Genomic DNA, 72,089 nt, shown 5'->3' on the forward strand with positions numbered 1-72,089 from the left:
GCATCTTTAGATTCTCATGCAAACTTGGGGTGAGGAGCATTAAAGATATGACGATCATTTATAATGTAAAATGTGTGTCCTCAGCCCTATATGGTGCGGGGGTTTGGGGTCATAGTGTTGGATCAAATGCACAGAGAGACGAAAATAAGTTCCTTAGAAAACTGTTATGTGTACCACCCTCAGCATCAGTGGATCTGATCCATGAAGAAGTGGGTATAGAATTCATTTCGGATCTGGCAGCATTACGCCCTTTGCTGCTCTGGCGCTCTATCTGGGCCAAGCCGGAAACTGAATTCACCCAGGAGATAATCCTTGACTGTCTCAGACTGGATCATTTCACACGAATATCATGGCTTAAGTACATACATTATTGGTTTCACCTCCTCTTTCAGTTTGACACTTTTCTTGACCCCAAATCCGTGGTATTAATTCCAAAAAAAGTCATCAAACAAAGATTTCTAAGCTTTAAAAAAGAAGGTCGTGCAAAGGTGTCCGGAAAGTTGCAATCTGTGATGTTTTATCGGGACCTTAATTTACCTATTGGTTTTCAACCTTATCTCTCTGATGTCACTCGCAATTCCCAACGGTTTGTTTTAACTCGCTTACGATTGGGTATCGTCCACCACCTTGTTGCATTCCCCACAATGAATTCAAGATCTGCTTTAGCATGCCCTTGTGACAATGTCTCTCGCCAGAGCTGTTGTCATTTTTTATTGTTTTGTAAATTTTACCATTTTTTTAGGGTAACATATTTAAAACCCATCTTTTTAAGATTCAATGTTCGTTCTACAAAGAATGCTTTACATCTGCTTAGCTCCCTAGAGAACCAGGATATTTGCTTCTTTGTAGCGACATACATATTAAAATGTACAGCTGCGAGGAAAGCCATAGTTTTATGAACTTTATGATATTTCGGACTATGTCCCGTTTTACTATGGCTCCCTGTCTGTATATTTTATTAGATATACAGCTGCCAGGTTAACCATAGTTTTATGATATTCAGGATTGTGTTTTGTCCTATCTTGGTTTCCTGTCTGTATACCTATTTATTTATTCATTTATGTGTAATTTATCGTATGTACAATGTATGCTATATGCTTTTTTTAATTTGGTCTAAATAGCTTTTGTACTGCATATATTCAAGTTTGGTCTTATTATGCTCTTAGAATCTCCGCCTACTATGCATCCGATGGTTCTCTTCTGATCGCCTTAATTGTCATGTCCTTGGTGCCTTATTTTTAGCAATGTTTGTCATATTTGTATGTGTTCTGCTTGTATGATTTGTGTCACAAATCGAATAAAGCTTTGAAACAGACTTCCAAAGTAACTCACGCTATGTCCTGGTGACAAGAGCTCCTGTGATTAATTCCGTGCAGTGCTCTTTAAAGTTGCTGCGGATGTATCAGTTGAATGATGAAGGGCTCGCTGACTGGGTTAAAGTCGGTACCGGTACTCTCTTCATTCTAGGAAAAGTGCCAGTACTCAAGAGGAGAAAATGAAAAAGTGTTGGTACTCAGTACCGGTGAGTACTGGCCCATTGAAAGCACTGCACCTCAGTATTCAAATGAATGCATGACACGGCCCCTCCACTCTCACCAAGGAAGTCACAGTTTAAACTTCATGGCGGGCCTTATCATAGCATTCCGAGGGACTCTAGGGATGGAAGAAAGTTGCAGCCTGCCTCTCCGTCTTCACCCCTGGGTTGTAGGGATACCGCTTCTAAGTTTTTTGGGGATGGTTGTGATGGAGGCCAGGAGAGAGAAATTGTTTCCCATCACTTTCTCTGCCTTTTGCATGGCTAGAGTTCTGCCTGGTTCAAAATGGCCATCACCTTTTTATGACCTTGGTTACCTTAGTAGGGGATTTCCCAATCCAAGATGACATCTTTGACTTGTAGTTGTTGATCCTTCACTTCTGGTTGAAAAGGGTTTTCTGACTGCGTGTAAGTAGTGCCGCCTTCTCGTCTATGTTCCTGGCAGCAGCCACGATCTGTACTTGGTTGGTACTTGCACTGCTTGTTTGTTGAGTGCTTGTTCCTGTGTGCTTGTTCGTTTATCGAGCACCCGTCCTTCGTGTGCACCTTTTTTGTGTTTTTGAGTCCACCTTTGGGTTGTGTAACTGCTTGCCACTTAAGACCAGTTTTCTTGCAGCCTCACCTGTAGGAGCTAGCGTCCAGCTTCCATCTGGTCCAAGTTGACCTCTGGTTTAATGCTTGAAGTGGTGTGCTCCTGACTTGCCAGAGCTACTGGACCTACATTGAATTATCTGCCTCCAGTAAACCCTGCTTCCCCTTATACAAATCCCCAACTTCTACTGTACAATCAGGGCTGAGGGCATTATGAAATTGGGAGGCTGGTGTATAACTGCACAGTCCTTTACTCCAGTCATGACATCTCAACACATTCCTTGCATTGACACTTTTATCGTATGCTGTTCTTCAACCCACCATGTGCCATCTCTCATTTGTAATGCTTGGTCGCCCTCCATTAAACGGCCTCCCCTACTGTGCTTCTATTTTGCACTTACCATAAATAATGTGTTTTTAAATGTACTACATTGTAATATATCACTGGATCTTTAAAATTGCTCATTTAAAAAAAAATTGTATATTGTAAAATGTGAATATATGTATTCACTTAAATGTGTGAAATCTTAAGCAAGCATTTAACAGGCTATGATTGTAAAACAATTGAGTTCTTCACTGGATCTCTGTATACTGAATTGCGACATTTAATCACCCAAGAAGAATTGCATCTCAGGGTCATAGTTGAGCCCGTGTTCCACGCATTGCAAACGCATGATCCACATGGCTTCCCTTCTTCTCAGTGTCAATTCTTGGTTGCCACCTCTTATGTGTTGAGGTACCACATCAATGCCATAAAAACGTACTTTAACCTCATCCTCTAATGGTTGGCATTCTGCAATATGTAAAGCCACTGGATACTTCGGGTCTCTCTTTTGAATTGCTCTCATGTGTTCGGTTATTCTCTCTTTCAGAGCCCTGATGGTGCTACCTACATACATTTTGCCACATTGGCATTCAATAATGTACACCACAAACTTCGTCAAACAAGTTATATTGTGTTTGATTTTGTAGGTAGTGCCATCAAAACCTTTGAAAGTGATCGTCCTGTGTTTACCCCACTTACACATGGAATAAAATCCGCATTTGTAGAATCCCAAACTCTTAGTTGTCAGCCAATTGTTAACTGTGGTATTGTGGGGAACAGTAGGACTGAGAGTGTTCCTAAGTGTATGGCCTTTTCTGAATGTGATCATCGGTCTTTCGGATATCCACTCTGTGAGAGTAGGATCCGATGTCAGTAAATTCCAATGTTTATTGAGGCTTTTTCTTAGTGCCAGATGTAATGCATTAAATTCCGTTATCAATCTGACTGGTTGTTTAGAGGATGTAGGTTTGGTTTGCAACCTCAAACAATCTGGTCTATTGGTTCTTTTGATTCTCTTCTTGGCTTTCTGTAAGGATTTGACAGAGTAACCTCTATTTAGAAATCTCTTATTCATGTTGGTGATGCAAAGTTCAAACTCCGTTTGCTCACTGCAGTTGCGTCGTGCTCTGAGAAACTCTCCATAAGGGATGGAGTGAATCTGGTGTTGTGGGTGAGAACTAGTGGCATGTAAAATTGAATTGCATGAAGTAGGTTTTCTGTACAGCCTGCTGTGTAATGCATTGTTACTGATGTAGAATTCTAAGTCTAAGAATTCCATTCTGTTTTTGTTATGCTGCATGGTAAAGCTAATCTCCCAGGTGTTAGAGTTCAAAAAATCAAAAAAGGAAAGGAGGCCCTCATCGGTCCCTGACCATAACATAAAACAGTCGTCAATATATCGACCCCAGTAAATTACCGAGTCAATATATTGTGCTCCTTTGGTCCCCCAGATGTATTCCGCCTCTAAAGCTCCCATGAAGAGGTTAGCAAAGGATGGCGAAAATGTCGAGCCCATGGCCACCCCTTTCTTTTGGCGGTACCATTTCCGGTCAAAAATGAAGCAATTATTGTTTAAAATGATATCCATCATTTGTAACAGCATCTTAGTGTGTGGCATCCGACAGGGTTGTGTTCTGGCCCATCTTTTATTCTCTCTTTTTATTAATCAAATTGATCTTATATTGTGTCAGACCCCTGCCGATGCACCTTTGATTGGAGGCAAACCGGTGCCAATTTTATTGTATGCGGATGACGCTGTGTTATTATCCCGCACACAGATTGGCCTACAGCGCCTCATTGATAAATTTATGACGTTCATAGAGAGTAGGAAGTTACTTGTAAATAAATCTAAAACCTTTGTAATGTCCTGCGGGATGAAAGCTAAGAAATCCAATCCCACCTTTTTTATTGATAAGGACAAAATGTCAATAGTTAAAACGTTTTGCTATCTAGGAATCACCTTTGCTAATAATGGGTCATGGCAACCCGAGTTTGATAACATCAGCCTAAAAATGAAGAGATCCACCAATAGCATCTTTAGATTCTCATGCAAACTTGGGGTGAGGAGCATTAAAGATATGACGATCATTTATAATGTAAAATGTGTGTCCTCAGCCCTATATGGTGCGGGGGTTTGGGGTCATAGTGTTGGATCAAATGCACAGAGAGACGAAAATAAGTTCCTTAGAAAACTGTTATGTGTACCACCCTCAGCATCAGTGGATCTGATCCATGAAGAAGTGGGTATAGAATTCATTTCGGATCTGGCAGCATTACGCCCTTTGCTGCTCTGGCGCTCTATCTGGGCCAAGCCGGAAACTGAATTCACCCAGGAGATAATCCTTGACTGTCTCAGACTGGATCATTTCACACGAATATCATGGCTTAAGTACATACATTATTGGTTTCACCTCCTCTTTCAGTTTGACACTTTTCTTGACCCCAAATCCGTGGTATTAATTCCAAAAAAAGTCATCAAACAAAGATTTCTAAGCTTTAAAAAAGAAGGTCGTGCAAAGGTGTCCGGAAAGTTGCAATCTGTGATGTTTTATCGGGACCTTAATTTACCTATTGGTTTTCAACCTTATCTCTCTGATGTCACTCGCAATTCCCAACGGTTTGTTTTAACTCGCTTACGATTGGGTATCGTCCACCACCTTGTTGCATTCCCCACAATGAATTCAAGATCTGCTTTAGCATGCCCTTGTGACAATGTCTCTCGCCAGAGCTGTTGTCATTTTTTATTGTTTTGTAAATTTTACCATTTTTTTAGGGTAACATACTTAAAACCCATCTTTTTAAGATTCAATGTTCGTTCTACAAAGAATGCTTTACATCTGCTTAGCTCCCTAGAGAACCAGGATATTTGCTTCTTTGTAGCGACATACATATTAAAATGTACAGCTGCGAGGAAAGCCATAGTTTTATGAACTTTATGATATTTCGGACTATGTCCCGTTTTACTATGGCTCCCTGTCTGTATATTTTATTAGATATACAGCTGCCAGGTTAACCATAGTTTTATGATATTCAGGATTGTGTTTTGTCCTATCTTGGTTTCCTGTCTGTATACCTATTTATTTATTCATTTATGTGTAATTTATCGTATGTACAATGTATGCTATATGCTTTTTTTAATTTGGTCTAAATAGCTTTTGTACTGCATATATTCAAGTTTGGTCTTATTATGCTCTTAGAATCTCCGCCTACTATGCATCCGATGGTTCTCTTCTGATCGCCTTAATTGTCATGTCCTTGGTGCCTTATTTTTAGCAATGTTTGTCATATTTGTATGTGTTCTGCTTGTATGATTTGTGTCACAAATCGAATAAAGCTTTGAAACAGACTTCCAAAGTAACTCACGCTATGTCCTGGTGACAAGAGCTCCTGTGATTAATTCCGTGCAGTGCTCTTTAAAGTTGCTGCGGATGTATCAGTTGAATGATGAAGGGCTCGCTGACTGGGTTAAAGTCGGTACCGGTACTCTCTTCATTCTAGGAAAAGTGCCAGTACTCAAGAGGAGAAAATGAAAAAGTGTTGGTACTCAGTACCGGTGAGTACTGGCCCATTGAAAGCACTGCACCTCAGTATTCAAATGAATGCATGACACGGCCCCTCCACTCTCACCAAGGAAGTCACAGTTCAAACTTCATGGCGGGCCTTATCATAGCATTCCGAGGGACTCTAGGGATGGAAGAAAGTTGCAGCCTGCCTCTCCGTCTTCACCCCTGGGTTGTAGGGATACCGCTTCTAAGTTTTTTGGGGATGGTTGTGATGGAGGCCAGGAGAGAGAAATTGTTTCCCATCACTTTCTCTGCCTTTTGCATGGCTAGAGTTCTGCCTGGTTCAAAATGGCCATCACCTTTTTATGACCTTGGTTACCTTAGTAGGGGATTTCCCAATCCAAGATGACATCTTTGACTTGTAGTTGTTGATCCTTCACTTCTGGTTGAAAAGGGTTTTCTGACTGCGTGTAAGTAGTGCCGCCTTCTCGTCTATGTTCCTGGCAGCAGCCACGATCTGTACTTGGTTGGTACTTGCACTGCTTGTTTGTTGAGTGCTTGTTCCTGTGTGCTTGTTCGTTTATCGAGCACCCGTCCTTCGTGTGCACCTTTTTTGTGTTTTTGAGTCCACCTTTGGGTTGTGTAACTGCTTGCCACTTAAGACCAGTTTTCTTGCAGCCTCACCTGTAGGAGCTAGCGTCCAGCTTCCATCTGGTCCAAGTTGACCTCTGGTTTAATGCTTGAAGTGGTGTGCTCCTGACTTGCCAGAGCTACTGGACCTACATTGAATTATCTGCCTCCAGTAAACCCTGCTTCCCCTTATACAAATCCCCAACTTCTACTGTACAATCAGGGCTGAGGGCATTATGAAATTGGGAGGCTGGTGTATAACTGCACAGTCCTTTACTCCAGTCATGACATCTCAACACATTCCTTGCATTGACACTTTTATCGTATGCTGTTCTTCAACCCACCATGTGCCATCTCTCATTTGTAATGCTTGGTCGCCCTCCATTAAACGGCCTCCCCTACTGTGCTTCTATTTTGCACTTACCATAAATAATGTGTTTTTAAATGTACTACATTGTAATATATCACTGGATCTTTAAAATTGCTCATTTAAAAAAAAATTGTATATTGTAAAATGTGAATATATGTATTCACTTAAATGTGTGAAATCTTAAGCAAGCATTTAACAGGCTATGATTGTAAAACAATTGAGTTCTTCACTGGATCTCTGTATACTGAATTGCGACATTTAATCACCCAAGAAGAATTGCATCTCAGGGTCATAGTTGAGCCCGTGTTCCACGCATTGCAAACGCATGATCCACATGGCTTCCCTTCTTCTCAGTGTCAATTCTTGGTTGCCACCTCTTATGTGTTGAGGTACCACATCAATGCCATAAAAACGTACTTTAAACTCATCCTCTAATGGTTGGCATTCTGCAATATGTAAAGCCACTGGATACTTCGGGTCTCTCTTTTGAATTGCTCTCATGTGTTCGGTTATTCTCTCTTTCAGATCCCTGATGGTGCTACCTACATAAATTTTGCCACATTGGCATTCAATAATGTACACCACAAACTTCGTCAAACAAGTTATATTGTGTTTGATTTTGTAGGTAGTGCCATCAAAACCTTTGAAAGTGACCGTCCTGTGTTTACCCCACTTACACATGGAATAAAATCCGCATTTGTAGAATCCCAAACTCTTAGTTGTCAGCCAATTGTTAACTGTGGTATTGTGGGGAACAGTAGGACTGAGAGTGTTCCTAAGTGTATGGCCTTTTCTGAATGTGATCATCGGTCTTTCGGATATCCACTCTGTGAGAGTAGGATCCGATGTCAGTAAATTCCAATGTTTATTGAGGCTTTTTCTTAGTGCCAGATGTAATGCATTAAATTCCGTTATCAATCTGACTGGTTGTTTAGAGGATGTAGGTTTGGTTTGCAACCTCAAACAATCTGGTCTATTGGTTCTTTTGATTCTCTTCTTGGCTTTCTGTAAGGATTTGACAGAGTAACCTCTATTTAGAAATCTCTTATTCATGTTGGTGATGCAAAGTTCAAACTCCGTTTGCTCACTGCAGTTGCGTCATGCTCTGAGAAACTCTCCATAAGGGATGGAGTGAATCTGGTGTTGTGGGTGAGAACTAGTGGCATGTAAAATTGAATTGCATGAAGTAGGTTTTCTGTACAGCCTGCTGTGTAATGCATTGTTACTGATGTAGAATTCTAAGTCTAAGAATTCCATTCTGTTTTTGTTATGCTGCATGGTAAAGCTAATCTCCCAGGTGTTAGAGTTCAAAAAATCAAAAAAGGAAAGGAGGCCCTCATCGGTCCCTGACCATAACATAAAACAGTCGTCAATATATCGACCCCAGTAAATTACCGAGTCAATATATTGTGCTCCTTTGGTCCCCCAGATGTATTCCGCCTCTAAAGCTCCCATGAAGAGGTTAGCAAAGGATGGCGAAAATTTCGAGCCCATGGCCACCCCTTTCTTTTGGCGGTACCATTTCCGGTCAAAAATGAAGCAATTATTGTTTAAAATGATATCCATCATTTGTAACAGCATCTTAGTGTGTGCCCATAGTGATGCCGGTCTGTTAGAAAGTTGTTTGCAAATCGCTTCCATGCCTAGTTTCGGGTTAATACTAGTGTACAGGGACACCACATCCATAGTGACTAGCGTGGTGCCCTGTTGCCATTCTATGTCTGCCATAATACTAAGGATGTGTTTTGAGTCCTGTATATATGATGGTAGGTTTTTAACCAGAGGACCCAAGAAAAGATCTACATATTCTGCCAATCTCTCCGTAGGTCCTCCAATGCCAGAGACTATAGGTCTGCCTGGTGGAAAAGGGAGATTTTTGTGAACCTTGGGTAGAGTATACAACCAAGGAAAGGTAGGTTTGGATACTTTCAAGTAGAGGTACTCATCATTGTCTAGAAGACCAGATTGTTTCCAGTCTGAAAGCCAGTTATTAATAAGTAAGGTCAAAGGACCCATGGGGTTCTGTGCCAAAGGTTCGTAACAGGAAAAGTCATTCAATTGACTTTGTATCTCATTATTGTAGTCAGATAAATTCATAACTACAATATTACGCCCTTTATCTGCCTCTCTGATGATAATGTTAGTATTCTTGTTCAAGATTGACAATGCTGAACGTTCTCCTTTAGTTAAGTTGTCTTTATACTTAAATTTCTTTTCTAAGGTATTGATGTTGAATTTGTTTAAATCTTCTTGAACATGCCTATGAAAGTTGTCTATTGAATTCCCCCCTGGTAGAGTGGGGGTCCATTTGGATTTACATTTCAAACCACTATTTAAGCCATAGTCAGTTTCAACATCAAGCTCCTCTAATAGTTTCTCCATGTCATAGGGACTTTCTTCTATGTCTGTTAAAGAAAGAAGCAGGTGTGTGGTTTGCACATCTTTAATTGTCAACGATTCGGTGTCAAAAACATGAGGAATCTCTTTGCGAAGTACAGTGGGATTTTGCAGTCCCGAAAAGTGTTTCTTTAATTTAAGGTGCCGTATAAATTTAAAGATATCAATTTTGGTTTGACAAATATCCCCTGTAGCATAAGGATTAAAACTTAAGCCCTTGCATAGTAAAGAAATCATGTCATCTGTCAAGGGAAAAGAAGAAAGGTTTATGACCTGGACTTGTTCATTTGATTCAATCAGTTCCTCTGGGTTCCTGACCTCAATTTCTTCCGATAATCCTCGCTTACTGCGGCGTTTGCCCCTGTGGGTTTTGGGTCGGTTGCGTCTCTTGTGGGGGGTATTCTGTTGCCCTTCCTGATGCGTTGCATCTCTAATAAAAAAGGTGTACGTGTGCTGTTCGTGTTGACGGTATCAGGAGATTCATTCTCTGCTTCACTGAGCCCAGTGGAACTGAGTGAGTTATTGCTAGAATTAACTGAAAGGGAAGTGGTGGATCTACCTGATTGTGATCCCTGTTTATTGCTCGGGATCATGAAGTCATATTTACGATCAAATGTGTAGACCCTCCCATCTTTATAGTCAGCCTCGTCCCTTTTGATCTGGCGTGCTTTTCTGTTTTTTATCTCGGCTTGATGTGCAAGTAAAATGTCATCAAGAATAGTGTAATTCTTGACCGTGGCTTCGGGTAGATTGAGATCCTTGATTTCTTGTTCTAAAATTGAGATCTCAGCCTGTAGTTTAACTGTCTTACGCTCAGCACTCTCAATCAGAATGTCCATGAGTGTCATGGAGTTGTGGTTGAGTGTGTCTTCCCATTTGGTCATTAGATCTAAATCAAGATCATCGTAGGTGGGGAACACTAGGGACCGTAGTCCCCTTGGTACTAGTTTAAGTCTGATGTAGTGTTTGAGAGTAGTTCCATCCCACCAACGTGAATTCTCTTGTTTTTTGAGTTTTTCCAGTTTAGTAAACTTGTCTCTGAGACCCTCGGTGCGTTTAGGACCTGTGGTTGCTGAGGCCTGGTGTGTGGGCATGCCTTTTGCTAAGTTCTCGAATAGGTCTGCAGCTGCCTTTGCTCTGTCCATAACGATGGATTCAGAAAGGCGTAATTTTAGGAAGGCTGTAGAATTGTGTAGAAGGACGTGGAGGCGCCAAAACTGAGTATCAATTAATATGCAACGAGGGTTTTTTTTAGGCAAAACTCAGTACGAAGAACGGCGCTCTACCTAGTGTATACGTCTGAGTATAAGGCTTGCTAAGTAATAGTAAGGTGCGTGCAGAGCGAGTGGAAAAGGCCGTAACCACTCAACATGAAAATCACATGAATTTCATAAAATTAGAACATACAGCATTGCTCTCGCACCCAAAAAAAACATTTAAAGGTTCCGCAGGCGGCGAACCAAAAAAGGTGTAAAGCACCACAAACAATGTCATAAGAAAAGCAGATGCAGATTCTTGAGTATGTGTTCCACGACGAGTTGTTAATTCAGTCCACATAGGATATCCTACTCTCACAGAGTGGATATCCGAAAGACCGATGATCACATTCAGAAAAGGCCATACACTTAGGAACACTCTCAGTCCTACTGTTCCCCACAATACCACAGTTAACAATTGGCTGACAACTAAGAGTTTGGGATTCTACAAATGCGGATTTTGTTCCATGTGTAAGTGGGGTAAACACAGGACGGTCACTTGCAAAGGTTTTGATGGCACTACCTACAAAATCAAACACAATATAACTTGTTTGACGAAGTTTGTGGTGTACATTATTGAATGCCAATGTGGCAAAATTTATGTAGGTAGCACCATCAGGGCTCTGAAAGAGAGAATAACCGAACACATGAGCGCAATCCAAAAGAGAGACCCGAAGTATCCAGTGGCTTTACATATTGCAGAATGCCAACCATTAGAAGATGAGGTTAAAGTACGTTTTTATGGCATTGATGTGGTACCTCAACACATAAGAGGTGGCAACCAAGAATTAATTCTTAACAAAAGAGGGAGAGGGAGAGGAAGATGTGGATTCTGTCTCCCCTAGTAATTGTCATAAACAGAAGGAATCCACAGGGTGGAAAGTGGTTGCTACCACAATGGTGGGGAGCAACCTGGGTTGTTAGAATACCCCTCACACACCAACAGGCCCCTTGGTGTCATGCTTCATCATCGGGGTCTTCGCAAAACCTCTACGGAATGCGGCGTGCTACGACTTCACGACTACGCAGGAGCACTTTTAGGTGAACTATGTGTTTGGTGTGTGTGGGTAAAACAATGTGAGTGGTGAGGTGAAGGTGAAAAATTAAAAAATACCTGGCACGTGAGTACTGAAAAATTTATTAAGACTCCGGCTGGTATTATTAAAAAGAGTGCTGTGATGGTTGTGGTCTACTAATTAGGGAAACCCAACCATGTCAGTGCGTCGACATGTTTCGGAGTTTGAAGAACTCCTTCTTCAGGACGAGGATATGCACTACTTATCCCCACCTTACTCACATGTGTGTAGATATAAAAGTGTGCTCTACAAAAAAGATATGGTGAAAATGTACCTATCTATGTTTAAAATAAGGTCCGTTGCGCCCAATTGGCGATTCAAGACACCTGAAAACAGAAAAGTCAAATCAAAAACAAGAAATTACATGTATTTTTACTTTTTGCTGTGTGAAATACACAAGGGGTAACAAGGAACAAAAGTGAAGATCCAGGAACCCTGAAAAAGGAAATAACGAAAAAACGAATAACACTATAAACAAGACACACAATCTGGCATAATATCTGGAGGGACCACTGAGGGAAAAAGGTCCTCATCTAGATGTATTGCTTACTTATGGAATGAGGTTTACATGGCCTCATGAGCCACAGCGTGTAGGAGGGGTCCGTTCTACCAGGTGAGGCAACCTACGAGGTATTGAAGGAAAAGGATCAAAATGATGTGAACCCTCGTTTTTGTTGAAAATAGTACACACCACATCCATGCATTCATTCACACTCACGGTTACTATCAGGGCTTCCTGACTTCCTCCCTCTTCACGCGGCTCCGACGAGTGAATTCAGAGTTACAGGGAGGGTTATTTATAGTCTGAAAAAGACTCAATTGGCCGCTGATTGAAAACGGAACCTGCCCATGTAAGTATAATGCTAGTGCGCTCTTTGTCGCATCTGCGCGCATCCCGGATGTGTTCCAGCTTGATCACGCATGCGCGCCTGAGTGGTGGTGGCCGGCCGCGCATGCGCGGTAGTGTGTCCTCGTTGCCCGCCTTATGGGCATGCGCAGAGGAAAGACACCTGTTTAGCATGCGCAGAGTGAAAGACGCTCCCGTCATGGTACAAATGGGGATGATATCAGCGATAACTACAGGACTAGAAGTGCTGTAAGGGTTTAGAAAAGGTGGTCACAGCGGATCCTGATCTTGGGGGACTAGTAGGAAACGACTACTGTCATTACACAGATCAAATATTGTCGCTACAGTGATTAATGGGAATTAATGGGAAACCTAAATGATTGGGGTGTTAACATGAGTTAAAGAGAAACTACATATATACATGTACCGAGGAAAAACCCTATGCATATACATAAAGGGAAGCATGTAACAGATAGTGGACACTTCGGCTACATAGGCTCTGATCTCAAAGCCACCCATTCGAGTTGTTGGTACAGCTGATCCCTGAAAATCAAATTTGTGCAGCACGGTCACCTAAGTAGTGAGTTAAGAATCACCCAAGTAGATACCGCGTGGCCGATAGTGGGCATATAAGGACAGATCTCATGGGTTTTTTTAGTGTACTTGGCTCCATGGAATGGAGTCGTTCAACCCTGTTACGTCTGAGCCCAGACGAAACACCCATCTCTGTTCTTTCTCAAATAAGCCCCTTTCTGATGGTAACTGCTCAATAACAGTCCAGTGTATGTCGTTCACACAGTGCTGTGCTTCAAGAAAATGAGATGCCATTTTTGTTGTCTGTTTTTTGCACCTTACATTGCTCTTGTGTTCGTTAATTCTCGTTTTCACAGCACGTGTGGTCATTCCTACATACTCCTTGCCACAAGGGCCCGTGATGAGATACACCACGTTGCGGCTATTGCAATTTGTTACTGCTCGTTGTTCCCATTTTTCGCCATTCCTGAATTGTAAAGTCAGACTTTTCGTGGTCAAATGGCAGTTGTTACAGTTCCCACATGGATAATGCCCGTGTAGTCCCTTCAGCCTTGTCTGGTGTGCTACATCGGTTTTTGGTCTAGTATGGACCAGAATATCCTTGAGGTTTCTCCCCCTCCTGTGGGCAAAGATGGGTTTTTCCAAATCCAGATTTACACTAGTCAGGATGCGCCAATGTTTGTTTATTAGTTTGGATACCTGGTTTGACACAGGATTGTAGGTCGTGACACAGACTGGTCTGCCTGATTCCTCTTTTGGTGGGTTGTCATCCAGTAGAGCATCACGATTATTGTTCCTAGCTCGTTTCATTGCTCTGGTTATGATCTTGTCTGGGTATTTTCTCTCCTGTAATTTCTTACTCAGGTCCAGAGCCTGGATTTTATACTTCCCCACATCGCTGCAATTTCGCCGTAGGCGAAGGAACTGCCCATATGGTAGGTTCTCCCTCAGGTGACGCGGATGAAAGCTATCGAACCTGAGGAGGCAGTTTCTTGCCGTTGGTTTGAAGTGCGTCTCAGTTTTCAGGAGGCCAGCTTCATGATATATATTCAGGTCTAGGAAAACCATAGATTCATTGGACATTTGATGAGTGAATTTTAAAAACTCATTCTGGGTATTGATCCATCCCATGAAATCCATGACTGACTCGTTATCACCTTCCCACACAACCAAGCTTTGAGATCAGAGCCTATGTAGCCGAAGTGTCCACTATCTGTTACATGCTTCCCTTTATGTATATGCATAGGGTTTTTCCTCGGTACATGTATATATGTAGTTTCTCTTTAACTCATGTTAACACCCCAATCATTTAGGTTTCCCATTAATTCCCATTAATCACTGTAGCGACAATATTTGATCTGTGTAATGACAGTAGTCGTTTCCTACTAGTCCCCTAAGATCAGGATCCGCTGTGACCACCTTTTCTAAACCCTTACAGCACTTCTAGTCCTGTAGTTATCGCTGATATCATCCCCATTTGTACCATGACGGGAGCGTCTTTCACTCTGCGCATGCTAAACAGGTGTCTTTCCTCTGCGCATGCCCATAAGGCGGGCAACGAGGACACACTACCGCGCATGCGCGGCCGGCCACCACCACTCAGGCGCGCATGCGTGATCAAGCTGGAACACATCCGGGATGCGCGCAGATGCGACAAAGAGCGCACTAGCATTATACTTACATGGGCAGGTTCCGTTTTCAATCAGCGGCCAATTGAGTCTTTTTCAGACTATAAATAACCCTCCCTGTAACTCTGAATTCACTCGTCGGAGCCGCGTGAAGAGGGAGGAAGTCAGGAAGCCCTGATAGTAACCGTGAGTGTGAATGAATGCATGGATGTGGTGTGTACTATTTTCAACAAAAACGAGGGTTCACATCATTTTGATCCTTTTCCTTCAATACCTCGTAGGTTGCCTCACCTGGTAGAACGGACCCCTCCTACACGCTGTGGCTCATGAGGCCATGTAAACCTCATTCCATAAGTAAGCAATACATCTAGATGAGGACCTTTTTCCCTCAGTGGTCCCTCCAGATATTATGCCAGATTGTGTGTCTTGTTTATAGTGTTATTCGTTTTTTCGTTATTTCCTTTTTCAGGGTTCCTGGATCTTCACTTTTGTTCCTTGTTACCCCTTGTGTATTTCACACAGCAAAAAGTAAAAATACATGTAATTTCTTGTTTTTGATTTGACTTTTCTGTTTTCAGGTGTCTTGAATCGCCAATTGGGCGCAACGGACCTTATTTTAAACATAGATAGGTACATTTTCACCATATCTTTTTTGTAGAGCACACTTTTATATCTACACACATGTGAGTAAGGTGGGGATAAGTAGTGCATATCCTCGTCCTGAAGAAGGAGTTCTTCAAACTCCGAAACATGTCGACGCACTGACATGGTTGGGTTTCCCTAATTAGTAGACCACAACCATCACAGCACTCTTTTTAATAATACCAGCCGGAGTCTTAATAAATTTTTCAGTACTCACGTGCCAGGTATTTTTTAATTTTTCACCTTCACCTCACCACTCACATTGTTTTACCCACACACACCAAACACATAGTTCACCTAAAAGTGCTCCTGCGTAGTCGTGAAGTCGTAGCACGCCGCATTCCGTAGAGGTTTTGCGAAGACCCCGATGATGAAGCATGACACCAAGGGGCCTGTTGGTGTGTGAGGGGTATTCTAACAACCCAGGTTGCTCCCCACCATTGTGGTAGCAACCGACGGCAACCAAGAATTGACACTGAGAAGAAGGGAAGCCATGTGGATCATGCGTTTGCAATGCGTGGAACACGGGCTCAACTATGACCCTGAGATGCAATTCTTCTTGGGTGATTAAATGTCGCAATTCAGTATACAGAGATCCAGTGAAGAACTCAATTGTTTTGCTCTACTGAATTTGCCACTATGAAATTGAGTCAGGATGTTGATATATTGTTATTGTCCGAAATTTCAAATGTCTCGTCTTATATTTGTACCATGTCCTATGTCACAGATTAATTAATGTCACTATTGAGGTCAATACACGACCACACACTATTATAGTGCATGCGATCACACATTCACAGAGCAATGGTAAACCTCCACATCGATTAACACCCAACACCATGGCTACGGAAGGGAATCTAAACAATAGATTTCCCATTGACAATAAGTGAGTTTTCCTATCCCGTCGGAATAATATGTTTTATTCTTCAGTACACAGAGAGGGATTCTAGACATCACATTTTTCCTAACTATGGGTATGTTTGACGTAAAATATTACCACTTATTTTCCGGTTACTTTTTGTATTTTCATAATACCGATACAATCTCTCCTTCGTTTTCATATAATCATTAATTGAGTACCAGCTCAGCAATTACTACTGGAAACGTAACAGGACTACACTCACAATGCTTGCCATTAACCATTCCAACATGGTGGCTTGAGAGTTGGCGACTCGGTCTAGTACTCTCCCACACGAACACTCAAATACATTTCCTGTTTCCCGGTCACGTGTCCGTTCTTGGAAAACGGCGACCGGGAAACTCAAGAGGAGGGATTACACACTTTTGGTAAGAACCCTTTCCTTCGTTTCAAAACTTTACGAACAAAAAACAACAGTTTTTTGTTTTTACACTAACCAAATATATTCTTACAATGATCGTCTCCGTGGACTTTTTATCCACAGACAGATACGCCGAGACTGGTCGGCGGTCACATTCACCAAAAGGATCCCCTCCCGGTTACTGACTTACACGCACACGTGTCAAGGTACAGTGTGCTTTTATTACTCTTATCTTATTTTTCGTGCCTAACGTAGATGAGATTACTACCACAACAATGTAGATAGACATTCTGATTTATTTAATTACAGTGAACGCTTGTTACATGAGCCAACGCCTTGAATTTCTAACTTTAAGCGGAAACATACACACTTGTCTTCCACTCGTTTCTATAACAACCGCTGTCTAATCTACCGAATCGTGTCCACACTTGGTAAGTAGAGTGTTTCATTCTGTTTACCTGGTTATTTTCCAACAAGCAACAATTTTTGCCCTACATACGATGTCTCTCTGCCTTTCACAGATGGATGTCCTTCTTTAAACATCCACTTTTCTAGACCTGGAATAACACAGGCTAGCCACAAGGTAGGCCTAAATCTGAATCGATAATTCCAATATAGCTATTAGAACTAGACTCACCCCCAAACACCCCCCTCCCCCATCCCCAATCTCACAGTTTCATCAAGATTTTGGCGTGCACGGATTTCCACTGCATGCTAATCACGTACTATGAATGAGATTAATTCAAGTCGAGACTTTCGGTTCTAGAAAGACCTGTCCTATTATATATTTTTTTTGTGGATACAGCACTCATTGGATTATTCACTGTGACGAATACATGATCTAAGTGTGAGATGAGTTGAATGTACAAACAATTTGTCATGTAGGTGTCTATATAATTTGAATGTTGACGAGTATTAATCACCAGAGTCACTTATAACACCCCATCACTTCCTTGACCCTTGAAATTACCGAGCACAGCATGGGGACACAACTCACACAAACAGTCACCATTCTCAATTGAAAGTGTGCTGTAACCATTATCATATTTTATACACACAATGTATTTTTGTCACCAGCCCTGAAGAGTCGTGTTGTACCACACTCACACGACGAAACACGTGTCGGCTGATTGTGGCCCACCTTTCTTGGTGGACTGAATTAACAACTCGTCGTGGAACACATACTCAAGAATCTGCATCTGCTTTTCTTATGACATTGTTTGTGGTGCTTTACACCTTTTTTGGTTCGCCGCCTGCGGAACCTTTAAATGTTTTTTTTGGGTGCGAGAGCAATGCTGTATGTTCTAATTTTATGAAATTCATGTGATTTTCATGTTGAGTGGTTACGGGCTTTTCCACTCGCTCTGCACGCACCTTACTATTACTTAGCAAGCCTTATACTCAGACGTATACACTAGGTAGAGCGCCGTTCTTCGTACTGAGTTTTGCCTAAAAAACCCCCTCGTTGCATATTAAGTAAATTGTGTAGGCCCATTACGACAGTGTCTGGCTGTAGCTATAAATTGTTGGATTCATATATTACATTTAAATATATTTTGCCCAACCTGGATGGCTTAAAAGACTACGGACCCGTGAATCAAACGAAAAACCGGTTGCAAACGGACAGATTCTCAGAATCTGCCCTTTGCGACTTGTATTTTTGCATTTGGGATGCATCATCCCTTAAATACAATGTATGATGCAATTTAAAATGGTGAATTCGCTATTAGGGGTCGCAAATTACCGTCAAATGAAACGGGACGGTAATTTGCAAAAACTTTGAAAAATGCACTAAAGTTCATTTTTCAAAGTTACATGTTACACACACACACATGCCCGTGGGACATGTGTGTGCGTAACATGGGTTCACATTACAATTTATGGGGTGCAACAGGGGGTCCTTTTGGCACCATTGCACCCTTGTGAGTTCGTAATGGGTACTCGCAAATTGCACATGTAATTTTCATTCATTCCTATGGGCCTCTAGGCCAATAGGAATGAATGGGAAGCCATTCCTCAATTATGAGTCGCAATTTGTGAGTCGCAATTAAGGAATTTGTAGGAATCACTATTTTTTTAGCGATTCCTACATGCATAGGCTTTTGCGAGTCCATAATTGCGATTCCTTAATAATCGCAATTAAGGAATCGCAAAGGCCTGCCCTCATGCATGTGGAGGTACATCCCATACTTTAAAACACGTAATACTGTAATGTGCAAAACATGGTACCTAGAGCTCTAATGCCTATACATTGCCCTCCTTATATAGTACCATATTGGTTAAACGTGTAATACGTTATTTCCTTGTAGTGCACTTTACATTGCTAGCTGGTTTTGGGGGTGCATCAGAATGTCTAGAGCCCTGTTCTGCAGCAGTTTCCATACTTTTTCAAGTGTCCTTCGCCGTGCCGTACTTTCTTGTGATCCCATTATGCGCCAGTGATGTTGAATGCAGATAAGATGGACATTGACAAAGCTCTATGCAATCATTCATAGGTCATTAATTATGGTTGCAGTAGGTTAGGAGCACCCGACCTTCGATTTGCAGGTAATTTCACGGCTTCCTAACCCACCAGAGAGGGCAGCATACTAATTGAGCCTTTGTATACTCTGGTCCGCCTGAAAAACAAAGATGCCATAATTGATATTTACCCTATGCCTCACCCAGGCCGCTTCTAATAATGCATGCTAGAACAGCCATGCTGGATGCAGACTGGTGCCTCATTAAACCGCCATTTAAATACTGAATGTCAGCCCCGAACTGAACATCTCACAAACAGAGCTCCGTGCAGAATGTGTAAAGGATCTTCTTTCTTGCAGTCCTCAGATGTCGAGCCCAGCCCATGTCACAGGGATCTCACATAATGCGAGAAAGCTGGTTCAAACAACCATGTCTCATTCGGATTTAAATTCTTTATATCCCCTGCCAGCCCTGACTTTAACCCTACAATCAAAAAAGGCTCGGGCAGTTTTATTTTATTTTTAAGATGTGAGAGAAAATGTATTGTCATCTATGTAGAAAAAGTAGCTTCAGTGAGGAAGGTGTAAGGATGTCTTCTTGTTTTCGTTACCAACAGAGAAAAGTTCTTTTTGGATGTATTCGAAGTGAAAAGGTGTTTTGGACAAAGCGTGCTTTTCGCTTTATAAGTAGACACAATATGGCGTTCCAAAAACATTTGAAAATATGAACCTTAAAAGTGGGACAATGAGCCAGTTGGCGTTAACAGCACCCATTCAAAATAACATGCCTCAAAGCTTGCCTTGTATGTACAACAGGGTTTTCAGTTTTTTTGTGACAGCTTCTAAATCATTTGTGCTAGTATGGTAGTTTACAATGTTTATCCATTACCTCAAGGCCAAACAAGTATTGTGTTGCACTTGCACTTATATAGTGTTTACTACCCCTTACGAGACGTTGAAGTGCTGTTGAGATGTGTTGGGAGAAAGTTGCAGAAATGCAATAATAGCTTAATGTAAACACACACAAGACTTAGAGTAGGCTGTACTCAGGGAGAGGAGGCATGCAGAGGGTTCAAAGTAAGGAGAGGGACAGTCAAAAAAAAAGGAGAGAGTAAAGGCAATAATTTTCATGCAGACTTTTAGGAACATAGGGGCATATTATCTAGGAGATGCGATAATTATCGCAAATTGCGCCTAGCGTGATTTACTCTATCGCTGGATTACATCGCTGTGGTAGCGACGTATCATCGTTTTGCTAACAGGTGATGTAATTCCAGCGATAGAGGCCGCTTCTCAGGAATAGCGCGTGAAAACCAGTGATGATTTCACAGCACTAAGGAGAAGCTTGCCGATAGGGGAGTGTGGACCTAACCTGGCAATTCACCTCCCATTATCAGTATGCCTAAGTCACTTTTAAAGCAGGCGTTACATTCTTGCAATAACCGAGGTTAGCGCGGTTATTTATATCGCTTCGTGGGTCTGTTGCATGGCTTGCTAATATCGTGAAGCCGTGTTAGCAAGCTTTCCCATATTGTTTTACAAAGGAACGCCTACTTTGCATGTCATTAGCGATATTGATCGCTGACATGCAAAGTCGCCAGGAAACACGCGCTAACGCTTCTTAGCATATCCTTGATGATATTGAGATAATAAAATAGCCGCTTTTTCAGCGCTTTGTGCCAAAAAAGCGGCGATATCTCTCTTGATAATATGCCCCTTAGAGTTGACTTTTGGGATGGAATGCACTCTGAGAATGGACACCTGAAGAAAGAACCATCATTATTTGCTTGTGAGAAGGAGGGGCCGGTGCAGGTAAGAGCGGTGAGGCGGTGGGGCCGGGTTGTAGGGATGGGGATTCGGCAGATGACCACGAGGGAAAATTAAATAAATAATTAATTTTACCTCATCGTCGTCTGTCGAAATCTCCCCACCCGCCCCCACTGCTCTACCTGAACAGGCCGCGGCAGCTTGTGAGTTAGTTCTTTGCTAGGTGCTGTTTGACAACTGCACAACTCGGGGATTAGCGGCCAAAAGCAATGGCTGGATGTATTAATAGGGGAATATCTAGAGCTTTAGGCTGCACTTGAATTAATCGCTAACTTTATGTTTAAAGCAAAGTGATAATTGATTCTGCATAAATAATGTAACCATCGAAAGGAGTTTCTGCAAGTGCTGGAGCCTATTTCTTTTGACGTGTGGCCTTAAGGTTCACAGTATAAATACCAAAGTAGAGTGAGGTTTATTTGAATGCCTCTAGATTAGCATTGAGAACAAAAGGGGGGTTGGGCCCAATGGGAAAGAGGGTAGGTCGGGCCACACGGAACTGTGAGAATAAGGGGGTTTACCTAAGCCTCTGCTATAAATTTAAACAATGAATGTTGGTTTTAGGATGAACAAAAATTTATTAGTCTATCCTGACAATGAATAATGTCACATTCTTTTTAATGAATCATCCAATTCTTTTATATCTAGACAGATAAAAGATCGTCGTCAACTTGATGTGTTGCAATATCTTGTAACACAATACACATTAAGACATAAATCATAAATATTTACAATGACAAAAACACAATAGTGAACATGTGATTATACAAACAACAATAGTGTACTGGCAATTTTGCTAAAACATGGAACAATTACTCATTGGTGAAATCTCAATAATAAATACAAAACCTGAAGTTTGAAAAAATATCAACCCAATTCCTGATCCAATATCAATCTATTCGTATTCAAGTCAGGAAATGAAAGCTAATTAATATTCATTTATCGCTGGCATTGAATGTCATTAAGGGGAGAAATGCCGACGCGTTTCGAGTCCCGTTCTCTGAATCAGAGGACTCTCATCAGGGCGGTATGAGTCAGGTCCATGGAAACTATTTACAAGAAAGGAAACAAGAAGGGAATTTATGACTAAAGGGTCCTCAATCCATTTAACATTTTCAAAAGTTACATCGTGATGCAGCGTACCTTGTTTTTTTCATGACCAAGGCTGCTCTTGCTTTGCAGTGTCGTCAGTGCCGTGGGTGTCAACTGCAATAGAGTGAGTTTTAATCAGGGATGATTCCAGATTGAGCGAACTGGTGCTCGGGGGGGGGCTGGCGGGGGGGGTCTTGGAGGAAACAATCTTTACCTTCAATCCACTTGCTTGGGCGGCGTGTCTGCCGTAGTGCGGATGAATTAATACATCAGTTGGGATCACATATCAGAAAGAATTCAGACATAAATTGAGGATTTTGTGTATCCAACAAACAACAGTTAATTGTCCAAAAGGTTGGAGACTTACTCGTGAGGCGACCCAGGAGGCGTGGAAGTCAATGCCGCTACTCTTTCAAGGGGGTTCAGTTCTGTGGAAAACAGAAGGGCGGGTGAGGATCACTACACTGTTCTCACATTAAGGAGCTGCATGAAGCAACCCATTCTGCATGGTTGGCTTACCGTATTCTGGCACGTTTGGCAGCGTTTCTTGGTTACACTCCAACGCGGATTCAATCTGCTGGCGGTTTCCGCGAGCGTCCCGGCGAGTTTAAGGTTTGGTCATGTGGTGTTCATGTGACCAATCAAAACGTATGGGGCCAAGAGATCCATGGCAGTGTATTGTGGGATTTGTAGTTTGGCCAAGCTATTAATGCGGTGTGTGTGGTTCTCACGCCCTATTGATTTCGCTTAGACAGTTAAGACCTTTGTTAACACTGTCAAATTTCATAATGAGATATGCCTCTTTTCGGAGTAAAATAGTTTCCACATTAGTCTGATATTTGGGGTCAATCCAGACCAATGTTGTCCATTTGAAATCATTTTCACTGTGATTGTTGTTCACAAAATGTTCCACCATTGGTGCGGACAAGGCTTTTTTTCTTTATTCGTGAACGATGTTGTGTGATCCTGACATTGATGGACTTACTTGTCTTCCCAATGTACACTCTATTGCACGGACACACCACTGCATAGACTACATTCTTGGTCTTACAATTTGTAAATGCATCATGCTTCTATTTGACCCCATCATGGGTAAAAACATTTCCTTCCAATGTCGTTACACAGGATACACAATTGCCACATTTGTGGTGCCCACATATCGGTTTTAAATTCCACTGTGCTATAAGATCACTTTTCTGCTTGGGAATGTAGCTGTCTGCTTTTATAAGCTGTTGACCTATTTTTTTTTTGTAAAACAATTTTTATTGCAGAGTCATAGTTACGCAAACATTTGAACTATCCCATCAGTTTCTATGCATTGCTGGTTGTCAGTCACAAATACTATAGTACACAGCCATTTAGCCCACATCCCGAGGTAGGGCGGCGATATCGAAAAAATTCTCCCAAAAACCAGGTGACAACAGCCCAGCAACATTATACACTTGACAGCAATATAAGTAGGTTCGTGAAAAAGATCTGCTTTTATTTCCCTACCCATCCAACCCCTCCCCCAACAAAAAACTCTGTTCCCCGGATCACAGTCAAGAGCAATGAGCCGGACCTACAACCGCTACCCTACCCACTGGGATCTAGCTCGCTAGCCCACCACTTCTATCGCTAGGTCTTGACTCGCTCTACTGTCAGTTACATTCTGCCAGCAGCAGTCGTCCATCACCCCCCCCCTCACCCCACTCCTAGGGTAGTGTCGTCGGTGTGAGCTAAATTCAGGAGTTTAAACTTGGCAATCAGGAGCTGACAAAACAACAATCATACATTTGTGCATCATCTGGATTCCCACGTTAGTCCTCATCTTCTCGGCTTGCCTCCCGTGACCGGTACTCCTGCAAGGCCACCACTAACCCTTCCCAGGCCTTCGCTGATTCTAGTCCTTTTTCATCATCTTGGCGAGTCACCTGTCTAAGCCGGACCATACTTTCACACCTAGCCCATTTTTCCAAGTCTGTCGCCCAACGTCTACAGGACGGGCCCTCCGACGACTTCCAGTGCCAGGTGATCTCTCTCTGAGCTAAGATTAGTCCTAGGTCTATGAACTTACTGGTGATCTTCGTTTTCTTCTTGTGTGGGAACCACAGTAGCAGGCAGACAGCCTTGTCAAAAGTCAGCCGTCTGTCCGTCACCTCTGTCAGCAGGTCCCCCACCTCTGTCCAAAACAAGCCCAGCTTCGGGCAATCCCACATCATATGATCCAGTTCCGCCCCTGCCAAGAAGCACCTCGGGCACACCGCCCCCTGCACGTGAAAATGCCTCTGAATCTTGCCTGGTGTTAAATAGGCCCTATGTATCACAAAGTAGTGTATTTGCTGGAAGCGGGCATTCCTACAGCCCTTCCACGCCCTCCTTAGGATGTGTCCCCACGTAGCATCCGGTATGGGTTTCCCTACGCTTTCCTCCCATTTCATTTTTAACACTGTCAAGGGGGTCATGCCTTCATTAAGCATTCGGGAATGCAAGCATGTCACAGCCTTGAACGTCCCCGCTGACATCACTACATATTGGCACGCCATCGTGGTCGCTGGTTCAGAGAGCCCCACCTTCCAATGCTTTTTAATCGCCGCGGTCACTGCCATATGTAATAGGAAACTCCCAGCCGGGATACCAAACTGGTCCTGTAATACTCGAAATGGAAGCAACTCGCCATCAGCGTATAAGTCGCCCACCATGTGGAGCCCCAGCTCCTCCCATTCCAGGAGGAGCGACCAATCCCCTCCATGTGGCAAAGCTGTCAGCATGCCCAGAGGTATTTCTGGGCATAAGGGCGTCCCACTCCCGCTCGCGCTTGACTCCTATTCCAGCACAACCTTAACGTCTTTTCCTCTAGCGTCAGGCCTCCAGCAGCCAGGTGTTGTTGCAGGACAATATAGGACAGTACATGCCTCTGTATTCCAGTTCCCCTGCGCAGATCAGGGCCCCTGAACTCCCTAGCGACGTGTTGCGTGAGGATCTGCAGCTGCGCCGCCAAACAATACAGTTCGAAGTCTGGCACTGCCATTCCCCCATCCGCTTTCGGCCGACGCAGGGTGTCCAACGCCACCCTCCTCCTCCCAGTCCCCCAGAGGAACCCAATAATAAGGGTACGTAGGTCTTTAAAGAGCCGGGGCGGAACCCACACTGGCAACGTCCTGAAGTAATACAATAGGCGCAGCAAAGCCACCATCTTGAGCAGCGCCACTCTGCCGACCACCGACAGTGGGAGTGTCGCCCAAAAAGCCACCGAGCCCCTCAGCGCTCTAATGGAGCGTCCGACGTTGCCCTCCAGTAAGTCTTCTTCCCTATGGTAGATCCTCACTCCCAAATAGGTAAAGCAGGATCCTTCCCAGACACAGCCTCAGGCAGTGGTGGTGGAGGTGTTTCAGCCCTCAGCGGGAAGACACAGGTCTTACTCCAGTTCACCCCTAGGCCCGACATGGTACCGAATGTATCCAGCAGAGCTACTGCACTCCTCAATGCCCCGTCCGTGTCCTCCAGGTATATCAATAGATCGTCTGCATACAGCGAGATATAATGGCGTTCGCCCCGGCATGCAATCCCCTCGTATACCTCTCCCGTCCTGGCCCTAATCGCTAAGGGCTCGATTGCCAGCGCAAATAACAGTGGCGACAGGGAACAACCCTGACGCGTGCCTCGCCGAACCGGGTATGCTGTTGATATCACCGGGCCCAATCGCACCCTCGCTGTGGCCGAGGTGTACAATACCTTCGTCCAACGCCGAAACCCGGCGCCCACGCCGAATCTGTCCAGGACAGCATCCAGATAGATCCACTCCAGGCTGTCAAACGCCTTCTCTATGTCAACAGACAATACCGCTGGCTTGTCACCCATGTCCAGGTCACTACCCAGGACACGTACCAAACGGCGGTTATTAGCCGACGTGTTCCGGGTGGGGATAAAACCAGCCTGGTCTTCGTGGATCAGCTTCGTCATATGGGGCAGCAATCTAGTAGCCAAAATACGGCTCAAGATTTTGTAGTCCACCGTCAGCATAGACAGCGGCCTGTAGGCCGTCACGTCCGTGCTATCCTTGCCCGGCTTCAGCAGGGGCACTATCAGAGCCTCACACATAGAGCCAGGCAAACCGCCCCGCTCCAGTGCTTCATTATAAACTGCCAACAACCGAGGCGCCAAGACATCAGACATCACGGCGTAAAATTCAATGGGGAAGCCATCCACCCCGGGGGTCTTCCTCCGCGCCATCTTATTAATAGCCCCCTTAATCTCAGCCAGCGTAATCGCAGCGCCCAGGGCCTTTGCGTCCTCGTCCTCTAGCTGCGGGAACATAGTATCCGCCATATAGTCCGCTATCTCCTCGGGTCCCACCCCCAGTCGACTCCGGTACAGGGTCCCATAATACTCCTCAAAGCGCTTAAGGATCGCCATCTGGGAATAGACCACCTCTCCCGATTCCGTCCTCATGCTCAGAATCGGACACCCCCTCCGTTCCGGGTTCGCCAGCCTCGCCAGCAGCGTACCTACTTTGTCGCCTTCATCATGGACCCTCGCCGTATATTGTTTATGGTCGTAGCAGCGCAACCTTTCCATTTCAGCCGCCACTAACTCCTTAGCCTCAGTAAGCTGCGCCTGCACTGCACCCTGCTCAGGTCTTTGCTGCTCCAACTTCCTCAGTACTTCCTCCGCCCTCGTGACCTCATCAAGGAGCACCTTCCTGACCCCGCTATGTTTACCAATGCACAGGCCTCTCGCCACCACTTTAAATGCATCCCATTCCAGGCCTCTAGAGGAAGCCGATCCCTCATTGACCACAAAATATGTCTCCACTCCCTCTCGCACCTCAGTCCGGAATACCTGATCTTCCAGCGTGTCCGGGTTCAATCGCCAGTTGGGAACCGCTGTTCTCGCTTGCTGCCAACGGAGGGAAAGCAACTGGGGATTATGATCAGCTATGGTCCTAGCTAAGTATTCAGTACTAGATGCCGGGTTGGCGATAGCATGGTCACATAGGATTGTGTCCATCCGGATATGCAGTTCATGTAGTGCGGAAAAGTAGGAATAATCCCTATCATCTGGGTGCTGCGCTCGCCACACATCTATCAGCCCCCATTCAGTTTGCCAGTCCGTTCGCCGCCGCGCCACCCTACGCACCAAAGATTCAGCAAGCGGTGGATGGGACCTATCCAAGGTGGCATCCGTAATGGAGTTAAAGTCGCCTCCCAGTATTAGCGGACCCGCCAAATAATGTGCCAGCGCACCTGATAAGGTGTCAAAAAAGCGAGGCTGGTCCACATTTGGCACGTAAATGCAGCAGAGCACCACCTCCCTGCCATATAGTCTACCTCTCACACCCACATACCTGCCCTCTGGATCAGTGATTTGGGCCACAACCTGAAACGGAGTACCCGCCCTCACCCAAATCAGTACCCCTCTTGCATAGGCCGAATACGTTGTGCCAAATACCTGCCCCCGCCAGCGTCGCTGCAGCGCTGCACATTCTGACTTGGAGAGATGGGTCTCCTGGAGCATTGCAATCTGAACCCCACGTCTCACCAGATAAGCATGTACTTTATAACGTCTGGACATAGTGTGCAGCCCCCTAACATTCCAAGTGATGCACTTTACATCAGGTAATACTCCCATTGTCATCCTCCCTCAACATTATCCCCATCAAGTTTCTCCAGCTCACACCAGCAGCAATCGCCCCCATCCCCACAACAACCCACAAAACACCCAACTCCCCAACCCCCAGAACAGGAACCAACAGTCTTGCATCAGTCCCCATCCAAACCTCAATAAACCTGTAAACAAGTCTACCCTGCAGTAGTCACCACAGGTTGCCTTAAGGGCAAAGAAGAACGCGGCAACTCGCCGATAGGCGGCAGCCCCCTCCTCCGCTCCCCGCTCCATGACCCCACCCAGTGGCATATTGCAACAACAGTAATCAAAAGGGTACCACACAATCCTGCTTCCTCAGTAAGCGACTCCAGGCCATATCGCACAACAGGGACCCCGCGCATCACAGATCATCCGCAGTGCGAGGCGTCACCTCCGGTCCCACATTACTATCCGCATCAGACAGTTCAGTCCCAGATTGTCCCTTGTCGTCTTCCGACGCCAGTTCACCGCTCAGGTCCTCTACCTGTGACCCGGTGATCGCCGCCGTCGCTGCCAGTGCTCCCTGCTTGTCCGCCGCCAGTTGCGCCCGCAGCAGGGCCTGTTGCGTTCTGTGCCTCTTACGGATGCGTTGCGACTGGGGCACCCTCACCTGTTTGGGCCTACCATCCGCCGTCTTGTCCCTTCGGTCCGTTCCCGCCCTGTAGTACTCAAGCCAAGACCAAGCGTCGTCAGGCGACAGAAAGAACTGTGTCGCACCATCAAGGATAACTCACAGCTTGGCCGGGAATAGCAGTGAATATTGAATCCCTCCCGATCTCAGTTCCTTTTTAACCGCTAGGTACGAAGCCCTGCGACGCTGAATATCCTGTGTATAGTCCGGGAATATTGTGACCGAACTGTTCTCCACTTTGAAGGGCCCCGTGGAGCGCGCATTTTGGATCAATAAGTCCCTGTCCTTGTAGTGTAGGACACGCGCCACCACCGGTCTAGGAGGACGTCCCAACAACGGCGGCGCGGCCGGGACCCTGTGCACCCGCTCAAGAGTAAAGAAGGAGGACAGCCCCTCAGGGGCTACCTGAGTTTTGAACCAGTTCTCCAGGTAGGAAATCATATCCTTCCCCTCAATTTTCTCCGGCAGGCCAACTACCCTGACATTGTTGCGCCGGTTCCTACTTTCCGCGTCCTCCGCTCTCTTCTCCAACGTAGTCAGCCGCTGCAGGGCATCCTCCAGTTTCCGCTCAATAGTCACCACTGCTGGTTTCAGATCACGCACGACCAATTCAGTGTCTTTCACCCTATCCACCAGCTTCGAGACATCAGCTTTCAGGAGGCCCAGTCCTGTCGCGACCTGTGCAATGTCGTTATGTAAGGAGTCTTTGGTTGTCGTAATGGCCTCTAGAATCTGATCCAGGCGCTTGTTCAGGCGCTTTTCGGATTCCGAGCCCTCCATCAGTTCAGCGCTTTCTGGAGCAGTGCCCCGAGCCGCGTCGTCCACTTCTGCGGTCTTCGGTTTCATCTCGGCGGGAATGCCCCTCGCGGAGCCGCCCGCAGGTACCTTCCGCTATGATCAGGCTCAGCCAGGTAGCAACGGTTTCTCTGATCCTCCCAGGAAAAGGGTCACCAAGCCATGCCACACTGCGCTCCCATATAGCAGTTAGGTCTCAGCCGCGAAGAAACGGCCGCGCTGCTACCCCTGCCTCAGCGCCGCCAAGTTGCTCTGTGGGCCGCTGCGGTTCCTGCGATCTCCTCAGCTTCCCCTCCGAATAGGCCGTCCCGGGCACCCCAGGTGTAGGACCCCGCTCCCGTGGAATTTAGCCCTCACAGTGCGGCTGAAGGTGGGCCTCAGGTCGTACACACCGCGTAGCCTCCGCCTCCAGGGATCGCCTCACCAGATCACAGTGTTCCTCGGGCACTCCTCTGTTGGCTCCGCAGGCGACTGCTCGCGTGCACCCCAGCGTGTCGCAGCAGGCCGCAGGACTCCGGTCTCCACTGCGTCCCTCAGTGCTCCCGAAGAGGCTGCCAGTTGCCGCAGTCATAGGACAGCCCCAGTTAAGCAGTCAGTGTACCAGCAGGGGACTGTACGGCCCCTGCCTCAATACGGGCTCTTATCTCGCCCCCAATCCATGCACCCAGCTTAGCCCATGCAGTGCGCCAGAAATTAAAGGCTCCTCATGTGCCTATCGCCGCAAGATCCATCCGCTCCCTTGCCGAGGTCCCGTCTGTATCATCCACCCAGGCGCCGCCGGGTCACCGCCGCCAGGAGCTCCAGGGCCCTCACACGCCCGTTTCTGTCGGGCGCCACGCCCAGGTCCCGCTCTATGGGTGCCCCGGCTCCCCTCCTTACCGGCCCCCTGGGCGAGTGGCTGCCTATGGAGGTCTTCGTCCTCAGCGCCTCAGATCGCCGCCATTTTGCGCCGCGCAGCGGTCCGCGGCTCAACCTCAAAGACGCTCCAGGATCTGCCCATGCCCGGGCGCCCGCGCTACTCAGCTCTCCTCTCCCAGGCGGTCGGCCATCACCGCCGCGGAGCAGAGTAGACCGAGCGGTCCCGTCCGGCCGCGAGCGCCGCCATCTTAAAGGCTCCTCCACCAGCCCACTCGGTCCGGGTCCGTGAGGCAGAACGCAGACCTCCGGTCCTCCCTGGAGGCAAATGTAGGCGCGGGATATCGTGCAGAGATTCCGACCCAACGTCGGTCGACTGCAGCCACAAAAACCCCCCGATTTTCAGGAGTTTTGCGGGATCGAGCGAAGAGCTATCGGCTCACGCCGCCCGCTCCATCGGCTCTCAAGCCACGCCCCCTATAAGCTGTTGACCTATGCTTGTATTTTTCCGCATGGCGAAAATTGGTTTTTGAGGGGGGTGTTCTAACGTTTCCAATAGATGCCAGTTTTTTAGAATGATGCATTTGAATTGGTTTGTGTACTGGCCGAAGGTCGTAACACAAACCAATTTTTCTAGCTCCCTTTTATCCTTAACCTGGAGGAGAGTCTCTCTAGGGATAAATCTGGCCCTTTTTTTTTTAATGTTCAAGTAACTTTTTGGGATACCCCCGTTTCGCCATTTCACTGCAGAATGTTGTTGCATGTGACTCAAAATCTGACACAGTTGTGCAATTACGTCTTATCCTCAAGAGTTTCCCATAGAATGGGTTGTTGTTATATATGAATCTTTCTTCATATTGTGCCATATACAGCACTGCCAGCTCTGGCGCATAAGGACAGCCCATGACCGTCCCTTTGATTTGTACAAAGAAATCATTTTCAAATTTGAAATAATTACTCCGTAGAGTTTCCAAATACATTGATTTCTTTTTAAAACCTTTCATAGTGCAGGTGAAATCGTACCTCCGAGACACGACTGATTTTATCACCAAAGTAGAGGGGCAAACATTTGATGAACAAACCCAATTGATGGTGACACTTGATGTCGCCTCACTCTACACCCAAATTCCTCAAGACGAGGCATTAGAGGTGATCGAATTATATCTTGATCAGCGTGACAGACCCCATGGGTACCGACTTCATTTATTGTGTCATTGGCAGAAATCACTCTACGGAGTAAATATTTCAAATTTGAAAATGATTTCTTTTTACAAATCAAAGGGACGGCCATGGGCTGTCCTTATGCGCCGGAGCTGGCAGTGCTGTATATGGCACAATATGAAGAAAGATTCATATATAACAACAACCCATTCTCTGGTCTCATAAATCAATGGCTACGATACATCGACGACGTCTGGCTCCTGTGGCAGGGGAGTCAGACCGAGCTCGACCAGTTTCATGCATGGTTAAACTCCCGGCACAATGACATCAAATTCACGCTGGAATCCAGTAAACAAAAAATGACTTTCCTAGACGTCACAGTAGGCACTTGCGAAGCAACGCTGACAACCACTATACACAAAAAAGAAACAGACAGAAACACTATTCTCCATTACACAAGCTCACATCCACAATGCTTGAAAGAAAACTTGCCCTATGGGCAACTCTTGAGAATAAGACGTAATTGCACAAATGTGTCAGATTTTGAGTCACATGCAACAACATTCTGCAGTGAAATGGCGAAACGGGGGTATCCAAAAAAGTTACTCCCTAGAGAGACTCTCCTCCAGGTTAAGGATAAAAGGGAGCTAGAAAAATTGGTTTGTGTTACTACCTTCGGCAAGCACACAAACCAATTCAAACGCATCATTCTAAAAAACCGGCATCTATTGGAAACGTTAGAACACCCCCTTCAAAAACCAATTTTCGCCATGCGGAAAAATACAAGCATAGGTCAACAGCTTATAAAAGCAGACAGCTACATTCCCAAGCAGAAAAGTGATCTTATAGCACAGTGGAATTTAAAACCGATATGTGGGCACCACAAATGTGGCAATTGCGTATCCTGTGTAACGACATTGGAAGCAAATGTTTTTACCCATGATGGGGTCAAATGGAAGCATGATGCATTTACAAATTGTAAGACCAAGAATGTAGTCTATGCAGTGGTGTGTCCGTGCAATAGAGTGTACATTGGGAAGACAAGTCAGTCCATCAATGTCAGGATCACACAACATCGTTCACGAATAAAGAAAAAAGTCTTGTCCGCACCAATGGTGGAACATTTTGTGAACAACAATCACAGTGAAAATGATTTCAAATGGACAACATTGGTCTGGATTGACCCCAAATATCAGACTAATGTGGAAACTATTTTACTCCGAAAAGAGGCATATCTCATTATGAAATTTGACAGTGTTAACAAAGGTCTTAACTGTCTAAGCAGAATCAATAGGGCGTGAGAACCACACACACCGCATTAATAGCTTGGCCCAACTACAAATCCCACAATACACTGCCATGGACCTCTTGGCCCCATACGTTTTGATTGGTCACATGAACACCACATGACCAAACCTTAAACTCGCCGGGACGCTCGCGGAAACCGCCAGCAGATTGAATCCGCGTTGGAGTGTAATCGAGAAACGCTGCCAAACGTGCCAGAATACGGTAAGCCAATCATGCAGAACGGGTTGCTTCATGCAGCTCCTTAATGTGAGAACAGTGTAGTGATCCTCACCCGCCCTTCCGTTTTCCACAGAACTGAACCCCCTTGAAAGGGTAGCGGCATTGACTTCCGCGCCTCCTGGGTCACCTTAAGAGTAAGTCTCCAACCTTTTGGATAATTAACTGTTGTTTGTTGGATACACAAAATCTTCAATTTATGTCTGAATTCTTTCAGATATGTGATCCCAACTGATATATTAATTCATCCGCACGACGGCAGACACGCCGCCCAAGCAAGTGGATTGAAGGTAAAGATTGTTTCTTCCAAACCCCCCCGCCCTCCCCCCCGAGCACCAGTTCGCTCAATCTGGAATCATCCCTGATTAATACTCACTCTATTGCAGTTGACACCCACGGCACTGACGACACTGCAAAGCAAGTGCAGCCTTGGTCATGAAAAAACAAGGTATGCTGCATCACGATGTAACTTTTGAAAATGTTAAATGGATTGAGGACCCTTTAGTCATAAATTCCCTTCTTGTTTCCTTTTTTGTAAATAGTTTCCATGGACCTGACTCATACCGCCCTGATGAGAGTCCTCTGATTCAGAGAACGGGACTCGAAACGCTTCGGCATTTCTCCCCTTAATGACATTCAATGCCAGCGATAAATGCATATTAATTAGCTTTCATTTCCTGACTTGAATACGAATAGATTGATATTGGATCAGGAATTGGGTTGATATTTTTTCAAACTTCAGGTTTTGTATTGATTATTGAGATTTCACCAATGAGTAATTGTTCCATGTTTTAGCAAAATTGCCCGTACACTATTGTTGTTTGTATAATCACATGTTCACTATTGTGTTTTTGTCATTGTAAATATTTATGATTTATTTCTTAATGTGTATTGTGTTACAAGATATGGCAACACATGAAGTTGACGACGATCTTTTTTCTGTGTAGATATAAAAGAATTGGATGATTCAGTAAAAAGAAAGTGACATTATTCATTGTCAGGATAGACTAATAAATTTTTGTTTATCCTAAAACCAACATTCATTGTTTAAATTTATAGCAGAGGTTTAGGTAACCCCCTTATTCTCTAGATTAGCATGGCACATTATGGGATGTGATAGCTTCCCAGACAGTAGTGGGGTATGCCTTCATGCTGTATCTGGGGTTGGAGAGCAGAGCCGACTTTAGTGCTAGTTGGGCCTTGTACGACAGTGTTTTTGGTGCCCCCTCCACTGACCACCCTAGCCACGGATTCCCTCACTACCACCCTTTAACGGTGCCCCTCCAGTCTCCATTATTACTCTCGCACTAAGATGCATTTAATTAGGTTTATAGAGCCACTCATACCAGTGTAGGGTGTCAGAGCACTTTACATCACACACAATACACAGAGACAATCAATCATATGTGTGTACATCAGTGGATAGGAATGTTACATAAGACAGAGGACTACAAGTGGTAGCAGGCACATATCATCCATACTGATAGACAGTATAAGAGTGCTTGATCTGGAGAAGCAGAAACTCAGAATGTAAAACATAACACCATGGTTGGGGGTTATATTTACTGATAAGATTTTTTTAACCCTTTTTTCCAAAATTAGACTAATGAAAGACGGAGGGCAAAAAGCCATAATGCTCTAACCTATACTACACCTTGCAGTATGCATGCAGGTCTTTGGTGACAGTTATTAGCTCACTGTTCAATAATAGGATTCTAACTTATACACAGCAAGTAACAAAACAAACTCTCTGACAAAAGTAGTAACCCACTGCCCTATTTACATCATCTGAACTTTGTCATCTACAGGGTACACTTCTTAGCAGCAGGCATAGTAACCCTCTGCACTACTTTATGATGAGTCAAAATTCCGATCTCTCTCCAAGAAGAACATTAGTCACAGCAAAAATGGAAATTGTGAATTAGACACCCATCAACATATTAAGACGAAATATTTGCGGGTGAGAGGGATTGTGAACACATTTTCTTAATTGAGGAGTCAAGAAGGAAAGCGCTACTGGATAAATTAACCATAGTGCCAAATGTGTATTTTGTGTGTGGAAAAATGCCTATGTGAAATTGCCTAAGAATTGGTAGGGTGCGTGTTAGTGTAGCTGTAGTGTATTGTTTCCCAAAATCTTTCATGTAGATGATTTATGGCCTTTGGATGGAAAAGGATCTCACAGAGGAAAACGTGGTGCAAGTGCTGGAGAAATTGTTGGAGATGTATTTGGAGCAATGATAGTCTGAATGATGTGGAAATTAGAAAGTTGGCAACAATAGTGGATAAGCTCTCTGTGAATACAGCCCAAATCTTACTACTTGTTGATGGGGAGGTGGTTTCGATAAGGGCTATGGTTCTTCAGAATCGTCTTGCTTTAGATGTGTTGTTAGCAAAAGCCGGAAGAGTCTGTAAATTATTGAAAGTTCAACAGTGCTGTACATATTTTCCTGACAATAGTCAGGATATACAAAAATATATTAGTAACATTTCAGAAATACATCAAGATTTATGTGATTTGGCTGCAGATGGAATTTGGGAACAAATTGGCGAACGATTTGGAAAAATTGGGAGCTGGTTTGGGAGTCTGGGACAAGGAATAATGAGATACATCTTGAAACCTATAATAATAGCTGTCATTTGTATAATTGTACTATTGGGAGTCATCAAGGCTTACAAATGGCAAAAGGCATGTCATAATGAAAATTCTTTAAAGAAACGAGAGCAGCAGTTAGAACTACCGCAGGACAGTCATTATCTGCACTTCAAAGGGTTAGAAAGATTTAGACAGGGACGGCAAGCTACAACTTCTGTTTAGGTCGGTCTTTTCTACAAGGAGAAATCTGTGGGAGGGTAGATTTTGGTGTTATGACACTAGTCATAAGAGGGGAAACTGGTAGAGTGCTTACAGCACTCTAAATGGTATGGTTGCATTATACTCATGGTTTAAACACACTTACATATATTTTATCGTTTGCAGTGTTTCATGATTTTAAAATGCATTTATTCAAGTCACGTAAGCATTTGTAATGTAGTATGCACATTTAGGTAGGAATTGTATGTATCAGAAAGTTTATTATTCCAGTATGTATAATGTGCAGGATGAAATTATATTGGTGCAATGTAACTGTGTATAGTTTAATTGGCTCGCATTGTAGGCCCAAACTGTAGGTTGTTTTGAGTTTCCGTTCTCCTTGGTTGCTCAAGAAATAATTAAATGAATCCTTTTTGTATTCGCAGACATTATGTTCTCATCCTACTGCAGGTGCAGGAATTTGACCTTTTTATCCTTAGACTAAGGACATACCCGGAATGTCTTTGAAGAAGACTGGAAGGCGAAAAGGGTGGATGCCTTTCGTGTCTGGCCTATCAGAGAACAAAGGCCACTGGAGAGGAGTGGAACAATTAAGGCTCACGTGGAAATTTACAAATGTTGCAATGCAAAAGTTCATTATGTGACATATTGTGGGTTGAACATTGTCCTTTTGTATGATGTGCTGGGACAGATTCGAGAGACTTCTGTTTTTTTGGAGAAGAAGGAGCATCTTAGAACAAGTTCCATAGCCTTAAGCTATCAGACCCATTTTGACGTGAGTACTTCTTAGGAAGTCAACACGTGCTGACACCTTTGGGGTATGATATAAGGCAGATAGGCAGGACCCTCATTTAGGGCAGTGTAGGGAAAGATACCTTTCATTTTTTGTCAATGAAAAGAGAATTGGACTCAGCTTCTTTTCTGGGTTGCATTTTGATTTTGGAGTTCATCACATTATGCCTTTTGTGCCGGATGAATTATATTCGTAAACTCGGCTCTGTATTGATTTTTATGTACCAATATTCTCTGCTATTAAGGTGTATTTATATTCAATTTTTTTGGCCTTATAATAAATACATCAAAACGAAGCCCACAGTCTGTGATCCTTTAAAGCTGACTAAGTTGTAAGTATAATCTTGAATTGTTTTGCTCCCCTCTACCACTTTTAGCAGGCAAATAAAAGATCATCTGTATTGAATTCAGTAGGGAGGGCAAGGAGAAAGTTAGTGTATTCACAACCTTCAGAAATTTCAAGAGCCCTTTTGTTTAACTGGGAGATGCGGATTACGCTTCCTGAGCTCTGTCATTTGGTGGGTGGCAGGGGCGAGAGGCGGGACTGCAGTTTCAGTTTCTCAAGAAGAGGAAGTTTCTAGGCTTGAATTGTCCTTTGTCTGTCCCTGATTATTCAGAAAGAGTTCACACTTTATTGTGCACCTGTTAAACAACACAACCAATTCAATGCTTGTTAGGGCAGGAACAGAAAAAACAAAATCACAGCTTAAGGACTACTGTCCACAGGCCCCTGGCAGGGGAAACAAAGCAGCTTGGCAAAAATGCTGAAACCAGCCCCACTCTCATTGTTTATTATATCCATCCATCCATCTATCCATCTATCCATCCATCCAATCATCCATCCATCCATCCATTCTCTCTCTTCTTTTCTTCGCTCTCTCTGATCACTTTCTCTCTGCCTTCCCCCTTCAATCCCTCTCTTTCTCTCTTGCTCTAAAAGCCTCCCAGTGGCTGTTGCAATTAGTTTTGGGGAAGCTGGGGTAAGTGACAGAAGCACCAAGAGGGGACTTGGCATTTAAAACTGAACTTCAAGGGTTCCTCCCAACTGGGAAATACCAGATGGAATAAAAAACCTGCCCAGCCCTCCTTGCATATCCCAACAGACTACGCTGGTAAGCTGAGGTTCAGTTTAAATCAGCAAGCATGATGATGAAAATTACAAGTCTGTTCTCAGCGAAGGTGGCAATTTCAAAATTGCTTGTGCAGAACCTGAATAATACATACACAGAGTGCAGACACTCAGTAAAAGCCTTGACAGGCCAAAACAATCAATTTTTTAAGTCGCAAGCTTTTCAATTGTGCCATGCATTCTATTATTGTTAATATTATTAATATTATTTTTATTCAAGGAGACAAGAATAAATCACCACCAAACCTAGCACTCAAATTGTAGGTATGTACAGTTTAACAGTGCCACTTAAACACTTTATTACAGCAAATGTGAAAAGGACACAGAAAATGTAACTGGGCACCCAAAGTGAATTAAAAATATTTACCCGGCATTTAACGTCAGTATAAAAAATAACAGAATTGAATAAGTGTTGCCATTAAAGAGAAAATAACTATATATGGCTGGATGTGAACAATATGGACAGGTTTTGCGTAGTCACTCACAGTGAAAGGCACCAATGAGTAAAGTGGTTTGACTCATTGCCCCATTCAATATGCTGCAAGTGGGTGGAGACAAACTGTGAATAACAATTTAACAGATTAATGGTTGAAGCTCACTGACTGAAACCCCCTTTCTGTTTGTATATTATGTATGATTTAGTTTTGAAAAACAGTCATCAGGCACAACAGCTAAATCTGTCCCAGAGGCTAGACCTAAAAATAAGAGGTTATCTGAAATACAAGCAGATTAGTGTTCATTATGGGTAATAAGGTGTAATCCAGAGCCCTAATGGATATCAAAGTCAGCCCTGGCAAAAATATTCAAAGCTGCCCAACATTGCACCAACTGAGCAAATATAGACAATGAGCTGGGCCTCTCCAGAGAGATTTGTGCAGAATGATGATCTACTAAATCAAATTTGACAAATTTGAGGCCATTTGGTATATTCATTTAACAACCCACAGTTTTCAGTATACTGGCATTAAAGGAATAGTATGTACAAGCATTTAGAGGAATCCAAGTAATATGTAATTCTTCTGGTGGAAGGGTATGCTGAAAAAGAACATTGTCTGAAAATGTGAGGCCAAATGGTTCATTGTATAAGGCAAGTTTTCAAATCCAATTACCAAAATGTCAATGGAATTTACAGGCATACAGTGAATGAATGATACAAATACATTTGTTAAGGTGTGCCAAAGGTTACAGGAGCATTGTTTCTCCAAAGCTCAAAATCATGCATATGCTTATAAATAAAGTTTTTGCATATAAATAAACAGCAACATACCACAAAAACGGGATGCACAGCATACAGTTAGGCATTCTACAGTAGATACAGTGCCTGTATGATGTGGTGTGCCTTACTTAACTTATAAAATCATATGCAAGAATACACTACACAGATTTGATTTTCTTTGACGTACCTTTATGCCCATTGTTAGAAATGTCATTCCTGGTTGGCTGAAGTATGCCCCCCTGACCAGGCAGGAACCAACACTCCAGTCAGGGTAAGCTAGATACACACTAAAAGATAACCTGTGCTCACTCTCTGGTAGCTTGGCACAGAGCAATCAGGTTTATCTAAAGGGACAATGTGAAAAGTATTTGTACAACACACACAAACACCCGCACACACTCAAACACAATGAATACACCACAAAAAGAATCCACACTGGTTCAGAACAATAGATTATTATATTCTGAACAAAACAAGACCAAATGGCAAAGATTCAATGTATAGAAGTTGAGATATTAAATTTTAAACAAGAAAATGCAGTAAAGCACTTAGAAGCAAGTAGCGCTAAAAATGTTACTTTAGGTTGCACTGGATTGGGACAAAGTCAAACTTCAGGCCAACCTTGTGGAAGCGCAGGCTGGCTACAGGAACCACACAGGCCCCGGTGAACAAAGTACCTTACTTGGTTGCCTCAATCTTCTATACACAGTGAAGGCTATGCGTCAGGTCCAAAGATAGGTACCATAGTCGAGAGGCATCAAGCAATGCACCAGATTATGCCATGCAGTCGAGGGGATGGGTCAATCTCACTAAGCTGCAGTGGCGGCGATACATTGTCCGATGCGTCATTCTCAGGAGTCAAAGCACTGGTTCCAGTGCGATGCACGGCTTTTACTCCTGCAACCAAGTTGATGCTCTGGTTCTGCTATACATAGACAGGAGATTCATCAAAATCCGTGTTGCACATATGTGAGCCACTTCCAGTGAGCTAACCAGAGGAGCATCAAGCAACAGGAGGCAAGCCAACAAGTCCTTGGAGATCACTTGGAATGAAGACAGAGCCCAGCTCTCCTTCAGCAGAGTCAAAGAGCAGAAGGGCGCCAGATAAAAGCAGGACTTCCAAGTCTGCATTTCAAAGATGAGTCCTTTAAACGGTGCAGCAGTCCTTCTGACAGAGGTTTAGTTCAAGTTTCAGAAGTGTCTGATTTTAGGGGTTCAAAGACCCAGTATTTATAACCTAAAGTGCCTTTGATGTGGGGGTGACTTTAAAGAAGCTCTCTGAAGTGCACAAGTATCCCTTTCAACCCATTCCTGTCTGCCAGGTCCACTCCTTTGTTTGGGGACAGGACACTGCCTATTCAAGTGAAGTGTTAGCTCCTCCCTTCCATCCTGCCCAGGCAAGGCCACCAGAATGCAGATGTACATAGATGGGTACTTAGACACACTTATCCTTCCTGTGTTCTGGCTGTCTAGAGGGAATGCAAAAAGTGTAGCTGTCACCCAACCAATATGCATTGGAAAAAGACTGCAAAGTACACAGTTATAAGCACAGAGAAATGTCCATTTTCTAAAAACAGCATTTCTAAAATAGAAATGCCAAATTCAACTTTACCAGTAAAGAGGATTTGTCATTACCATTCAAAACATATGAAACATGAAAAGCTACTCTTCTCTTATCAAGAAATACAACTTAAAGGGGCAGTAAGGAATTTCAAATGCTATCCTAAGATAGGAGTAGGCCTCACAGTAGTGAACAATGAAACAGGCTGTTTGTCACCTCCAGGACTCGCAAAACATCACAGTAAATGCCCTATCTTTCATTTACACCGCACCCTGCCGATAGGACTACCTAGGGCCTACTTTGTTTGTTAGTTTGGGCTGACCTTGTGGAAGCGCAGGCCAAATACAGGCCCCACACATGCCCCAGTGAACAAAGATCCTTTCCTGGTCACAAACAATGAGATGCGTCGATCTTCTACACGCAGTCACGGCGATGTGCCAGTTCTGAATACGGGTGCTGGAGTAGAGAGGCGTCAAGTATTGTGCCGGATTCTGCTATGCAGATGAGGAGATGTACCAATCTCACCAAGCTGCAGTGGCGATGATACGTTGTCCGAAGCACTGATCTGTGGAAGCAATGTGCTTGTTCCAATGCAATGCATTGATTTTACTCCTGCAACAGGGTTTATGCGCTGGTTCTGCTACACGCAGACAGAGGATGTTACGAAATCCATGTTGCAAGTATATGGGCCACTTACAGTGAGCCAGGTTCAGGAGCACTGGTAGAGACTTTGATAGCCCGGAGTCTCAAGCAACAGGAGGCAAGCCAACAAGCCCTTGGAGATCACTTGGAGTAAGGCAAAGTCCAGCTCTCCTTCAGCAGCATCAGAGAGCAGCAGGCAGCAAGGCAACGCAAGAGAAAAGCAGGCCTTCCAAGTCTACAGTCCAAAGATGAGTTTTTTAAGCAGCTCAGCAGTCCTTCAGATAGAGGTTCAGTTCAAGATCCAGAATTGTCTGATTTTAGGGGGTCAGAGAACCAGCATTTATACCTGAAAGTGCCTTATGATGTGGGGTTGACTTCAAAGAAGCTCTCTGAAGTGCAAAAATATACCTATCGACCTAGTTCTGTTTGCTCGGCTATCTGTGGTGGGGGAGGGTAATCATTCTTGTGTATAGGGACAGGTCACTGCCTATTCAAGTGAATTTTTATCCCCTCCCTTTAGAATGCAGATGTAGGTAGATGGGTAGTCAGACAAATCTATCTTTCCTGTGGCTGTCTAGCGAGAATGCACAAAGTGTAGCTGTCACCCAGTCCAGACAATTGGAGACAGACTGCAAAGGACACAGTTATGCACACAAAGAAATGGCCCTTTTCTAAAAGTGCTATTTCTAAAATAGTATCCTACTTTACCAGTAAAGAGGAGTTGTCATTACCATTGCAAACATATGAGAAACGAAAAGCTACTCTTCTCTGATCAGAAAATACAGTTTAAACGTGTATTAATGAATTCCCAATGCTAACCTATGAGAGGAGTCGGCCTCGCAGTAGTGAAAAACAAAATAGTCTGTTTGTCACTACTGTGACATGCAAAACATCAGAGTACATATCCTACCTTTCATTTACACAGCACCCTGACCTTAGGGCTACCTAGGACCTACCTTATGGGTAAAATATGTATAATAAAAGGGGAGTTTCAAACTTGGCAATTAGTTTTAAATGCAAAGTCAAGGTGGCAGTAAATTGCCCACACAGGCCCTACAGTGGCAGGCCTGAGACAGGTTTGTAAGGCTACTTCTGTGGATGGCACAATCAATGCTGCAGGCCCACTAGAGCGAGAAAGCAGGAGACACACAATTGATGGACGGACTGCTGAACAGATCAAAACATTCACCCCCATTCAAGAGATCTGGGTTGAATCCATCATCCTTTTGCTCACCATGCCACCCCAGTTTAGACCTGGCCATATGCAAATCAGTCTTGACCCTGTGCCTCATGGGAACAGTCCAGCCCGAACTGCCAAGCCAGGTCCTCCCTGGACCGGAAATAAACATCCTAGGACTGGTTTCGGGGTCCCATAGAGTAACATGGGGATTGCCTTGAAGAATCTTTTAAAGGCAATTTCCCACTGGGAATAGAGATTTGGAGTTTGGGTTCTCTGAACTGACAATTTAAAAATACATCTTTTTGTGAAGTTGTTTTTCTATTTGTAAGTTTGAAAATGCCGCTTTTAGTAAGTGGGCATTTTTTTGCTCATCTAGTCTGTGCATTTGCCTGTCTGTAGAATACATGTCTGAGTTGGCTGACAGTGGGCTCTTGTACATTCACTCTAGACGGTCACATAAAGGGAGCCGAGGTGTGCCTTGCATATCCCGATGGGCCATCACCAGGCTGATGGGTCTTCCTAAGCTAGAGTGGTAGGAGGAGTTGTCACTGACACCTAAAAAGGGCTTTGCCTGTCCTCACACAAAGCTGTCTTCTCCTCCCTGTAGTGTGTCTGTAGCCAGGTCAGAGAAAGACAGGGTCTTGTACACTAAAAAGGATTTTCTTTGAAGTTTGTCTACTTCAAAGGCAGACAAGGGTATACATATTAGACCTCTGACACCCCAAAATCAGAACACTGCTGGACTGAGGACATTCTGCCGGGAACAAGAGCTGAAGAAGCTGTCGGAAGGAACTGCCACTTTGCTGTGTGCTTTCTGTGTTGGTCTGCCACTTTGCTGCTTCTGTTCTGGGAGTGAAAGGGCTGGACTTTGCTTTCTGTAGCCTGCTTCCCAGGTTCTCCAAGGGATTGTGTTAAGATTGCCTCCTGTTAAGAAATCTCAGGGCCATCAAAGACTTCATCTGGCAGTGCCTGAGCACTTCTGGAAAGAGTCCTGACTTGCCAAGCGGTGTCACATCCAGTTCCTGGGCCCTTGGAAGTGTAACCGGGTGATCTTAAGGAGAAAATCCACGCATCGACTCACAGCACATATTTTATCGTTGCCTGCTGTAATATAATGATGCACCAGAGCTACCTGCTCCAAATAGGACCCCTAGAGGACCTTGAGCCACCGGAGATTGTCAATTTCTATGCGAGGTACTTGGGCGTCTTGTGGTGCAAGGCCTTATGTGTCATGCAAGCTATTTTTAGATGAATTCTTGCTTCACACAGGAGCCAATTCAAGGATTTTAGTTCAGGGGGATGTGGGAACTTCTTTTCGAGCCAGTGATGAGTCTTGCTGCAGAGTTTATTGAGGCTCTGAGGGGGGCTGTAGTCGCTTTTGGAAGGCCACATAATGAGACACTACCATAATCCACACGAGGGATAACTAGCGCATGTACATCCTGTTTGAAGTTGTTGACTGGCAAGAATGGTTTCAACTTCCTTAGAATGTTTATCTGGCTGTTAGCTCCCTTTGAAGCATTGCTAACCTGTTTCTGCATAGTGAGATTGCTGTCCAGAGTTATTCCCAAGGAGTCCACAGTAGTTGGTTGAACATTGAGTGCAGTGAGATGTTTGATTAAGTTTTGCATCAAGGGGATTTTAGCGGGGGGGCTATAAGGTGGAATTCCGTCTTAAGAGCGTTCAGTTTGAGATGATTTTCTGCCAACCATGTTTGGGTGGTCATGAGTGTGGAATTAAGCTGTTTAATGTCTTCTAAGGTATTAATCTTTAGATACAGTTGAGTATCATCCGCGTACATATGATATTGCACGTTAGCCGCTTGTGGAATTTCAGTGAGTGGCTCCATGAACAGGTTAAATAGTGTCGGTGATAGTGAGGATCCTTGCTGGACGCCCAGCATTACTGGTACTCGGTTGGAAAAAGTGTTGTTGATCTTGAATTGTGGTGTTGGGTTATGTAGAAAGGAGGTGAACCAATTTAACACTGATCCTGAAAGACCCATCCTAAGTCTGAGAAGATCAAGCAGACTCTCGTGTTTGACCGTATCAAAAGCTGAAGATAGGTCCAGCAGGATGAGTAGGCATGATCCATTCTGGTCCAGGATTTGAAGTGCATCATCAATAATGTGAGTCATGGCTAATGCTGTGCTGTGCCCTGCTCTGAAGCCTGATTGATAGTTGTTAAGGAGGTCAAAGTGAACAATATGTTTAGTTAGTTGGTGTGCACACATTTTTCAAGCAGTTTGGCCAGGGTAGGGATATTGGATATAGGGCGATAGTTGTTGAGATCCGTGGGGTCAACTGTTGGTTTCTTTAAGATGGGTGAGACCTGACCGACTTTGAGGGTGTCTGGAATACAACCTTGTTGGAGTGAACTGTTGATGATTTTGGTCCATAGCGGAAGCAGCCATGGGGTTAGGTCTTTAACAGTGTTAGCAGGTAGTAGATCGATGAGGTGGTTTGAAGGTTTCAAGGCATTTAGAATATTGCCCAAAGCCTCTTCCGAATAGGTGTCAAAGGACGACCAGGCGGCTTCGTTCTTAAGGTCACACTTTGAAGGTATTTGGTGTGTCGTAGTTGGTAGTGCCGGGGATGTTTGTGAATGTGGCACAGAATAAAGTAATCGGTCCTGTTGGAGATCGTTCTCAATGTTGAGGGTCTTCTGAGTAAAGAAGGCAAAGAATTGGTCACAGTTGGGTTGCGATTGGGCAGCGTCTAGTAATCGTTGAGGTGCTTCCTTGGATTGCGATTTGATTAGCTCAAAGAGTTTTTTTGGGAGGTTTCTAGCTTGGTCTAGTTGGCGTCTGAAGAAGTCTGCTTTGGTGCGCTTGATCTTCTTGTAGTAGGCATTTCTCTTTTTCCTTAGTATTTTCAGGTGAATAGTCGACGGGACTGATCTCCAGTTACGTTCGGCAACTCTGAGAGAAGGTCTGTCTTTATTGAGTAGGCTGTTGTACCACGGTTTTGAGTCTTTAGTGGAGACTCTCTTTAGTTGAAGAGGGGCTACCTCATTGATTATTGCGGTCATCGACTTGAGGTAGTGGTTGGTGAGATCATGCACGTCTGCGGTGCCAGCAGGTGTTAATAGAAGATTGTAGCATGAGACATGTAGTGTGTTTGTGTTGAGTTGTTTCAAGTCTCTTTTCGAGATCTTTTGTTTCGTGGCCTGAACTGAGTTAAGTTTTACTGTTTCATTGATAAAGAAGGTGATGATAGGGTGATCAGACCAGTCGCAGGGTTGTTTCGATTCCAGTTGAATGACGTCAGTTTTGGAGATTATTAGATCCAGGGTTGCTCCTTTCTTGTGTGTAGGGCCCTTGCAGGTTTGGGTATGGGCTAGATCATCCAGGAAGCTTTTGAGGCAGTTGACAACTGCGTCGTTATTGTCATTCCAGTAGAGATTGAAATCGCCAAGAAATATTTGGTTATTTTGCCTACCGTTGTTAGTTGAAATCATATCCATGAGGTGTTCCGAGAATATGAGATTGTCACCTGGCGAATGATAGATGATGTGCAGAGAGCAAGCTGGTTTACCGTTGCTGCTAAGGTCTAGGCAGAAGTATTCGCAGGAAGGGAAGACCGGGGATGAGGCTCTATTTACAGTGATGTCACTCCGATGAAGTGGCCGGCCCATTGGTTGACCCAGGGTAGGAACATTGCCTTTCTGGAGTTCTTTCCGTTGCTGGTGGCACTGGTAATCTGGGGCAGGGAGCTGCAGAACAGGATGGTACTTTTCGAAATGGTTAACACCATGGTGGTGGAACTGGTGAATGGGCAGAGAGAAAAGGTACTGAGAATTTTGAGACTGTTGCGGAGGTTCATGTTAAATAGTTTACAATTAAATGTTGTTTTTCGTGCCAGGCATATGCCAGGAGTAAGCAATGATGTGGCGGATGCTTTGTCTAATTTCCAGTGGCAGCAGTATCAGACTGTGGTGCGGGGAGCAGAACAGTGCAAGATGCAGTTGCCGGACGACATCTGGGCCTGGGGAGAATGAGGCTGATAAATCTGGTTGAAAGTTGCTGGCAGACTCAATGCGGCAGAGTTACAGGCTGGCTTGGTCTGAGTTCGGAGAATCTTTGGGTCCCGGCATGGCGTCATGGAGCATCACTCATCAAGAGGCAGAACAGGGAATCCTGAGTTTTGTCCTGCAGTGCATTGACAGGGGGCTGTCGCAGACAACCATTACGGGAAAGTTGGCAGAGATATCTTTCTATAGTACACTGTATCTAGGGTTTAACCCTGCAAAGGATGAATTGCTGAGCAGAGCATTGAAAGGCTGGGGGAGGGAGCAGTGAGCGGGGGTGGGGACTGTGAGGGGAGCCATTACTTTTGAATTATTGAGGGAATTGTTGGGGGTGTTACCGTTTTGCAGATATGATGCCTTTGAGGTGAGTTTATTCAGGTTGTGCATGGTCTGGATGTTCTTTGGAGCTTTCCGTGTTTCGGAACTGTTGCGCTCCCCAAGTATGTTGGGGCTGTTGATGGGTGAGGTGGACTTGACTCATGGTGATCTGAGAATTTGGCTGAGGCAATCGAAAACTGATCAAGCGGGGAGGGGTAGATGGGTATGGTTGAAGGAAAGTGGCTCCAGGGATGTGTGTCCGGTGTGGGAGTGACAGGAGTATGCGTCAAAGAGTCTCCGGGACATGCGGGATAGTTTGTCATGCGACTGGGGAACAAGTTACATCCTTTCAATTGTTGGCCGTGTTGCGCAGAGTGCTACGTAGGGTTGGGAAGGAGCCGGCTGACTATGGGACACACTTCTTCAGAACAGGAGCGGCTACCTCGACGGCGCGTCTGGGGTGGTCATGGGGTCAGATTTGCTGGATTGGGCATTGTCGGTCATGCTGTTGTGAGAGATATGTGAGAAAATGAAAGAAGGACGGAGAGGGAGTTTTTTGTTTTTGCTGAAGTCAACAGGATGGGAACTGGGATGGTTTTGACAAAGGGTGGGTTTTTAACAGTAAAAATGTTTTTCTTTATGCCTTAGGGTGCGTGAGAGGACCGGGGACCAAGATGGTCACCCTGATCGTGGGACATTCACTTGTGCACTGGGCAGCCAAGTATTCAGATCAGCAGCTGCATGGAAGAAACTTGGGACTGAGGAGCAGCCACCTGGAAGTTAGAAGGTGGGGAAAAGGGGGAATGCGTTGGAGTGCGCTGCTGCCTTGGTTAACCAAGATGGTGTCTCAGAGGGGCTACCCAGATATGTTGGGTATCCACCTGGGGAAAAACTACTTGGTGCAGCTGTCAGGCTTGACATTGCTGCAGGACATGCAAAGGGACTTGGAGGTTCTGAGATGAAACCTTGCAAGTACATGCATAGTGTGGACTCAACTAATACCGAGGAGAATTTGGAGAGGAGCTGCCAATCACGCGGCTATTGATAAAGCGAGGAGAAAGCTGAAAGGATCAATGAGGAATTTGTGTTTGCTAAGGAACATTAAGTTAATTGCACATGGGGGTTTGAGGCTGGAAGAGGCGGTTCTGTTCAGGGACGATGGGTTGCACCTTTCAAGGAGGGGTAATGCGTTTTACATGATGGAGATGAGGGATACCATAAGTAAGCTATGGAATTAGTCAATCTGGTGTTGAAGGGAAGTTTGAGTTTCAAAAGGTGCACCAGACGGTGTGGGGCAGGTAACGCCCTACAGGGGTTACCTGGGTGGCAGATCTTTGGAGGGGTGGTGAGTCATGGATGGGCGGAGCCACCCCTCGGGGATGTACCTAGGTGAAGGAGGGCAGACCGCAGGATGCAAGGTGTAGCCGAAGAAAGGCAAGAAAGGATGCTTAAGAGGGTTATGAAGGTGAGAATGGATATATGGGAACTTTACAACAGGAATGGGAGGAGTGAGAGCGGAGAAACGAATGGAGAATGGATGAGGGGGAAGGGCTGTTGTTGATAAAAGTTAAAAGATTTTGGATTGTTATGTTTAATGAATGTTGGGCGAGATTTGATAACCAAGTCCTAATAAATGGCTTTTTATGCTTCAGCCAGCGTGGAGTATAGTTACTGCGCGAAGCGTGGGTCGCTGCGACAACGGGGTGGGGTCATCCGGAACATTGTGAGGTTGAAGGTAGACTTTTTAGTTTTAAAGTATTATCTGCATTATTGGCATTCAGAAGGGAGGGGCGGGTAATCGCACGTACCTACCATGCTTGCAACCCTTGATGAAAGCTCCCAATCGGCTGTCTAGCTTGCCACCGGTTCGTCTTCTCCAGCTCCACCTCTCACTTGCTGTTTAATTTGTTTTATAGGTGTTAGAGCACTTTACATCAAACAATGAATCATACGTGCAAAAATTATTGTATAAGACAATGAGGAATCCAAGGTTTAGGAATTACGCCATCCATACTAGTAAACTGTACATTTTAAGAGTTTTGGGTCTGGAGAGGCACAAACTCAGGATTTTAAACGTACCACAGTGGTTGGGGTTGGCTTTACTAACATGAATGTATGTCTACCGAAACAAACCCATTTTAGCAACATTAGGATAATGAAAGACTCCCGCAAAAACATAACATTCTAACCTAAATCACGCAGTTTCATGCAGGTCTTGGATGACGGTTTATAGGTCACTGTGCTATATTAGGATTGTAACTTAGGAACTGCTAGTAACAAAACGATCTCCGTGACAAAAGCAATGGCGCATTGTGCTATCCACATACAATATAGTTCTATGATCGGCAAGGTACATGTTTTTGCAGCACGCATATTAACGTTCTGTGTTACTTTATGATGAGTCAAAACTGGCACTAGACAAAACTTTCTCCACCAGGAAAATTAATCACCAGAGTTATCATGACATTTTTATTGTAGCCTAAGAACTGCTGAACACACAAGGAACTCTGCCAGCAGGTACTTTTAAACCCATAAGTTGTTTCTGAAGACATCGCCCCCTCCTGAATTCAGTGCCAGTTGCGGCTGCTCAGGCCGCAACTAGGGGTGGGCGGGATTTGCGTAATCGTGTTACGCAAATCTCCAGGAAACTGTAAAAAATCTCTGCAAACACGCAGAAATTCCGCACACACGCGGAACTGCTTGTTCACGATGCTTTTTTCCTGTTCGCAATTGCTGTTTGCGTGCTCGAGGGGAAATCTCTCGCGAACACGCATTTTGAGAATGAGAACAAGCAAAAAATTTTGCGAAGTTGCGGAACGCAGAATTTTGGGCAATTTCGAATTCTCCGTGGAACGCGAAATTACCCAAATTTCGCAAATTCCACGAGCGGAACGGAATTTGACGCCCATGCCTAGCCGCAACGCCTTACAGCCGGCCCGGGACAGAGTTAAAACTGTCAGTAAAAAAGGAATTAATCAGCTAACGTGAATCAGCTTCTCAGTGAAGAAAGTAGTATGCTCTTTTTCGATCAATAAAGGAGATATTGCAAGATATTCCTTGGAGTGTTTTTCAAAATGTATCTTCACAATCTTAAATGTAATATTTAAGCATATGTTTTAAAGGTTCAATGGTCCCCGGAGAAGTTATTTCTTGCTGGACAATGCTCACATGTCTAGAGAGATTGAGAATTTGCCAGTGTGGCATTTTGGAGATTTCAAGTGGCGAGTTCTTATGTCAGGCATGACACCAAAATACTTCTAGCTTCTATTGGTCACAGCAACAAGTACCTCATACCCGCCAAGTAGTGATACACACTATGACAATCTCATTGTGGCAAGGATGTATTTTAACCTTTCAGAAGTTTATTGGTTGGGATCTATGAGGAAGGCATAATTTAGGAACAAGTAACTAGCCAGAATGTTCAGGTGCCATCCATGACTTTGGATAGCTTCCCTCCCATTAACGACAAGTGCTTAGCGCAACTGGTCGGTCAAACTAAATCAGGCTCTAGCATAGATCCATGTCCCCCCAAAATCTTTAAAATGGCTCTGCCAGGCATTCAGCCCCAGGTACTGAGTCTATTGAATAACTCACTTAATTCAGGCTATCTGCCGACTCAGATGAAAGAAGCCAGGGTCTCCCCACTTCCGAAGAAAGCAGGAACGGACACGACAGCCTTAAAAAATTATAGGCCCATTTCGCAGCTGCCTTTTCTAAGCAAGATTCTAGAAAAGCACGTTCTCAACACCCTGCCATCTGGAAGAATACCATCTCCTCCATACCAGGCAGGCTGGGTTCCGGCCCCAACATAGCACAGAATTAGTCATGGCCTCGGTCGCCGATGAGTTGAGAGTCAGGGCAGATAACAAACAGCCTTGTGCCTTGATTCTATTAGACCTATCGGCGGCCTTCGACACGGTCAGCCATACCATCTTGCTGGACCGTGTCGCGAAATTGGGGATCACAGGCCAGGTGCTAAAGTGGCTAGAATCCTTCCTGTCAGGTCGAACCCAGAGAGTGCAGCTAGGAGACCAACTGTCTGAGATCCACAACGTGACCTGCGGAGTGCCCCAGGGGTCGGCGCTATCCCCCCTGCTTTTTAATATCTATCTACAACCATTGGTGGAGGAGCTTATGCGTATGAACTGCGAAATCTTTAATTACGCAGATGATACGCAGCACTTAGTTCGGCTGGATAACGCCAAAGAGGCCCAGGAATCAGTGAGGAACCTGCTCTCATTCACAGTCAACTGGATGACTAACAATCTGTTGAAAGTGAATGCTGACAAGACGGAGGTGCTGGTAATTAGCAACAAAGAGGATCCCTGGAGTGACCTGTACTGGCCCCCTGAGCTAGGAACCACTCCGTCTCCTGGCTCTGTGGTAAAAAGCTTGGGGTTAAGGATCGATGCAGATCTCTCAATGGCCCCTCAAGTTTCTGCTGTGGTCGGATCCTGCATAGGTGTGTTGAGGCAACTGCGAAAGCTAGTCCCCATCCTATCCGCCTCCACCCTGCAATCGATCGTATCCGCCACAGTCATTTCGAGACTTGATTATGGCAATGCCTTATACCTAGGCCTACCACAGAAGCTGTTGAGGAAGCTGCAGGTAATACAAAACGACGCTGCCAGGCTGATCTATTCCTTGCCGAGAAACTCGCACGCAACCCCACTGCTTCAGAAGCTGCACTGGCTCCCAGTGAAATTCCGAGTGCAGTTCAAATGTCTCTGTGTGGCCCATAAGGCACTCTTTGGGAAAGCCCCAGAGTACATTAAGCAACGTCTAAAGAGGTACATTCCCGGAAGGCCATTGCGCTCAGGAACAACCTCCAACCTGTTTCAACCCAGGTTCAAATTAAAGACCAAAGGAGGCAGGGCCTTGTCTGTGCTCCTTCCACAACTGTGGAACGAGCTCCCACCTACCTTGAAAGAGGAATCGCAGCTTCTACCTTTCAGAAAGAAACTAAAAACGTATCTTTTCAGAAAGGCCTTCACGACATCATAGGAGGCGAAACAACTGAGGTTCTAGGGTCATTAGTGTGTTCTGTTCTTTCTGGTAAGCGCTTAGAGACTGGCGGTGATAGGCGCTATACAAGTTATTTAAAAAAGAAAAACGGATTTTTCTTAAAAGAGTGTGTGGAAAGTGTGTTCCTTAGATACATTGTCCATTTGCTGAGCAGGCTATGCATACTGTCCAAAACAAAGTCCATGCATTTTGCATTTCCAAAGTATTGTCTGAATCACTTTCACTAAAAGGGCCAATAATACGTTCTGGTGGGGAGAGCTTCTGGACAAAGAGGTTAGGAGCAGGAACTCTATTTTTGAGTGTTTGCAGTTAATGTTGTGTTAGGTTGTGTGACAGAGTATGACATACAAATCTATTATCCTATAAAGGTTCCATGAGCAGATTATTGACTACCATAATACTATGAAGGTAAGTATATATTGGTACATATAGATTTACTAATAAATCTATTCATACTGATATATACTTACCTTCAGTAAATTATGACTGTTGATGTTCTGGTCACAATATTCTTGTAGGGTGAGGTTTATAACTTGACATTCTGGTAGTAAACTGTAGTGTTATAACATCCATTTCTGAATATAGTCATGGCAGTTTGAGAGATGGGTGACCTTCAGCCTTCTGTGGTGTACAGATAATTGGTGTATTAGAGAACTACAAAGCCCAGTCTGGCATCACATATAAATGAACAAGCTTGAAAGACAGTGAAGAACCTAGGATGGTTTTGGACGATACTGGAGAGAATTTGAATTCTTATAATTTGACCAACTGAGCTGGGGGGTATAGAATTAGAGGAAGTACCTCCAGATCAATCTCTCAAAGACCACAAGTATTCACAACGAAGATCTTCTGATTATCAAACGCAAACAACAGCTCTTAGGGCATAGGTATTTAAGCTTTTTCCCAGTGTGCAAGTTACCTGTCTACAATTTGCATGATGGTGGTTTCTATACTTTAGCAAAATACACATCTAATTGGAATTCACATAGAATGTCATTTCCTATAAAAACATGTTTGATTATTAAGATCACTAGCCTTCACTGTTTGTGTGAGGCCAATCTTTACCCATTTATGAAATATGTTGGTATCAAGTGTTTTGGCTTTTAGCTTCACCTTTGACTCTCACAGATTCAGAGGCACATTTACTATTTTTTCACGGAATGTGGCTCAACAAGGGAGCTTGCTGTCCCATGTTGCATGAAAGGGAGAGAGCAGAAATGTTCCATATTTATACAGATATGGAGCATTTATGCTCTTTGCTTATGCTGATGCACTGTGTGCTGTCTACGGCCAATGCAGGCCCCCTTGCACCAATAATGCAAGGGTGTTTGTGTTAGAGACAGGTTTGTTTTGTGTAGGAAGGGACACATTCTTGCCCCAAAAAAATATTGGCATATTCCTCTTTCTGTCTGTGCTGCATTCTCGTTGTTACGCCTCTTTTCGCTTGGCACAATATTTTGACGCAAGCCCAGGTATACGAATCTTTGTAAATCTGGGTTTGCATCAAAATATATTGGCGGCTGCATATGTATGTCCATGCTCCACCCATTTAACACCTACCAGGTGCAAAGTAACCTAAGGCAGTGCTATGTGCAGCCTTGTGTTACTTTGTATTTGCTAAAACACGCAAAGTCAAGCAAAGTGTGTCCTTGTGTATCGCAACTGGTGGTATGTAAAGGGCTCTTGTACCCAATATCTTTGGGTCAAGTTCATACTAAATAAAACTAAGTTTTTTTAAAACAAAGTGGCTTTGCATGGCTCAGAAAATGCAAAAAATTATTTTACCTTGGAGCTGCACCACAAAAGTGATGCAACTTCAACAAAATATTTTTTGCTTTGAATGTGTTTGCTTATGGAGGAGCTGTGGTATCTTCCGCTTTCCAGGAGGGCTGCCGCACATGTCACCCCTGCCCTCGCCGTCACCTTGGAACGCGCTGTGGTGACATCACTTCGAATGTCACCACGGCCAGCGTTCCAAGGGTACGCCGGCGGAGAAGAAGAACCGTGTTGCTGGATTCCAATCGGCTGTGGCTGGGGTCTTTCACTTTTCACTTGATGCTAATAAATCCCGTTTGTTTATCCAACGCTGTCAAGCCTCATCTTTTGGCACAGTCTACACTGGCGACGAGGGAAAAAACGAAAAGCTGACATGGAGTGACCCCAACACGCAAGAAGGAAGGAGTTGCGATTATCACGGAGACTGTGGCGAAAAAGAAAGGAAAAAGGAGTATAACAAAACTCACCGGAAGAGGAGTGGAAGCGGAGACGTGCTGAATGGAAGGCTGGGACAGAAAATAAATCTGCGCATTACAAGAGAGTCTGTAAGTTGCGAAGCTTGGCATGAGCAGCCCTTGCTATTAGCAAAAAAAAGAGACACAAGTTGGACTAAAAGCGTAAAAAAAAAATGGTGAGTGAGACGCCTTGAATCATATGGCATAGCTGGCGTGCTGAAAGCTGCGAATTGACTGGACAGCCGCGGCGTGGTGTGCATACTGTGTGGAAGATTAAGGCGGAAGATTGCCGGATAATCTAGGGAGCCGCTATGTGACACGGAAAAGGGGGAAAAGAAGCGGAAGTGCGCTAATAGTAAAGAAAAGCAAATGAAGTGTCACCTCTGAATTCGTCGTGTGACTGCTCTGGTCAAATGGACTGTGGTGAGGTCATTAAGGGACCGCGTGGCTGTCTGGACAATGCCTGGATATGCGGTAGTCGCAGAGGACATCTGCTGAAGATTAGGACGTGGGAGAGCGCCGAAATATTTGACTGGAGACTGTAACTCAAGGAGGTTGAAAGTTCGAGTGCATAGTGTGCAATCACTCCTGACTGCAGTCAGGAAAAGGGACTGTAGAAAGCGCAAGGAGACTGCTTCCTCGAACATATTTAATGTAAAGGTTGAAAAAGAGTGGAACAGCGCCACCTTGTGCACACATATTCTGTGGAAGCAGCGTTTTCATTGCCATACATGGAACTTTTGCCGGTTTAATATACCTGAGAGCACCCCTCAACCAGGCGTCTTATGCATTGAAATATCCTTTGAGGGCGTTGATACTGTGAGGGTTGGAACCACGAACAGAGGTTTAGGAAGAGGGAAAAGCCATATATAGTCAGGATGCAAAACGTAACACCACCACCGTTTTTCTTAACCAGTCCTGGGGAACCAACTATAAAGTGGAAAAAATGGAAGAAGGTCTTTCTGAACTATGCTACTGTGTGTGGGCCAAATTTGGGTCTGGAAAGGAAAGTTGCACTATTGTCATACTACATGGGGGCAGAGGGAGAAGAGGTATTAGAACACCTCCCAGAGCTGGGAGCACAGGAAGCGAGGGGGTTGAATGAATTTGAGGTTAGCCTGAGAAAACTAGATCTACATTACCTCCCTAAAACCAGCACCATCATGGAACGGTACCATTTTGGGAAAAGGGGGCAGAAGGAAGGGGAATCCATGGAAGACTTTGTCTCCAATCTTCGTAAATTGGCTGCTACAAGCAAGTTTGGAGGTGCGTGTGAGGAAAGGATTAAAGACCAGTTTGTGTTGACTTGCAGAACAGAGCGTGTGCGAGAGGAATTGTGGTTGGAGGACGATCCACCATTAAGGGAGGTACTTATTGTAGCCAAGCAGGTGGAACACATGATGCTGTGTGTCAGCAAGATAAAGCAGGACAGCGAGGGTAAAGGTAGTGAGAACAAGATAAAAGTGAGTGAAGTAGTGTCTGAAGGCGAAGAAGTTCTAGCAGTCAAAGAGAAAAAACACGTGCAGAAAGAACAGATGGAGAGCAAGGGAGGATGGAACTTCAAGGGCAATTGTTATAGATGTGGAAAGCAAGGACATATGGCGAATGACAGAAATTGCCCCGCATTGAAATATACATGCAGTAAGTGTGGCAGGAAGGGCCATTTTAGACAATTCTGTAGAAGTGGTCAGGGATACCAGAAACAAGGAAAAGAGAACACTACACATGTGTGTGATGAGATCGTGTTGCATGTGCAGAGCGGACAGGTTAGTAATCCCAAAGACAAAATCTAAATTGATGAGACAGAGTTAGAGGCTATGTTTGACTCATGTTCCAAGATCACTATCATAAATGCTAAAGAATTTGAAAGGGTGGCAAAAGGTAAACACAAATTGAACAGAATGGATGTCAGGCCAGGCGGTTATGCTGGTCGACCTATCTATATGAAAGGCTACTTCTGGGTCACTGTGAGTTACAAAGACAGGCTGACGGCCTCTAAGGTCTATGTGTCACTAGAGGGGGACAACATACTAGGATGGCAAGCACAAAAAGAACTGGGTGTGTACCTTAACCCCAACAAGTCCCTAGAGATCTTAGTGCAAGAGATAGGGGAGGCGAGTAACAGCATTGTGGATGAGTTCAAGGAGGTGTTCAGTGGAGAACTAGGGTGCCTAAAAAACTACTCACATAGGATAAGGTTGAAGGAGCACGCAATACCAGTGGTAGCCAAAGTGAGAAACCCACCCATATCCATACAAGAAGCGGTCAGGACTTAACTGGAGAAATTGTGCAATCTAGGCGTGATCGAACCCGTGGAAGCAACGGAGTGGCTGGCGCCGATTGTCGCAGCAAGGAAAAAGGATAATTCAGTCAGTTTGTGCATAGATCTCAGGGCATTGAATAAAGAAGTAGTGGTCGACAAGTTCCCGCTGCCCAACATCAACCAGATGATGAGCAGGTTGGAAGGAGCGAAAGTATTTTCGACGTTGGACTTAACCTCCGCCTATTTCCAAAGTAAGCTCCATCAAGACTCCCAAGAACTCACGGCATTTGTAACACCCATGGGAGCCTTCAAATTCAAGAGAATGCCGTTCGGCCTAGTCTCGGCCGCAGCGGTATTCCAGAGACTTATGGGCAACATCCTTAGTGGCATCCCTGGAGTGTTGTGCTACCAAGACGACGTGCTCATCTTTGGGGAGGACAACAGACAACATGATAATAGGTTTAGACAAGTGCTGGCAAGGTTCAGGGAACAAGGTTTGACAGTCAAGAGAGAAAAATGCAAGATTGGATGCAAAGAGCTGGATTTTTTGGGGCACAAGATAACACCAGCCGGAATTCGGCCGAAAGCGGAGCTCTAAAACACCATCATCGGACTGGTCCCACCTAAAAACAAGGAAGAAATCAAGTCATGGGTATGCTGGAATTTTACAGCAAGTTTGTACGGAATTTCGCAAGCAGGACCTACGCCATACGCCAGTTGGTTAAGAAGGACGTGGTGTTCAACTGGAATAGTGAGTGCCAAAGGGAGTTCAAAGAAGTAAAAAAGGCACTGGCAGAGGCACCGTACCCAATAAGAAGACAGTGTTAACGACGGATGCAAGCTCAAAGGGACTCGGAGCGGTCCTCACTCAGATGGGAGCAGGGGGTGAGGAGACCATAGCTTTCGCGTCAAGATCCCTTAAGAAATCCGAGGCGAACTACTCGGTAATAGAGAAGGAGGCCTTGGCAGTACACTGGGCCATGAACAAGTATAGACACTTCCTCTGGGGCGCAAAATTCAACCTGAGAACGGACCACAAACCACTAGTTGAGGTCTTCAAGAGAAAAGGGCTGGACGCAATCTCAAGTAGAATTAGACGTTGGGTGGTAAACCTTCAGGAGTACACATTCGACGTAGAATATGTACCTGGGACAAGGAACTTTGCAGCAGACTGCCTCTCGCGCCTTGTGGGGGAAATGAAGGAAGATGAAGAAGGAGAGGAGGAAGACGTAGACAAGGATGAGGTTCTAGCAGAAAAGGTTTGCGTAATTACCCAAGGGGCCGTGGGCGAGGAGAGCTGGAAAGAAGCCCTCAGAGCTGATGACATACTGATGAAGGTGTACGAGAGGGTAAATGGAAATTGGAATCACCAAGACAAACAGGACGATGCATTACGGCCGTTCTGGATGATCAGGGAGGAACTATCTGTCGCTGATGAATGTCTGTTCCGCGGAACCAGGCTGATACCTCCTAGTACACTAAGAGAATATCTTGTAGATCTCGCCCACGAAGGACACATGGGGATCACCAAAACGAAACAGAGGATGCGAGAGGACTACTGGTGGCCAAGCATGGACATGGCGATAGAGAGAAAAGTCAGAGACTGTGTACCATGCACTGCGAGCGATAAGGTCCTTAAACAGCACACACCTCCCATGCTATGCAGACCACCACCGATAGGGCCTTGGGAAGAAGTGGCATTGGACATAATTGGGCCACTTACAGGCGAGACTCGCACCCCCTATATTTTAGTGCTAGTGGACTTGTACTCTAGGTGGCCAGAGGTGAAGATTGTATCAGAGATCACCACTAAAGTAGTCATCGAGTTTCTGCAAGAACTATTCCTCAGAGAAGGTCTGCCCAGTAGTCTCCTGACGGACAATGGGCTACAGCTGTGCTCAAAAGAAATGGGAGACTTCCTTGAGAAAAGTGGGATTGAACACAAATGCTGCGCATTGTACCACCCCGAGACTAATGGTATGGTCGAACGTTTCAATAAAACTCTCAAGGAGAGCATCCAGCTTGCAAGAACCAACGGATTGAATTGGAAAGAGGAGATGGGAAAACGGCTAGAGGCTTACCGCCTTACCCCTCACCAGACGACGGGAGTTACCCCTTTCGAACTACTCAGAGCCAGGAAACCCAACACGAGACTCTCACCGATTTGGATGGGGTGGCAGAAGGGTTGGACTGGGCACACCAGGGAGGTACAGGGGTTGGACAGGCAGCTCAAGGCCATGATAGAGAGAAAAGAAAGGTTTGACAGACTACACTCTGTGAAAGGGGTGGAGTTCAAAGTAGGAGATTTGGTAAAAATCAGAACGCCCACAGGCAGGGCATGTTGGTCTGAGTTTTCCAACCCTACCAGGATTGTAAAGTTGTTCAAAAATGCTGTAAAAACCTAGAAGGGTAAGATATGGAACCTGGGGAGGGTTGTGAAGAACCATGTCCCTTCCAGGAACAGAGGTGAGGGGGCCGGGGGCGAAGAACTGTCACAGAGGGAGTGCAACCTGCCCGTGAGTGCGCCCCGTAGAGAATCCCAAGTTTCACGTAGAAGTAACCAAAGAGTGGTTAGTCGCCCTAAATACCTAGAGGAGTATGTCACCATGTAAGTTCCACCCTCCTGGTTCATTGTGTTCACAATTGTATGTTCTTTATGTTGTGTAGAGAAGGGGGATGTGTGGTATCTTCCGCTTTCCAGGAGGGCTGCCGCACATGTCACCCCTGCCCTCGCCGTCACTTTGGAACGCGCTGTGGTGACATCACTTCGAATGTCACCACGGCCAGCGTTCCAAGGCGAGCGCCGGCGGAGAAGAAGAACCGTGTTGCTGGATTCCAATCGGCTGTGGCTGGGGTCTTTCACTTTTCACTTGATGCTAATAAATCCCGTTTGTTTATCCAACGCTGTCAAGCCTCATCTTTTGGCAGAGTCTACAGGAGCTCCTTCAGATCCTTAATAGAGCACGCCCAGTTTCATCATCATTTGCCATTGAGAGTGCACCATGACATGAGAATTCACTAAGACCAAGATTAGCTATGTGCTCTGCTCCCATTCTGACTTTGGAGTACCACACTTCCTATAACTAGTAAAACTGAGCTGGGATACAGAGCTGGGAAAAATGTCACACATTCCTAACATCCAATTGGGCTTCAAGCTGCTAAGTTAATCAATTCCAATCAACTATTTAAAATGAATCAATTCCACTATTAATCACAGAGAGCAAAGCATAGGTTTCATGAGCTGGTGAGCTGCAGCTTTATCTAGCTCCTTTACAACCTCACTTAATTAAACCACGTGCTATCAAAAGTGTGAAACCATGATGATCCACAAACTTCGCTCACACACAATAGTACCTTAAAGGGCATTGAGGGTGTATAGTAGGTTGCTTGCTTCATTGCCAAAAGTGACAAATGCTACCAAAGCAAAGAATATAAGTCATTATTTACTACAAGTCACTCCTGATTAAAGCAATACTACATACAACATTTGAAGGTGACACCTACATTGTCAACCAAAGTTTTTCAATCGATTCCAGAGGAAAAGATTGCGGGAAGATCCAAATCTTGGACCAAATCTTAGACCAACAGCAACTCAATGTATCAGTGTCGGAGGGTATTATCCTTCATGATCCAGGTACAACCAGGAGTGGCCCATGCAGGTAAGAGAGGTGGAGTGGGGTGGTGAGGGAAAATGAAATTTAAAAAACAAAAAACACCTACCTTGCACTCTCCGGAAGCAGGAATGGACCTTGGATCTTCAGACCTCTCCACCACAGTAGCAGATTGGCGAACCCGCCCTCACGCACGGAGTGTAGACTCGATTATCAGGCCTCATCCGGCTTTCAGACCCCGCACTCGCCCTGCAACACCGAACAGACTTGCAAACCCTCCTCCCGCACACACCCTGTGTGTAAAATCGATTATCAGGCCTCATCCGGTTTTCAGACCCCGCACTCGCTCTGTTCCACCGGCCAACACTTAGAGATAATTCTTCCCAGACTTGACACAAGTCCCAGTGGGACCTTCATGGCCCTCAGTTTCGGCGTTCCCGCCGTCTTACCTTTCCAGTTCCCCCCTCATCCGACTTCTTGAGCCAATGAGTTGGCACACCGCCCTTCGCTGCTCAACGTTACACCCCAGCCCAGTTTAGATTCCTCAACGGCACTAAGGGGCCTTAATCCTGGACCTTCAAACAGTGTAGCAGCCCTGAAGAGTCACAAGCCCATGCGTTGTGACAAAACACGTGTCGGCTGATAGTTTGATTCCACGTGACTTTTTCTCATTAAATGTCACTCAAGAACACACTGGTGTTGACCTCAAAATACTTCATCAGTAGAGACCACTGCAACTCCTTTATATCCTCACTACGTGTGCCCAGGACTGTGCCTATAAAACCGTTGTGGGTTCTTGGCTCACAATAGCAACAGGGGTTAATGGGTAGTTCCCCCGACCTGGCGGCACCGTTTACAACGAAAGCACACATAACCCAGAAACGCATACTAGTCTGAGCGCCAATCTTCCTGAACATACCTAAAAACCCAGTACCCCAGTTATCAGCTCAATGTGCATATTGGTTGATATCATATACAAGATGAAATGAACATTTGCTGAGGCCTGATTATATTTTATCCTTCAAAACAAATGCAGGGTTGTTGGAGGTAAAGGAAACTAACCTACATTTTTTATTGAAACTATTTTTAGAATAAGTCGTATGCATCTGAAGACTTGGTTGTGCTATCTAAACATTCCATGGAATGGGGGACCATATTTGAGATGGGGGCTCATAAATGAAATGATTGATATTGACGGATGTTCAGTAGGTGACCAATTGATAGAATTCCACTGATGCTCAACAATTTAACTAGTGAGGGAATATATGCAGGAATATATCTGGGGATATTACACTATATTTTGAGAATTAAAAACAAGAACTTGGTGGCAATAAATTATAAACAATTACGGAAGGGAGGTTATCTCCATACATGTGACTTGCCTTGATCTGTGGTTGTGATATCAAATCAATTAAATATTAAAGAGATTAAAACAATTCATGGACAATTAATTAAAACAATTCAGTCTACACTCTTCTCTCTACAGGCATGATGGAGATTAGTGATATCACCTTAGTTCCATTTCTTTATCCATGGCAGGGATAATAGGAACCAGAGAGATTACAATGTATACTGCATACAATAGAAATTGAACACATCCCTCAGACTGTTATTAAGGAATCAAGATGCGAAGAAAGACTCCATAGGATATGCACATTAAGTGCTCCTTATGATGTTTCCTCTATGTTTATGAATGCCCATTATTTATGGTGGCTTAAGAATGTGGGGACTGTTAGTCTGATGAAGGTGAAAACAATGAAAAAGGCATTATCACATTTTAGGCATTATAGATAGATAGATAGATAGATAGATAGATAGATAGATCGATAGATAGATAGATAGATAGATAGATAGATAGATAGATAGATAGATAGATAGATAGATAGATAGATAGATAGATAGATAGATAGATAGATAGATAGATAGATAGATAGATAGATAGATAGATAGAGTTTTCCCTACCAAATATATGTTAATTGATTAGTTAATTAGTCTCTTAAATTTGTATATGTTTGAAAAATAATTTTAATTTTTTTATATAAAAAATAAAACGTTATTTAGTTTTTGCTTTTAATTAGGCCTGGGTATATTTTCAACTATGCCAGAGTAATTTGAGTAATTTTGGTAATTCCATTTTTCTCTTTGAGGCGGAACTAACAATAATAACGCAATTATACCCACTTGCATAATTAAGAATAGTTTTGGGGAAAAAATCCTACAGCGAGAGCACATTTAGTGAACATGAGCAGCTTCTCATGCTGCTGTTTAAGTTCTGTTGCGTTTAGTGCTATTGTCTTGCGCAAAGTGCATCCTCGCATCCATTTTGGATGATAGGGTGCACTTTGCACTAAGAAACTAGGGCTAAATGGAAGGAGTATGTTGGGGTAATATGGTAACCCAAGTGCACATTTAGCTAGTGTGTGCGGCTGCTCACACTCGCTATTCATGTTCTGTTGCATTTAGAGATCTTTCTTAGCACAAAATGCATCCTCGTGTCCATTTTGGATACAAGGGGGCATTTTTGTGCTAAGACAATGGTGCTAAATGCACAATGACTCTTCTTGTGTAATTCAGCATAATCTTGCAGAGCTTTTGAGCAATTATGTTTGATTATCTCATATGTAACTTCAAAATATTCGCCCACCCCTACTTTTAATCCACGGGCAGTGCCTTTTATCTGCAAGATGGTAGTTGCCCCTCAAACATGGGTCTCCTTCAATGGATCAGAACCAATGAACTTATCTGAATTCTTAGCTACACATCTTTATAAATGTGTACACCTTTTTCCTGAAACTGTCTAATTAAGCATTTTGAAAAGATTGTGACTAGTCAAAATATTTTATGCAGTTCCATCCTTGAAACTCATAACCTTACAAGATATAAAATGTACAAACCCATACCAATTGATAGAGTCATAGCAAATCAGCAGATAAGTGGGGAGAATTGTGGTCTCCCAACATCTGTAAACTTCCTATAGAGAATGTGGATCACCTACATAATATGGGCATAGATATGATCCTTTTTCTTTTTTCTTCCAGTGATCACCCTAAACAAACATATCAGCTATGGCTCTGGGTATGAAAGGGCAAATGAAAAAGTCACAATGCACCAACATTAGAGTGGTTGAAATATGGCTTCAAGAAAGGACAACTATTTTATCAATGGAAGGACAACTATTGTATCAATGGATAGTGGAACCATCATGGACTTGGCTTCAGTCAGGCTTTGGCAGAGTGGGGGAAAGCAAAGTGTCAAGAGTACTTCCATTATTTTTTCAGTGCCCTGTTAGCTTTGCCTTCCAATCTAGATGGTATGGAACCCGATTCACAGAACTAACTTAAGACAAGATCCTAAACTTACTGCCATTTTGGAATTCACAGAAGGCACTTACTCATACTGGTATTCACAGAAGGTACTTAATCATTTCGATATTCACAGAAGTTAGGAGTCCTAACTTTAGGACTCCTAAATGCCTTTTGTGAATACCAAAAGTCTTAAAGTTAGGATTTTTCCCAGTTTAGGAGTAGTATAGTTAGGACTCCTAACTTTAGGACTCCTAAACTGAGAAAAATCTTAACTTTAAGACTTTCGGTATTCACAGAAGGCATTTAGGAGTCCTGAAGTTAGGACTACTAACTTTAAGGCTCCTAAACTGAGAAAAATCCTAACTTTAAGACTTTCGGTATTCACAGAAGTCTCTCCTGGAATACTTCAGACTTAATTACCAAATTTGATGACCTTATTTGGCAGAATTTTATTAAGCTGCATGACATCTGTTGCTTCCAGGAGATGTGGGCAATGAGCGAGTCTGTTTTAGATGGTTTCAAAGTTCAGCCGGGCAAGGCTGCAGGATGTGTTGATGAGGGAGCTTTTTCATCGGATGGCCTTGGATGTAAGCCGCAGTGAAGATTTCTACTTTTGGACTTTGTCCTCATGATGAAAGTCAAAAATCTCTTGTGGGATGAGGCAGAGGGCTGTAGCCAAAGACAGTACCACAAGGTAAAATACCCCTTTGGCAAAGGACTGCTGAAACCGATTTGCTACTGCAGTGAAGAATGTACGGCGAGAATCCGCAAAGTCAATCCGACTGACGATGCACTCGAGTGTGTAGGTGAGCAAATTGGTCCCGGTCTCCTCTTGGTTCACAGAGCAGTTTTTAGCCACACATTTCCCCACTTTGGATTTTGGCTATCAGGGCACATTTAGCTCCACCTATAATGGTCCTGGACTGAAGGGGCACCACTTGAAGGGTCAGGACTCATTCAAGCTGGTTCCAGGTTCAGATTCCAGATGGAGGAAGCCTTTTTTTACCTGGGTACTCTGAACAGGAGGCCAGCGAACTTGCCCTTGTGAGTCACTCTGGAGGTCCCGGGACAGTTGAAGATCTAGTCCTTGTCCCAAGGCAGAAAGTAGCGAAGCAGTAGGACAACCGGTAGCAATCCTTCAGACCAGCAGTCTTTTAGAACAGCAGTCCAGTGGAGTGGCAGTCCTTCCACTAGCATAGCAGTCCCTCTTCTTGACAAAGTATCCACAGGCCCAGAAGTGTACTGAATAGTTTGTGTCTGAGGACCTCTTTTTGAACCCTGGTGCCCTGATTCTGGAAGGTGGGAGAAGCTTCCAGACAGTGGCTTTGATGTGCAATTAATTTCCTGCCTCTCCTGCCCTGGCTCCAAGCTGGCTGCAGTAACAATGTGGGATTGTTAGGACCTTTTGTCTGAAGGCAGAGCACCTGCTATTCATTTGTAAGTGGGGCAATGTTCAGCTCTGCCCTCACCCTGCCGGCAGATGGCAGTTCAGGCACACCTAATCCCTCTATTGTCTATAGGTCTAACTGTCAGTTACATCCAGTCATGTAACCCAGGCCGGGCTAAAGGCACAAAAGCGCTACCGGCAAAAATGCAAACTTTCTAAAAAGTGGCATTTTTATAATTGAGATCAAAACCCGACTTTGCCATTAAATAGGGCTCTTCAGTACAATTTCAAAGACACCAAACATGATATAGCTACCAGGTATAAGCCAATGTAACCTTGTTTGAGGGGAGTTAGCTCACGCACTTTAGCAGTGGTTATCTATCAGTGGTAAAGTTTACAGAGACCTAAGGCCAACAAAAATAAGTCCTCCAAAAATGGAGGAGGCGAGGCAAAAGGTTTAGGGGAAGACCACCCTAAGGCTGATAGGCCTAATACTTACTTATCACACACTGAATATCTGTGTCAATTTCAACAACCTACTTCCAAGAGGGTAGTGGGATAGGGCAATAGAGCTGGAAGAAATATTGCATTCAGGGTCTGCTTTTAATGGATGCATTGGCTAGCTATCTAAAAAATACCCTCTCAACAACACTGAGAGAAAATAAAGTGTGTTGGTTTAATTTGCAGAAGCAAATGCTAATGTTTTAGCATTCTGGTCTGCTTTGAACCCAAAAAGGAACAAGCATGCCTGGATTTTTGAGGAGTGTACAATAAAGAAACATGATTTCCAACACAAATCTACCAGCATTGAATAATTTGTTAGAGAACTCAGGAAGAATTATGTTATGTTATGTTATGTGTATTGGCAAAGTGCACTATTACCTGCAAGGGTATCCTGGCACTGAGCAGGTGTGTGTGCCTAGATCTGCATATATTAGGTTAGGAAATTAGAAAGCCAGGTCTTAAAATTCTTGCAGAATTTAAGGAGAGAGAAGGAGGCTCTCTGGCGAAGTGAGAGGATTCCAGTTATGCAAGATAATGCCTGTCCTCCTGATTTGGTCCTGTTTATGCGTGGGATGAGTGAGTGTAGGAGTTCTACGGAGTGGACGTTTCCAGATGGTTAGTGGAAGGAGATGTGACTGTTCAGGTAGATAGGAACTAAATGGTTTAATGCAGCAATGTGTGTGTGAGGCGTTTGAAATGAGCATATGTGAGAAATTGGGTTATTAGATGAGGGGATAAAACCCTGCTCAAGCCACAGCCACAATCCTAAAAGTTACTAAATTAACCCGTGTTTAACCCTCTGGTAACTTGGCACAAAAGCAGTCAGGCTTAACTTAGAGGCAATGTGAAAAGTATCTATGCAGCACACAAACAACAATAAAGGAAAAACACAACAGAAGAAAAATCCACAACAATTTAGATAAATAGAGTAAATGTTTATAAATTATTTGACACTAAAATGACAAAAAGTATACACCCAGCAGGACCAGAGTTATGAATTTTTAAAGTTTAAAGTGAATTCTATTGCCTAAAAGATCAAAACGCCAACCATGAACATCTACCTACGCCAGACCTGGGAAAAGTAAAAAATTATGGTTGACTGTGATGGAGCGCAGGTTGGATGCATGGAGTGGATTGGGGCCAGTCTCCAATTATCTTTGGATTTAAAAGTAATTTTGAAGAAAAATGTCTGAGAAGGTAAAGTTCAGCAGAACAAGGCAGTTGGCTGTGCCCGAAGGGGAGGGCATGTCAATGGGGAACCACTGGCCGAAGTTACTGTGAAGAATCCTTCATTCGGACTTAGGGCTTGATTTCAATCTCTGCGGAAAGGTTACTGTATCACAACGGTGATGGATATCCTGTCTGTCGAAATATAAATCCCATTGTATCCTATAGGATTTATAATTTGGCAGCCGAGACCACCGCCACCATTGTGACGGAGTAACCCGTCCGCCGAGATCTAAATCAGGCCCAAAGTCTCTTTTTTGGAAGGTGGCAATCTCCAGTGGAATGAAACTGCAGGCTGTAGCTGATGAGGGCTTCATGAGACAGGATACCCCTTCTGTGAGGAGCCACAGAACAGGATTTGCTGTTGCAGAGAAGAACGTAGCAGTAGCTGCTGCAAAGTGTGTCCAACCGGCAATGCACCTTGGGCTGATCAATGAGCAGGTAGGTCCCAGTCTCAGCTTGGTTTTCAGAGCACTTTTTGGTTAAAAGGTTTTACGTTCCAAGTTTTATATTAGAGCTGTCTGGGCACCTTTAGCACCATGGGGCAGTGGATCAATCGTTCTTGGTGCGGCAAAGCAATCTTCTGAAGTATACATAGCAGGCCACAGCAGCAGGCAGTACTTTGAAAGTCCTTCGGCAAGTCCAGAACGTGACCTGAAGAGTGGGTCAAAGGGTCCACTTTTTATACCTGGTACCTTCTCTGAAGTAGGATAAGTTTCCAGAGGTCCTCCTTTCAAGTGCGCTTGGAATGTTCTGCCTCCCTGCCCTGGTGCCAGCCTGACAACAGGCACAAAAGTCTAGTGTGAAGCTCTTTGTGTGAGCAGGGCCCTGCCTATTGATATGTAAGTGGGTCTCTGCAAAACTCTACCCCCGATCATGCCAGTGATGGCCCATTCAGGCACACCTAGTCCCTCTATTGTGTGACTGTCTAGGAGGAATATACAACATCCAACTGCCAACTACACTCAGTCATGTGACCCAGGAACTGGCTGCAGGCACCAACTAGTTAGGACAGGAAAATGCCAACTTCCTAAAAGTGGAATTTTTTTAAATGTCACTTAAAATCCAACTTTACCATTAAAGACAATTTTACATTATAATTTTGCAGATACCAAACATGACTTCCCTACCTACTACCAAACAAAAGTTATCACTTATTAAATGTAATAAGGTGACTCGCTCGATGTTATTCTATGGGAGAGGTAGACCTCAAAGTAGTGAAAAACACATTTGTGAGTTTTTCACTACCAGAACGCGTAAAACTCAAAAGTACATGCCCAACTTTTCAATTACAATGCACCCTGCCCTATGGTCTGTCTAGGGCCTAACTTAGGGTGACATATGTCTACGAAAAAGGGAGTTTGAGGCTTGGCAAGGATTTGGCATTCAGTCAAGTCAAATTTGCAGATTATAATTGCTAGCAGGCTGTACTGACATGCCTGAGACATGTTTTAAGGGACTACTTAGGTGGGTGGCACAACAAGTGCATCAGGCTCATTAGTAGTATTTAATGTACTAGCCCTGGGTATGTGGTGTACTACTTTATATAGTAATTATACTATAAGTAAATTAAACATGACAATAAATTGTAAACCAATTGTACCATGTTTAATGATAATAGGAGGAGTGAAGGCAAAAGGTTTGGGGTAGTCCACCCTAATGCTGACAGGTCTACAGCACATTTGTGTATAATGAGCCAGTGGAGCTCCTCGAGCTGTGGTGTGATGTGAGTTCTGTGTGGGAAGTTGAGGATGTCTGGCTGCTGAGTTCTGGGTGTTGTGTGTAGTCTTCTAGTGAGTTGCTTGGGGATCCCGGCGTAGAGAGTGTTTCCCTAGTCCAATTTCCAGTGCTGCTTGGGAGCCAGTTGAAGATCTTTCTCACCATCTTCAGGGTGTGCTAGCAGGATGCAGTGACAGCGTTGACTTCTGTGGTCATGTCCAGTTTGCTGTTGATGATTATTCCAAGGTCCTGGTGTGGGTGCTGGAAGTGGGTGGAGGGGTGGGTCTGAGTTTGGCTGGCCAGCAGCTGGAGTCAAATGGTGATGTGTTTTTTCCAAAGATCACTGCTTCTGTCTTGTCTGCATTGAGCTTGAGACTGTTGGCTTTCATCCATTTTACAACTTCAGTCATTGCTTCTTGTGTTGGGGGGTCTTGTCTGAGAGGGAGAGCATGAGTTGTGTGTCGTCAGCTCAGGAGAGGATATTGATGTACTGTGCATAGATGACACCGGCCACAAAGATCATGTATGCGTTGAACGGGCTGGGACTGAGTGAGGCATTACTTGAGCCATTCCATAAATAAGTTTGTGGGCTTCCAAGGAGTAAGATGTCAGGCTGACAGCTTGTGTTTTATTCATTAAGAAGGAGCAGATCCTGTGGAGAGCGAGTCCTGGAATGTCAATCTCATGCCTGATGAAGATGGGGTGTAAGACCATGTCAAATGCTGCAGAGAGTTTCAGGAGAATGAGGGCTGCCATGTCTCCTCTGCTAAGGGTCATGAGGATGTTGTCTGGGGTGGAAAAGAGTACTCTTTCTGTACTGTGGTTTGGCTTCGATCTGGACAGCATTGTGTAGAGGAGCTATTGTTGCACACGTGGTCAGTGAGAAATCAGTTGATTAGTTTCTCTGAGACCCTTGGTGGGTATAGTATAAGGGAGACTGGCCTGTAGGTAGAAAGCATGGCTGGGTCAGCCAATGGTTTCTTGAGCAGGAGCGTGATGGTGGCATGTTTCCAGGGGGTTCAGTAATGTGGCTGAGTCAATGGAGGCCTTGAAGGTGGGTGTTAGTTCATCACTGAATGGAATGAGTCCCTTGGTGAAGGGTGGTAGAAGAGTGTGTCAAACAGAGTTCCCAAGTGGATGAATATCATGATTTCAGCCTTGTCAATGATGGTGATTGATGGTGGGCCACGAGGTCAGGGTTCATACTACAACTGTGATAGGAAATTAAATTGCAATAGCTACGAGGTCTGGTTGATGGTCAAAATTGCCATATATGGAGGTGATTTTGTTATAGAAGAAATCTGAGAGTTTGTTGCAAAGGTCATGTGAGGGGGTGAAATTGTATGGGGTGGCAGGAAGAATGGTGAAATCTTTGATGATGGCAACAATTTCCTTGCTGCTGTTAGTGTCGGTGCCAATGCAATTTGCAAAAGACCTGTGCTTGGAGTTCAATATCTGCGGGTGGTAGTGTCTGAAGGCTGCTTTGAAGATGTCTGTATCTGTGGTGTATTGACTTTTTGTCCATTTGTGTTCCAGTTGCTTGCAGTGGCATTTAGTCAGCCTGAGTTCCTCTGTGTACCAGATGGCCTCTTGTTGACCTCTTGCCATCGGGTTGCGCTTGAGGAGAGCCAGGGTGTAGGGACATGCAGCGATCCAGCTGTTGAGGTTCTTGAAGGCTTTTGGCAAGCTGCTGGTGTGCTCAGGCTAGTGTGCAGTGCGCAGAAGCCCAATACATTTCTGTTATGCTTTTCCAGCTGCGGTGACTGCTTCCGGTGGTGGTGGGTATGTGATGGTGCAGCACGGCTATGCTGAAACTGTTGAGGACTTGATATGTCCAGGTCATAGTTGCTGGCTTGCCGACTTTGATGTTGCTTAATGAGGAGAAAATCATGTCCAATTGGTGTACAGTGGCGTAGGTGGGTCCAGTAGCATGCTGGGTGAGGCCAAAATTTGTGAGGTTTTCTAGACGGTCTTTAAATTTTGGGTCTGTATAGTCTTCTAGGTGAAAGTTAAGGTCTCCAAGGAGGATGAAGGCGCTTGTGGTGGTGTTGAGGGGCATGATGAAATATGTGATGTCGCTGGCAAAATTAGTGTGGGGTCTTGGTGATCTGTATATGAGAATTCTGCTTTGGGAGAAGCTGGCCATGATGCATATATTGAACATGAGGTGTTTCATGTAGCTGAAGGGGGTGTCCATGTAGCTGGCACAACTAATGGTATGTTTAAGTATTAGGGCGACTCTGCCTCCGGGCTAGTGCTGATGGTCTTGCCTGGCATTCTTGTAGCTGGCGGGGATGGCTGCGGTGATGTTTAGTGCAGAGGTTGGATTTAGTCATGCTTCCATAAGGAAGAGCAGGTCTAGAGCATGGTTGTGTAGTAGCTCCCATATGTCTGTGGCATATTTGGTGAGGGAGAGGGGGCTGAGAAGCATGCACATGAGTGAGGCATGTAGTGTGGGTGTTATTTGGTCTGTATAATTCTTAGCGGGGCTGGTTTGTATGAATGTGAGAGAGGTTAGTGCTGGGTGCTGTTGGTGTGGGAGTGGTGGGTGTAAGGAGTGGGAGGGCGCATGAGAACTTGCAGGAGGTGCATGTGAATATTACTTCTGTGTTGCATGGTGTGGTGTGGCAGCAGTGTGGCAAGTGGTCGTTGGAGTTGACAGCATTGAAGAGTGTCGCAGGATAGTGGTGGGTAGGGTGAGAACCAGGGTTATTGGCTCTGAGTGTGGTCCAAGTGTGGACGGTTGCAGATGGGCTTGCTTTTGGGGTGACAGCGTCATGCCCGCTGCACGACCTCTTTGCATCAGCCATTAAGCAGTTCCTGGCTGGAAGGGAGAAGTGCAGGGTGCCGTGAGCTGGAAACCAGTGATGTCACTTTCTGTGCAGTTGAGTGATGGGAAATCCCGTGATGGTACTTCCCGTGCTGATGAGTGATAGGAAAATAAATATAAAAATAATTGATAAATAGTAAAAAGTCAAAGCCCATTAAAATCCATGGGATGAGATGAGACTTACTGTTACTGACAAAAATACAAACAGATATTCAGTGCTTGTAGCCTCTGGTTACCAGGGTTGGGTTTAATAAGTTGGAGTATCACATTGGAGCAAACAAAGTGATTTGTCATTTGTGGAACCTTAATACTGGGAGCTGTGAAACAGCACTAACCACTGATGTTACCAATATGATATGACGAGAATCTTAACTACATTCCGATCCTGCTTGTTTTACTTCCTGAAGTAGAGATTGCCATTATATCCAGGAAAGCAAACATGTCCCCATAACCAGATGTTGCTGCTGTGGATATGTATCATGCAGATCCCAACCTAAGTGGGCATGTTCTAACCAAGGTCTTCAATGTTTTAGAATAGAGATTCTGTTCCCCGTTATGGAATGCTTTACTCTTCAGGAGCTGCTATTGCTACGCTTGACAAGCCCATTGTACCTTGCAGAGATTTTTCACTTTTTAGAAACTTTTATGTTCTCCTTATCACTGATTGTGGGAGCTTTACCTGGGCCCATGCATGAGACTCTTCTAGTCTTAGGGCCCCTCTTTTTTTCAATTTCTCACTCCTCTGGAGCTCGACTTGACCCTTGATCGGCATGCCAGTACATGCCATGGTTCAGAATTGATGTTCTCCTAATTCATTTACGATCTTCCACTGGCAGGTACTACATTGAACCCTTGGTCGTTATTACATTCCTGGGAGTCTTTGTCTTCCCTTGCTTTCTGTTTCTTTGTTCATTACCTCTGTGCGGAGTCCAAGTGGCATAGACTCCTGTGTGGGCTAAGTGGACTTTACATGGTCCTGATAATGACCTATTGACTTGCCAAAGGTCAAAAAACTGTCTACACTAGTATGTATATTAATGTGGCAGTAAAGTGGGTATCCTCAACCGAACATTATGCCACAAAACCCGCTGGTATCCCAGTCCTGATTCTAATGTTCGCTGATGACACCCTACTCATCTCCAGAACGCAGATGGGTCTCCAGAAGGAACCGGATTTATTTTTAACCTTCTACAAAAACCGAGGCCTAGAAATAAATCCTGATAAGTCTAAATTTATGACGATTAAATTTATAGGGATTTATGGGGAGTAACCATTTATAGAGAGGATCTGATTAACTGTGATAAATCTGTCTGTACCCCATGGTTGAAGCATGTCAAAAAGCAGCTTGCACTGCTTAACCTAATTTGTGGGCTATCCCTGATGAAGTCACCAAAGGTGATAAGTTGCACCTAAATAAAATCTATTGGGAATGGGATCTCACCAGAATTTGAATTGAGAATAGGGAGGGCTCACTAATAGGGCAATTTCTGCTTCATAAATGTTCACCAAGGTTTGAGTCGTATATCAATATGATTTATCCTGCAGGGACGAAACGAGTGTACATCCAGTTTAGATTCTGTACCCTACCCTTAGATCATTTACCTCGAGATGGTGTAATATGAAACGTGATCTAGAGAGTTGCCCCTTTTACCTGTTGTTAAAGGAAACGGAGGCCCACTTTCTGCTCTTTTGTCCCAGATACTCTATTTTACGGAAATAACTGATA

Source organism: Lissotriton helveticus, chromosome 8 (assembly GCF_964261635.1).
Source record: "Lissotriton helveticus chromosome 8, aLisHel1.1, whole genome shotgun sequence".
NCBI classification, from domain to species: domain Eukaryota; kingdom Metazoa; phylum Chordata; class Amphibia; order Caudata; family Salamandridae; genus Lissotriton; species Lissotriton helveticus.